General features: G+C 42.9%; 1 protein-coding gene across 1 annotated transcript; it reads left to right on the plus strand.

Annotated features, from left to right (window-relative positions):
- Positions 1–5,970: 5,970 nt before the first annotated feature.
- RDH10 (retinol dehydrogenase 10) lies at positions 5,971–36,857 on the plus strand. The gene is made up of 6 exons (XM_077492879.1): positions 5,971–6,563; positions 9,625–9,863; positions 29,801–29,899; positions 31,136–31,281; positions 34,240–34,371; positions 36,281–36,857. The coding sequence occupies exons 1-6, from the start codon at positions 6,281–6,283 to the stop codon at positions 36,402–36,404; spliced, it is 1,023 nt and encodes a 340-aa protein (XP_077349005.1). The 5' UTR covers positions 5,971–6,280; the 3' UTR covers positions 36,405–36,857.
- The last annotated feature ends 35,232 nt before the right edge of the window (positions 36,858–72,089 follow it).

Raw genomic sequence — 72,089 nt, forward strand, 5'->3', positions numbered from 1 at the left:
TCGGGAGAGCGCCGCCGACAGCGCACTCCCATCCCAACCTGGACCTGAGCTCCGTGGCCGTGGCCGCGGGACCAGCGGACCCAATCGCCACTGGTGTCCCGCGATCGGGTCACAGAGCTGAACAACGAGGAGAGGTCTGTGTAAACAAACCTCTCCCCGTGCTTCCTACTGAGCCTGTCACTGATCGTCTGTTCCCTGTTATAGGGAAAGACGATCAGTGACATCAGACGCCAAGCCATGCCCCCCTACAGTTAAAAAAAAACACACACACACACTTAACCCCTCCCCGCCCCCTAGTGATTAACTCCTTCACTGCCCGTGTCATTTTCACAGGAATCAGTGCATTTAAATAGCACTGATTGCTGTATAAATTACAATGGTCCCAAAAATGTGTCCGCCATAATGTTGCAGTCACAATAAAAATCGCTGATCACCACCATTACTAGTAAAAAAAAAATATTAATAAAAATGCTATAAAACTATCCCCTATTTTGTAAACGCTATAAGGCCGCGTACACACGCGCGGACTGTTGGCCCAACTTTGTCCGTCCAACAGTTTGAGCGAACAGTCCGCTCAAACTTAGCATGGACGGACATGGCCACACACGACGGACGAACAGTTTGCTGAAACCGTGCGCGATGACGTGAACGGCACGTACGACGGGACGAAAAAATATGACGTCCTATACACTGCAATGCAACCTTCCGACGTGGAAATCCTTTCTGAGCATGCGCGAGACTTAGTTGGCCGAACAAGCCTACACACGAGCGAACAGTCCGCTGAAACCTTGTTTCAGCGGACAGTTTTTCGGAATTTCCGTAAGACCTTGTTCGGCCAACTGTCCGCTGAAACTGTCCGCTGAAGCCCCACACACGAGCGGACTGTCCGCCCAAACACTGTTCAGCGGACAAGGTTGGGCGAACAGTCCGCGCGTGTGTACGCGGCCTAACTTTTGCGCAAACCAATCAATAATCGCTAATTGTGATTTTTTTTACCAAAAATATGTAGAAGAATACGTATCAGCCTAAACTGAGGAAAAAAAAAATTTTAGATTTTTTTGGGGATATTTATTATAGCAAAAAGTTAAAAATATTGCATTTTTTTCAAAAGTGTCGCTCTATTTTTGTTTATAGCGCAAGTGATCAAATACCACCAAAAGAAAGCTCTATTTGTGGGAACAAAAGGACGCAAATTTTGTTTGGGAGCTACGTCGCACGACCACGCAATTGTCAGTTAAAGCGACACAGTGCCGAATCGCAAAAAGGGGCTTGGTCCCTTGGCTGCAAATTGGTCCGGGGCTTAAGGGGTTAAAGAGGAACTGCAGCCTGCTCACATAATTTGTAATAAAAACATCTTTTGCCATTCTCAAGCTTCCCTCCAACCACGTTGCATATTATTTTATATGTACTGTGATTCTGTACCTGTCAAATATGCTGCAGAAATATCCCTCCACTAAGTCTGGCTGCAGCCATTTTAACTGTGGGCAGCTGAAGCTGCTGCTTGTTCACTTCCTGGACACACAGAGGCACACCTCCAGCTTTGCAGCTCTCATTGGCGCTATTATGATTCCCCCTCCCTTCCTGGCAAACGCTCACCATGTCATAAGCCTAGGCTTTTTTTCCAGACAGGAAACAGAAAGTGGGCTTTATAAGGTATTTACTGGCAGAAAAAAAAATGTTTTACTATCCAAAGTTAGAACAAGGGCTGAAGATTTAGTAGATGGAAAAATGAAAAAAATTACCGAAGTTCCGCTTCAAAGTATTCAGATGTCCACAACACCCACAGGCAGGGGCGGACTGACAACTCATGGGGCCCCCGGGCAATAGGAGATTATGGGGCCCCCAGGCAATCAGAGATTATGGGGCCACACAGTATACACACACACAGTATACAATCACACAGTATACACATGCATGTACACACAGTATACACAGACATGTCTCTATTGGCTGAGAAGGTACTGGAGAGGTGGGGCAGCTATAATCTCAGGATTTTTATACCAAAAAGATGTCGGTAAGGGACATTTCAGAGATAGATGTAAAAAAAAAAAAACACAGATTTTTACATACTGTCCCTGGTTTTACTGAGGCTGGCAACCCTGATGGGGCCCTCTAGTGGCCCGGGGCCCTCAGGCAGTGCCCGAGTGGCCAAATGGTCAGTCCGCTCCTGCCCACAGGTGCAGACAGTCTGCATCCAGGGGCAATCTTTTGCAGGTAATTGCTCCAATGGGCTTCCGACATCTAATTGCAAATGGCCCTATTAGCAAGTGTGAATGTGGCCTATAACAGTCCACAGACATGAGATCACGTGATTTTGCCTAGACAATCCCATGGCAATGGTTGCAGGCAGACACTTACAAGCTGACAGTGGTCAGGGGAAACATTGTTGAAGGGGTTAGAAAACATGTCCCGATAACTATTGTTTCCGGCCAAGATAAGCGGTGCCAGCAAAGTCTGCCCTCCTCCTTCCCCTACTCTCCAATGACGTAAACTTTCTTGATTGGAAGATTGGACTTTGCATGTATATGGAGTTCTATGCATCACTCTGGAGATTTGCTACCCTGAGGCTGATCACATTGTGCCTACATGGTATATTCCAATCGCTATGTCTATGGAAAATAAATATATACAAAAAAGGAACTGCGTTAAAAATATAATGCTGCACAATATCCTACAAATCAAACGAAAAATGCGCTGCAATAAATTAACAAATAAATACAAAACGTGATGAAATAGTGAGATAATGAAATGTCAATAATTAATAATAATATACATCAATAAATAAGTGCTATTACTTATATGCATATATAATAAAAGCTACATTTGAGTTCAAATTGGCAAACTCAATTGATGCGAATAAGTGAAAAAAAGTCCACAAGTGATGATCACGTTTAATAATCTAAAACCAAGACATGCGAAAACCAAAATCCGTGGAAGAATCTGTGACTCTTTAAAGGTGATATAGTGCTGAATTTTCCAAAGAAAGTGAAAAAGCCCTCCAGCACAGAAATCGCTGCCGCTTACCAGAACACGGCGGTCCCTTACTACAGGGGACCACACCAAGCAGATGACTGTAACCCCCATCCCGGGATCTCTCTAGCACACAGTGGGCTCCTCAGCCTCAATGAGAATAGTCTGCAGGTAGGTCAGTTCAAATGAGGTGTAAAATCCCCAGAAAACAACAAAGGCTCACATAGCGTAAAAACCCTTTTACATTTATTGTAATAAAAATAGACAAATGGACACTTACAAAATGTAGAAATACTTCAGCATAAAAAGCGAGCCGGCCAGCCTCGCAAACAGCCCGTGGCTTCTGGGACTAAGCGTGTAGCTGTGACGTCAGTACGTCGCTCCTCCTTCCTACGTGTTTCGTCATCAATAGGACGTCATCATGGGGCACCTAAGGAAAATAAATGACTGCACACATAGTACAGGCACCATATACAGCATTCTGCTCTAAATCCCCCAAATGTATACCCAGGGACCACCTAGATGACTTGAATCGTGCCCTGAACTGGAGCTATGCCCTGCCCCCACCGTTCACAGCCCAATGTGTGAGACTTCACTTGCTATAGCAGGTTGCTATATATAGTGTTCTCTGAATAATACAAAAAAGTGTACAATAAACAGCCACTTCTCCACCCCCACCCCCCGCAGCTTTCAGCTGCTTTATTGAAAGCTATACAGGAAGTTCTGTGCTTGTTACAGCCCCCACCACCGCATCGATCACCCCCGTCTGTCCTCTGTTACCCCTCCGTGTCCTCCTCTGTGCTGCTCTGGTCCCCCTGTGTGCTTCTCCGCCAGTCCCCCTCCATACTCTTCTGGTCACCATCTGTCCTCCTCCAGTCCCCCTTGTCCCGGATCTGACAGTATGGAGAGTGGAGGAAGGAGTCGGCAAATCTGTCATTTACCGGTTCCTTCCTTTTCTGAATGCAGAGTCAGTGATCACCGACTGTGCATTCATAACTGAGAACTGTAAACTGTGTTTACGATGCTTCAGTTTTTGAATGGAGAGGAGCCGCTGTCTCCAGCCCATTAATGTTCAGTGCAGCTGAAGCTGCTGAGAAAGGGACTGTGGAATCTGTGTCCTCAGTCCCCTTCTTTGTCTCAAAGGCGAGCTGACCCCTAATAGCTCACCAAAGCCACCCCCCTCTGTGAAAAAATAAAAAGTTTAATAAATATTTAAAAGTAAAATTGTAAAAATAATTTAAAAAAACACTGACACTGCCCCCTACCCCCTCCCCCCCACAAAAAAAGAAATAATTGTAAGAAACAATAACAAAAAAAGTGTAAAACAAAAACAAAAAAAAATAGAAAAAACGAATGACACAGTCCACGCGTCATCAGTGCTGCATATTAGTGCCACTGTCACATGACATTAAAAAAAAGTGTTGGTATGAGCGAGTACTTTAAAAAAAATTATCGGTACTTGTACTCAGTCTTAAAAAAGTGGTATCGCTGAGAGGCTGAGCCGGGTGTCAGTCCAGGGATCTGGCGGATCCAGATGATGTGGTGCCTGGACCTACTTCTGTAATGTCAGCAGAGAGCGGACTTCAGCCCTCTCTCTGCTGAAAGCGGGTCACAGGAGTGCAAAACAAACTGTGATACACAGGAGACGTACAGCCAAACAAGCTTTAACCAGACACTGATACATAGCTCCCAACTGTCCCGGATTTCAAGGGACTGTCCCGAATTTGGAGAAATGTCCCTCTGTCCCTCTTTCTTCCTTACTTGTCCCTCATTTTGGTCTATATAGTTGTATATAAAATGCACTTTTTTTCTTTCAAAAAGTGTTTTTCAGAGCTAAACCTTTCATCTGATTTCTAAATTGCTGCATTTGTAAATTCCAAAGGCCAATATAAAGGGAATAATAGTGATAAAAGAGCACTTGTGGGTTCAGCCTATAGGTATGTGCAGCCTATAGAATTAGGGTGTGCACCCCAAAGCTCTGTATACAGACTCACGGTGTTAGTAGATCAGTGGGTGGTGTCAGTAGTTTTTATTTTTAGAATTTTATTTTTTTTACAATATTTTAGGAGCCCCAGTAGGGGGCTTTGGTGGAATATCAGAGGTCTAAACAGGGGGAATCTGCACCACACGGGGTGAATAGGGTGTGCCCAGGCACACCTTGCACACCCTGTGCACACGCCCATGGATCAACCAATCTTGTTTTTTCTGAACGATTCTCCTTTAAGGGGGCGTGGCAAGGGGTGTATCCTATGCCTGCATACTTTTGCTGATAGGTGTCCCTCATTCTCATCTCAAAAAGTTGGGAGGTTTTCTGGTAGAAGGCACAAGACTGCTGATAAGAAAGGGTATTTATCAGTTTATATTTCCCTGTTCTGTGTGCTGTGGGGACCAGATCGAGTCAACGCAGGGTGCTGGGTAACTATTGAGTAAACCTGGTGTCATCTGATCGGTGAATGTGACGGTGTTCTGCCTAATAGAGTCCGGCCATCGATATGTGTCCGTTCCGTACTGCGCATGCGCAGTACGGAGCAGACGAAGCTTCGGAAAATCTCCGAAGCTGAACGGCGCCTGCGCCGTGAGTGGAGGAGGTAGCCCCACTATCCAAGCGGACATAGGGTTTAGAATTTTAGAGGGCCCCTCGCGGGCGAGCTTCGCTCGCCACGCTTCGGGCTCGGCCTCGCTGCGCTCGGCTCTTTTTTATTCTAACTCTATGTCCACTTGGATAGTGGGGATAGAACCTGGACTCACGGCGCAGGCGCCGTTCGTCCTCGGCAATTTTCGGAATCTGTGCTCCTGTGTACTGCGCATGCGCAGTACGCAGAGGACAGCATCTGATGGAGGACCCTAATTGACAAGACAACGGCAGTAGCGGAGTGTGAGTTGTGGGCGGAGTTAGCCCAGAGTTTGGCAGGGCTCCGCCCCCCCCCCCCGGCGGCATGTGAAGTTTTGGGCGGAGTTAGAGCGGAGTTTTGGCGTTGTTCCTCCCCCGTAGGCTCCGCCCCCTGTACGCTGAGTGTGTGCGGGATGTAGCGGGCGGGGCTGTGCGGAGTCACGGTGCCGGGTATATAGTGCGATCCCGGGGCCACAACATGCAGAGTACGGGCCCCCTTGTCTGCAGCCGCCATCCCCGGAACATTACTCCTCATTGGTCAGACGGGAGGGGACGGCTCTTCCCGGCACACAGCACCGCGGACGGGACATGGGTGGAGGGAGTGTGAGGATCTCCGAGCATTGACTTCACCCCGACACCCTCCGCTACTCCTCCGACACCCACCGGAACCCGTCCTCCGACACCCGCCGCACCGGGACTATGAACATCGTGCTGGAGTTCTTCCTCGTCACTTTCAAGGTCCTGTGGGCCTTCGTGCTGGCCGGGGCCAAGTGGCTGGTCCGCCCCAAGGAGAAGAGTGTGAGCGGCCAGGTGTGTCTGATCACCGGGGCGGGCAGCGGCCTCGGGCGACTCTTCGCTCTGGAGTTCGCCCGCCGCCGGGCACAGCTCGTCCTATGGGACATCAACACCGACAGCAACGAGGAGACCGCCGGCATGGTCCGACACATCTACCGGGACCTCCAGGCCGAGGACGCCCTCAGGGGTGAGTCCCACACTCCGATCTCTACACCGATCACTATGCACACACACCGATCTCTACACACACACACACCGATCACTGTGCACACACCGATCTCTACACCGATCACTACACACACACCCATCTCTGGACACCACAGATCGCACACAGGTCTCGGCTCTAAAACTTTCACCAACTCTTCCCCTCCAGCATCGATCTGATTGTACATGTGTGATCCCCTAGTCTATGTACAGGAGAGATCCCTCCATACATAACACCGACTATCCCATCTACACCCCGACCATCCTAGGGACACCCCTGTATGGACAGCGCTCAGCTCTGTAATCAGAGGACATCTAGGACTGGATGAGGACATTTGGGATCAGGAGGGATGATAAGGACATGTTGGACCAGGATTTAAGAATGGGACATCTAGGATCAGAAGGGATGATGGGACAGCTAGGATCAGGAAGAATTATTATTATTATTATTATTATTATTATTCAGGATTTATAATGGGGACATGTTGGACCAGGACTAAGAAAGGGACATGATGGGATAGCCAGGATCAGGACTGATAATGAGGACACATGGGATAGCTAGGCTCAGGAAGAATAATGGGGACATCAGGGATTGGTGAGGGGACAGCTAGTATCAGAAAAAAAAAAAAAAAAATGAGGATGGGGACGGGTAGGATCAGGAGGAACACATGGGACAGCTAGGTTCGGGTCTAATAACAAGGACATCTAGAACTGGATGAGGACATTTGGGATCAGGAGGGATAAGAAGGACCTGTTGGACCAGGATTTAAGAAGGGGACATCTAGAATCAGAAGGGAGGATGGGACAGCTAGGATCAGGAAGAATAATTATTTTTTATTATTATTCAGAATTTTTATAATGGGACATGTTGGACCAGGACTAAGACAGGGACATCTGTAATAATGGGGCAGCTGGGATCAGGACTGATAATGAGGAGATTTGGGATCAGGACTAAGAATGGGATAGCTAGGATCAGGAAGAATAATGAGGACATCTAGAATTTGGGATTGATGATGGGACAGGTAGGATCGGGAGGAATACGTGGGACAGCTAGGTGCAGGTCTAATAACAAGGACATCTAGGATCAGTAAGAATAAGGACATGCTGAATCAGGACTAAGAATAGGTTATCTAGAATTGGGAATAATGGGACATATAGGATTGGGGCTAAAAAATGGGGGCAGCTGGGGTTAGAAGGAATCGAGGGGCATTTATAATAATGGAACATAAAGGATAATGAGGACACAATGGCTCAGGACTAAGAATGGGACATCTCCATCTTAGATTGGGGCTGATCAAGACTAATGATGGGGGGGGGGGGGGGGGGCATCGGCATCTGAGATCAGTACTAGTGATGGGACAGCTGGGTTTAGGACTAATAATAATGGGGACAACAAGCATCAGGACTAAGAATTGGACAGCTATGATCTGGAGGATTAATGATAGGACATCAAGGATCAGGACTCGTGCTGGGACATCTGATGGGAATTGGTAATCTCTGGAGAGGTCCCTGGCTCCAGGACTGTCCCCGGTGTAGTTCTTTCTATAGTACATTGCAGGGTCTGATCTGTATGTGTAATGTACAGGAATGTCAGTCTGATGATCCAAAGTCCCTTCACAGTGATTGGTCAGTTGTGTTTTACTTTGATGATTTGGGGGGGGGGGTCGTCTCTGACCCCCATCAGTTTCTATACAGTATGGTTGTAGAAGTGATTTCAACTATAAGATTTAGTCCTATCTATGTAAACCCCAGCAGAATGTTTTTCGGATCTCGGTACACACATTGCCATGAAAGCTGCTCACATGATGTTAGGTGTCAGCGGTATTCCGGTACATAGACTTCCACACTTCCGGGATCTTCCCAGCAGTAATGTTCATACTGAGCTCAGTATATGAGGTGGGACTGTGCCCGGGAGGTGGACGAGGTGGGACTGTGCCCGGGAGGTGGACGAGGTGGGACTGTGCCCGGGAGGTGGACGAGGTGGGACTGCCCGGGGTACATTATCTTCATATGTAATGCCTTGCAGAGCAGACACAGCCGGGGTGTAAATCCTCCATTATCGATGCTGATTGGTGAATTGCCGGTGTACGTCGTGCTGGCTGGGGCACCTGCATTCCTCAACGATTAATATCTTTTCTGATATACAGTACAAGACCCATTACCCGGCTCTGCTCATACATTACACAACACTTGGTTTGGCTGCGTATTGTCTTTTATCTGATCAAAGTACAGTCCCAGTTTGTTTTGGATGAGATCCCGTTCCTTTTTGCATAAATAAATGCCCGCTACATCTGTTATTAGTGTAATGTTTAAAGCTGTGCGTTTTTTCATCCATGCGCCCGTCCAGATGACATCATTGGAGAAATGAGCAGTGCTCTACTACTAAAGTAAATAGTATAGTAGCTTTGATGATTGGACGCTGGTACAGCAATGGATTACCATGCTTCTGGCCAGAAGAAAATCTGAAATAAATAAAATTATATATATATATATATCTTTTTTTTTTTTTTTTGGAACCCTTAAGCTGCCCATATACTACACAACCTGACTGTACAATCTCTATAGATCTACCAACAAGTGTGTGTGTGTGTGTGTATATTGCAGGAACTGCCTGATTAGGTACAGGTTTGTTGGGCTGTCTAATTTTATTTTTGTTATATTGCATTACTTTTGGTAAATCTAAAGATTGTACAATCTATTTGTATAGCATTAGGCTAATTTCAACAATTGCCATGAGGTTTCCATGTTTTTCTATTGTGCCTGCTCACATCTGAGTCATACTGTCTGTCACTCAACACTTCTAAAAAGTACAGCAATTTCTTGGGGGGGCGTGATCACACATTTTTGGCCCCAATAGACTTCAATGGGAGCGCCATGATTTAATGTTAAGTCTCCTCTTCCTCCTAGTAACTAGCTCTGCATTGTTTAAAAGAAAAACGATCAAGCTTTAAAATGCCCAAAAAAATAAATAAATACGATTTGAAATCTCATGAAAACCCTGAAGTGTGACCCCGGTCTTTACCCTGTGCTCTTTATTATTACAGCGGGAAATCCTGTTGAAGAAGAGGTTCTGCCAAGCTCCAATCTCCAGGTCTATACGTACACTTGTGATGTAGGCAAGCGAGAGAGCGTCTACGCGACGGCTGAAAAGGTGCGACGGGAAGTCGGCGATGTCTTTCTGCTGCTCAATAACGCCGGCGTGGTCTCAGGGCACCATCTCCTTGAGTGCCCAGATGAACTAATTGAACGGACTATGATGGTTAATTGCCATGCACACTTTTGGGTAAGATTCGCAATGAAATATTTTGTGGGGTTTTTTTATTTTTATTTTTTCCCTCTTGTTTTAGTAGCATATTTGTATACAAATCTAACTTATTACTGTATTTTGTTCTAAAATTTTGGATCCTCATTCCAATACAGGGTCTCTCAACCAGGGTTCCATGGAAGCCTAGGGTTCTTCCAGAGGGTTCTAGGGGTTCCTTGAGCAATATTTGCCTCTTAGATAAGTTTTTTTTTTTTTTTTTTTTTTTTTTTTTTTTCTCCCAAGGGTTCCCCTGTGTTGAGAGACTGCTCTAATAAGTGTCTTCTATTAGGTTAGTAGTTTTCAACCAGGGTTCCATGGAAGTCTAGGGTTCATCCAGAGGTCTTTGAGGCTTCCTTGAGTAATAAACAATTTCCACTGACACCGTTGATCTTTATGACCACAAGTATAAGGAGCAGTCTTCCCACTGACCATCACACTAATGTATCATGAGTTGTAGATATAGTCATTTTAGCCAAGGTTTCTCAAGACCAGAAAGCTATTTCAAGGGTTCCTCTGTTGAAAGGTTGAGAGTCTGTATTAGTGAGATGTATTTTGTCTTGTAATCAAGAGATATTTTTAGGTCTGAAATTTTACATTGCAGCGCTCAGTAAGGAGAGCTGACTCAGACAGCTACCTTGTCACCTTTTTATCACTTGGTGTCAGGGAAACTTGTGGGATGTGACTCGTGCTGATAGCGGAGGAATGAAGCAGCAGACAGAAATTACACTTTGTGCCCTGGAGAGAGACAAGTAGACGCTAGAGAGGGATCTGCCTTGTTTATATTTCATGTCGGAGGTTTACAACCACTTTAAGTTTTGGGTATAATAATGCTTCCAGCCTAGGTTCACACTAATGTGCCCCCCCCCCCCCCCCTCCCCCTCCTGTGTGAGGTGTGAATTTACCATGCATTTCAGGAGGCAGGCATTAAACAATTTGCAGAGATGTAAACTGTGTGCTGCGAGTTTAATGCAAGTTCACTTGCAGCCTAGGAGGATAACATTTGCATTGTACCATAGGAATTTGCATCACATCTGCAGTCCACGCGCACCGAAATCGCAACGCATAGATGTGAACCAAAGCCATGGAACACTATGCCACGATGCTTTTTTACATGACCTGTGAATCGGTGTGTTCGTAAACGCATCAAACCCTTCTTCATTCTTAAAGTGGAAGTGAACCCTCCTATTGTTCTCAGCCAAGTAAGCTGGCATCTGTTTAATCTAAAATTGCCATGATGCTGCGCATGTGATCAGTTATGACACCAGCCATTGGATGGTTTGACAGTTTGGTTGTGTCCTCAACCAAAGTGACCATTGGCATGCTGGGGATGTAACACTTAAGTTTAAAAAAAAAAAAAAATGATGGGTTTACCTCTGCTTTAATTATGGGGCTGTGTTGTGCATTCTTCGGAGCTAGGAGACAGCGTGAGTTATTGGTATCAACGATCCGAGAGGATTTTGTCCTCTTACTTCTCAATGTAGAACTCAACCCATCATTTCAAACAGTTTTATGTTCCAGTCATGCCGGGAATGTAATTGTCACATTTTCTTGTGCTGTCAAACCATCAAATGACCGGTGTCATAAATGATCACATGCGCAGCATCGTGGCCATTGCAGATCAAACAGAAGCCAAGATGGCAGCTTCCTTGGCTGAAAAATAGAGGTGCGCCAAATAACATTTATGGACCCGAAAATGTAGTATTCACCTGATATAGATAGAGAGAGTGTGTGTGTGTGTGTGTGTGTGTGTGTGTGTGTGTATATGTGTATGTGTGTATATATATATAGTGCTCGACAAAACCCGGTCGCATTGGCGACTAGAATCAGCGACCTTGCGCCTGGGGCAGCATAGCTGGGGGTATCCCGTCTCCGTGGACCCCCCCCCCCCCCGCGCGCGATCGCGTCGGGCCGCGCCGCAGGCGGCCGGTAATTGAGCCCCCGGCTTTGAGGCCTTCTGTGATCCTATGGTTCCTTCTGGAATCTGGCGCCCTCTTGTGGTGGCCGTTGGAATTACAACCAACAATGCTAATGGGCCAGTCTTTCTCCATCCCTTTACTTAGAACCCCTAAACAAAAAAAAAAAATATAAATATATATATTATATATATATATTTTTTTTATTATTTATTCTAACACCCTAGAGAGTAAAATGGTGGTCATTGCAATACTGTCTGTCACACCATATTTGCACAGCGGACTTACAAGCGCACTTTTTTTGGGGAAAAATTTTTTATTTAATAAAAAAAAAAAGACAACAGTAAAGTTAGCCCAATTTTTTTTTTTTTTATATTGTGAAAGATAATGTTACGCCGAGTAAATCGATACCCAACATGTCACGCTTCAAAATTGCACCCGCTCATGGAATGGCGACAAACTTTTACCCTTTAAAATCTCCATAGGCGACGTTTAAAAAATTCTTCAGGTTGCACGTTTTGAGTTACAGAGGAGGTCTGGGGCTAGAATTATTGCTCTTACTCTACCGATCGCAGCGATACCTCACATGTGTGGTTTGAACACCGCTTTCATATATGCGTTCGCTTCTGCACGCAAGCTTGGCAAGACAGGGCGCATTTAAAACAATTTTTTTTTCTTATTTAACTTTTATTTTTATTTTTTTCACTGTTCTTTTAAAAAAAAAAATGTGTGTCACTTTTATTCCTATTACAAGGAATGTAAAAATCCCTTGTAATAGAAAAAAGCATGACAGGTCCTCTTATATATGAGATCTGGGGTCAGAGAGACCTCACATCTCATATTTACACTAAAATGCAATTTAAAAATGTCCCTCTAAGAGCTATGGGCAATGACTTGGAGACAGGTGGGGGGCTGGGGGCTATCTTCCCCTCACTCGTCTCCATGTCAGGCCAGGGACAGGTCCAGATCGCCGTCACGGACCTGGCTCCTAACTTTTTTAGCTGGCTCCTAGATTCCAAGCAAATTTGTCAACCCCTGTGTGTGTATATATATATATATATATATATATATATATATATATATATATATATATATTTTCAGGTGGTTTTTTATTTTGTCACTTAAAGGTCAAGTCCTAGGTATGGATATTATTTTTTGCATAATTGAATGTTCCATCCCTGTAGAAGCCGAGAATCGATGTAGTAGTCGCCGCTACTACAGTGGTCCTTGTTTTCAGGATCCCGTGCCAAGCAGCTTTACTACCTGGTAACCGCAGGGAGGTCACTGCCATGTTTATCACAAGTATCATTGAGAGCACACTTTGCATTTTATCAGTGCATGCAAGACATTCTCTGATTGGACAAAGTAAAGAGGTGGGGCTTGTGCAGAGTGAACGATGTAGTTACTATGTAGCAGGGCAGCAGCTATTTGGTGCAGGGTTCAGAAGAGAGCAAAGAGTAATAGCGGCAGCTACTAGAGTAAGGCCCCTTTCACATGGGTGCCTCTGAAGTGGGATATGCTTGTCCAGCAGGGGATCTCTCTGCTGAACAGGCAGATGATTGGTCCGTGTCCGCTCCGCTATGCAGAGCAGGCATTGACACAGCCTGCTCTCATCTATGGGGCAACCAGATAGAAGCAAGGCTGCCTGTCCTTTCCCTCTGATCCACCAGACAGCTGAGCAATAGGTCCTTCATCCATCTGTTTTGACCAGATAGTGGTGGGTGTCATCAGACCCCCCTCAGCCTCTTATATGGAGGGATGGATCAGGTCCGCCTGAAACGGACAGGAGGACATGTTTGGACAACAGTGTGAAGGGAACCTTATTCTGCGCTTCCCCCCCTAGAAAAGTATGAACATGCCAAAGCTGATCCGAAGTTACTTTGATGGCTTGGCCCAATTATCAAAAATATTCATACCTAGAATTTGACTTTTAGGGCTAATTTACACTTGCTTCGGAAGGACTATGTTAAAGCGGTAGTAAACCCGCATTTTTTTTTTTTTTTTTTTTTAAACCTGCAAAGCAAAAGGCATAATGAGCTAGTATGCACCGCATACTAGCTCATTATGAAATACTTACCTTAGAACGAGGCCCCGACATCTCGCCCGATCCACGCCGAGGAAGCCGACATGCTCCCTCGGCGTCTCTTCCGGGTATCGCGGCTCCGGCGCTGTGAGTGGCCGGAGCCGCGATATCGTCACTCCCGCGCATGCGCGCGGGAGATTTAAATCCGGCCGGACGAGCACTGCCGGATTTTCGCGGAGAGAACCCCCTTGTGCGCATGCGCCGCTGCAGTCAGCGGCGCATACCGAGGGGAATATCTCCTAAACCGTACAGGTTTAGGAGATATTTTTTTTACCTACAGGTAAGCCTTATTATAGGCTTTCCTGTAGGTAAAAGTTAAAAAAGTGGGTTTACTTCCACTTTAAAGCTCTCTGAACGCCAGTCAAAGCTCCTGTCACTAAATAAAATAGCTTACAGCCCTGTTCACACCTTGCTATTGCTTCAGTGGTGATTCAAGCGAGCTTTGCCATAGACTTCTATTGAGGCTTTGAAGCACAACTAAAGCTACCTGGGATATAATTTTAGAAGCAAAGCTAAATCTACGTGTAAACAGGGCTGTAAGCTAACCATTTTATTTAGTGACAGAAGCTTTGACTACACTTGCTTCAGACAGGCCTTGTTAAAGCTCTCTGAATGGCAAACTAGCCTAAAGGTTGATAACCTGCACAAAACATAATAGAATTGCAATGAAATAAATGGCCAGCTTAGCTTCAGTTTTTATCCAGCTGAACATGTCCTGTGATGGTCAAATACTCTGTGCTGTCGTTATTCTGCCCCTTGTGTTTACTGATGGTATTTCACCTCTGTAGTTATAAGTAGAACAGGTCAATCCAATACTTTACTATAAAATGTTGTTCAACCTGATGATTTCCAGGTTTGTCATTGAAAGGACAGAGAAGGTCATGATGTCACAAAGGGAGCTTAATCCCGTTTTAATAGACTGTAAAAGTTCTGTTAAAGCCTCAATGTCCATTCCCTCTGTTGGTGAATAATCTCGGTCATGGGGAATCGTGTAGGATATCTGCTCACTGAGAGCCCAGCTGTCCTTGAAACTTGGAGAGCTTGTCATTTTCTGTCGCTGCATTGTCTTTGTTCCACCTTTTTAATGAATGAAAGCTGGTGACATCTCAGGGTAGAAAAGGACGTATTGTCTGAATTTCTGAGAACATGTCAAAGGTTATTTTTGCTTCAATTACTATTCAGGAAGGTTAAGACTAGAATACTACCGTTGGCTGCAAGCCCAACAGTAATTTACAAACTAGCTAGAGAGAAAAATGGGACCAGAGTCCATGAGATGTAGCTGGTAATACACCAGCACCCCTGATCATCTGTAATTCTAAGCTGCAAGTCCCTGCCTTTATTTCTAACACTATAGAGCAGGGATCTGCAATTAGCGGACTTCCGGCTGTTACAAAACTACAAGTCCCAACATGCTTTTGCCTCTGAGTGTTATGCTTGTGGCTGTCAAAGTCTTGCTGTGCCTCATGGGACTTTTAGTTCTGCAAAAGCTGGCGGTCTGATAATTGCATATCCACGCTATAGAGTCTGCTGGTTTTTTGCATCCTTAGTGGTTGTCATGAATTCAGATTTAAAAGAGAAGTTTAGGTTGGGTGCAGCGTCGGTCCCCCATCAGCTCTAAGATTGAGAACCAAACAAAGACCATCACTCGGTCCTCAGAGCTCCATGAGCAGAGAGCTGGTGACAGTCAGTCACCGCTGTCTGCTCTGACCTCCCCCTGCGCACACTCTAACTGGAGGGCGTGGGAGCGTCTGGTTCAGGCTCTCAGCGGGGAGGCTGAGCCAGGTTTCGGTCCAGGGTTGTTGATGGATCCCATCATTGTTGTAATCTACGTTTGAGATTGGACTGAATCTTGGGCGGCAGAAGGCAGCGGGCTTCAGCTAAAAAAAGGGGTACACAGGAGTGCAGAACAACCTCCTGTGATCAATAGAAGTTCAGCCAGATGAGCTTTGGCTGCACTTCTCCTTTTAAAGACTTTAAAGTGGAGGGCCACCCTGGAAAAAAAAAAAATTTAAAAATTACAAAAAAAAAAAAATGAAACATATTTTTTTTTTTTTTTTTTTTTTACTTACCAGAAGTGCCTGTTGCTAGGCACATAATCCTAATCTTCCTCTTCCTCCTCGGCTGAGATCTTCTGGTCTTCTCTCCTCGTCGCGGTATCTTCTGGGTAATGGGTCACGCTGTGTGTTCCAGAACACAGCGCGTCCCATTCACAAAGTGCTGCGTGACTCGCGCATGCGCAGTAGGAAACGGGCAGTGAAGCCGTAAGGCTCCACTGCCTGTTTCCCTTACAAGGTATGGCGGCGCCGGGAGCCGAGGGACGGGTCGGCCTCGGGCGGCCGACATCGCGGGCGCCTGGACAGGTAAGTGGGCCCTCCGCTTTAAATTGTATCTAAACCAAGAGCAAACATTTTATTCTGCTGCAATTTTACTAGTCCTTTTGTGTGTGTGTGTGGTCGTGCCATTTTTTTTTTTTTTTTTTTCCCCTCCCCTAGGGTGACAACACTTAAGGTTACTGTAGCTACTGAGAAGCCGTGGTGTCATGGGACAGAAGATGGTAGGACTATATAGCAGTGTACAGGAAGATGGCTGCTCACTAGATTTCTGGCAGGATCAAGGGGGATTTACACTTTAACACATATACTGCTGAAAGCATTTGTGAGAGAACAGACCAAAAGGGGGAAAAAACTAGAAACGTTCATTGTTGGGGTTTACATACTCTTTAATTAAGCTGGTTTGTCATTGAGAGATTTAAAGCGGTAGTATTTGGGGCAAAAAAAAAACATTGCAGGTTAATGTCGTACTGTTTTGGTATGCTCTGCATTCTAGCACTTTGAGAGACTTGCCTTTTTTAAATGACGCCCTCTGGCATGCTGTTACTGCTGCAGTTGCTTCCATTTTCACCCGGTCTTGCTGCCAGGTCCACGTGCTCCAGCATGGCTGGGGTGTGATGACGTCACACTTATGTATGGGAGTCATGACCACAGCACAGCGTTCTACGTTGTGGTGATCTCCCAAATGATGTGTGTTTAGGAGATATTCATTGTACATACAGGTAAGACTTATTATAAGCTTGCCTGTAGGTACAAGCATCAAATATGATTTTACAACCACTTTTAAGTGTGCACGTCACCCTTTTTTTTTTGTTTTTTTACATTCTATAGTGAAGACCATGAATGTCATGATTTAGTAATTAATGAGTAGCTTTGATCTGCCCAGAAAATGTAGATATTTTAAGAAAGTGTCCATTCACACTTGTCATCCAACTTTGGACATCAAAGTCGAATGACAAGTTGTACCCCATGTGTCCCAGTGATAACCCTTCATATATGTGCAGCTTGAAGTTACAGCAACTTCAGAGTAATTCCTGCACTACTTTGGTCCAACCCTCAGAAGTTGCATGAAAGTCATACCTGAATGTTTTATGTGCAACAGTTGTCCATTATTGTTGGTCAAAGCCAAAGTTGCATTCAAGGCTTACCCCTATAAAGTTGCGTTTAATTCCAAAGTCGGGCTACTATGGAGTTGTACAAGCGTGAATGGAGCCTAAAGGTGACCACGCACCTCTATCTGTCTAAATTTTGATTGAGGTGGGTGTAATGTGTGTATAATTCTCAATTATAATATAATTTTTTTTTTTTCTTTTAAAGATCGACTAGCCATGACGTTCTGATTTTTCATTCGGTCAAACAGTTGATTGGCCAGGGCAGAATATTATCAATCACTAGTACTGGGATACTTTGCCAATGTATATGATTGTATTTCAGGTGGTCAGTGTATGAGCTTGCATAGTGCAAACAAAGATGTGATCGATTAATTTGATTATAGTTAAAAAGGTAAATCAATTTTAACTATCTGTCCAAATTCCCTTCCTTGTGTCTGGTATATCAGTTGGAATAATTTTTATCTATATTCAACACATCCAATCAGATGGGATATTATATACCTTTTTTTTTTATTTTTATTTTTTTGTCTTTCTCTCTGCAGCCCAGTGCTTACTAATCAACAGCAAAAAGCTGTATACAGAGCATTTCCTGTTCAAATTAAAAAGATGGTAAACGCGTGACTGATTTCCCCTTCCATTATGAATAGACGCATGAGTCCTCATACTGCTCACTCACTGTGTCTGTTCATTTAAAAAATAAAAATAAAAAAAATAAGTAAATGAGAGGCATAATGACCACATTACCCTCCCCCTCCTAAAGTGAAAGTTTTGTAACAAAAAGGGAGAATGCAACTGCAATAAAAATGGTGATCTGGCTTGCTAAAAGGGGAAGTTCGGTCTGCAGGTTGAATGAAAAACGTACCCAATCCCATTCCATGCAGGAATTGTATTCTGACAGCGGGATGCACAGATCAGAGCTGGAGCCTATTGCCTGCGGTGCTGATCCAGTGGAAATAAACCTAAAGGGTGAATAAACAAAGTTGATCGGTAGATTGTTTGGCCACACATGGATCAAAATTCGAACGATCTGGCTGAATTTTCGACTTGTGCATGGCCAGCTTAAGATGTGCCCACGCTATGGTTTTCTATTATGCAATTTTGTTTTTACTGTTTGAAATGCAATAAAATCGTCAGTGCCTCTTTACCCTAAAGGAGCCCCCTCATATTCACGGTGCTGAGCACTTAATGAACCAGCAGTTTGCCTTTAAAACAATCTGCTATTTCTCCTGTTATGACCTTCAATGTTTAACAATATACTACAGTGAATGTATTTCACAGTTGAGTAGTTTTGCTGTAAGCATACTTATTGTTGTAGTTTTAATGACTGTGGATGGCAAATGGCCTACTTCCCTTTTCTTTTACAAGCCGCGTGGTTTAGTTGCTCTTTATTAAACTTCTAAATAAGGCCGAGATATTTATTGCTGATAAAGGGGCAACGTTTTTACGAGCTGGAGTTGCTGTGCAATAATTGATCTTTTCCCCAGATTTTGTCCCATGGCTGCAAAACATATGTCACTTTTAGCAATGGCCTTTAAGGCTGCCTTCTCCCAAATGAAAGGAAATTGACGTAAATTTGTGAAATACAATGAATGTGCTCCGCTGGGCAAAGAACAGATGTCTCCGAGCATCTCTTGATGTCATCTAGCACCTCCAATGACGAGAGCCATCTGTAGGACAGAGGCAGCCAATTTCAGTGGTAACTAGTTTATTTCATACAGTGAATTGTTTTCTCCCGGCAGCTGTGAATTGTGCTGTAATGTTAGTTGAAATCTACTAGATAAGGACAGGGTGTGCTATTGTCACGTCATCGCAGCTTTTGAAGCTGGTAAAGGCCCAGTTATGTTTTGTAGGGATGGCTCATGAATTGTACGACACCCCAGGAGTGCCCCTTCAGACACCCCAGGAGTGCCCCTTCAGACACCCCAGGAGTGCCCCTTCAGACACCCCAGGAGTGCCCCTTCAGACACCCCAGGAGTGCCCCTTCAGACACCCCAGGAGTGCCCCTTCAGACACCCCAGGAGTGCCCCTTCAGACACCCCAGGAGTGCCCCTTCATCCTGGGCCTTGATTAAGTTCTCCTTTTTAAACATGTAGCTTTGCCATGGAGGAATTAATGGCTTGGCATGCCCCCCTTTTTTTCTATTCTATTTTTTTTTTTTTCATTTATCGAGCTCTTAGGTCATAGCTGGCCTCCTGTAGCATGTCCAATCTGCACATTTCTGATGCTTTACATTATTCCTGCATTTTGTCATAGAATAATGCTTGCTTGTGAGCATGCCTTGGCTCTAGTAACAACTATCTTAGTCACTACTTGGCAGTAGCACAATCTTTCTAGTTCAGGGCTGCTCGTTCCCTGACAGAAGCGCTCAGGTGGTGTAGGCCGCACACTCTGTAGCTCGGGGAGACACGGGACACTTCAGGGGAAGTTCTTTTGCATCCAGTCTTTGACTTGCAGTCAGATATTGAATTGCAAATGCCATCAAGCCTTATAGGGCTGTGGACTCTGCAAAATGAATGTGGAACTCCCTGGATATTGTGGGTAGGAAACCTATGTTCTAGTCCTTGTTACAGCACTATTTTAGGCTAATAATGCTGGATGCCAGATATATAATGCAGTTGCATATTATTATTATTATGAATAATAATTATTCTTTTAAAGCACTAGTTGTAGGTTCCCCATGATTGTGCCCTTCTGTGGTTAAAACACCTTGGGGGGTATAGCTTTAAGTGGAGGTGAGCCCTGGCTGGAGTTGAACATCTTTAGTTTGCAGCCCCTTTATTCGTATAGCAGACTACCTTGGAACAAGAGCAGATGATTGGGCCTTGGCACCCTGCTGATTGCAGGGAATCGGAAGATACAGGCTGACCTGTGAAAAGGTGTTGGGTTCATCTCACAGTTGTAGGTGCCTGAATTTGCTTTGTTCTAACAAACCTGTTCTACTTACTTGCTCTGTGCAGTGGTTTTGCACAGAGCAGCCCGAGCCTCCTCTTCTCGGATTCCTCGCTGGCACTCCTGGCCCTCCTGGCTCCTCCCTCCACCCAAGTGCTACCAGAGCAAGCAGCTTGCAATGGGGGCACCCAATCCAGCTTGTTCGCATGCTGGGGCTCTGCATGTCTATTCACTTAGAGCCATGGCTCCACACCTTCCTCCTCTCTCATCACTGGCTGTGATTTACAATTGGCCAATGAGGGAGAGCTGAGGCTCTTGTGCACATTGCTGGATCGAGATGGGGCTCAGGTAAGTATTGGGGGTGCTGGGGGGAGCAGCACCCAAAAGTTGGGGTGTGTTTGGGTTTTTTTTTTTTTTTTTTTTTTTACTTTCATGCTTGGAATGTTAAAAAAAACTTGAGCCTTTCAAAGCACAAACTTCTTATAAGCCCATCTATAAGGGTGAGTGCATGGCTAAATGGTGACACTACATAAATCCAATATGTAGAGAAATATTTATCCCATCCCATGAGACTCAAAAGTAGTGACAGTGGAACGACACTGCATCTGAGCACCACAAAACAAAAGCAATTTAATTAATGATATATTTATTAATGCTAGCAGAATAAAGATTAAAAACGGTCAAAGTTGTTTGAGAGAGTGGAGTTCCACTAATTTCCTCAAAGCATGGCTGTAGCTGATGCCAAATTATTTGCAGGACCTCTATGGGGCCGGTTCACACACCTCCACAGCAGTTTCGGCGTAAATTGCACAGGTGTCCTTTGCGTCTTTTGGTCCGTTTCAGGTCTGAATTCATCGGACTCCTGCTGCGAGTCACTGTGTGAACCCAGCCTCAAGAAGAATATGCCCGCTAGGTAAGTATAAAGGAAATTGAGGGTACTGTAGCTGGGAGAACAGACTAGAAGTATTGGTAACTTGTTAGAGAGTTTATGGAATACTTCCATTTCATAAAAAATGCACTGCATTGGGGGGGTGTTTTGTGGGGTGTTTTTGTGTGTGTGTGTGAGGTTTGCCACTCTATTGAAAATGAATGGGCTGCCTTAAAGTGAAACTAAATTCCCCCCCCCCCCCCCCATGGTTAACAGTTAACAGTAGATGGGTAACAATGTTTTAAGGCCAATTCACACCTCAATGAGTTGTGGGGAAACCCACATTCCATGCACTTTTATCCCACACCATGTTGAAACTGCACTGACAATCTGCAGTGAGTGTCGGTATTAACATAACAGCACCCTAAATGCCTGTAGCACATGCAGTTTTGTTTTCCTGCACTGGATGGTACAGCAGTGTCATGCAATCTGGTTGCTGTGCATTTTTTTTCAGAGTAGCGTATGCACTACTTTTGGTGCTGTTTGGCGAGATTTCAGCCCATTCAAATGACTGCTGTACCCCGATCACATTTGACTCGCACAAGAACACAGCGCCTTCCTGTGCAATTCATGGTGTGAAGCAGCCCTAATTGCAAGAGAGACCTAGTATATCTATTTTGCAACAAAAAGCCCACCTGGTGTGTGTGTGTGTGTGTGTGTGTGTTTGGGTCCAGTTCACGTGTGGATTCAGGGGGAAAAATTTGCATCTGAAACCAATGAACAGAAACGCACAACACTCAGTACACCGGACTGCAAACTGCACCTGCATATATGTAAACCCGTGCCTTACTCGGGACACACATGAAAACGCACACAGTAATAGTGTGACTGAAGCTCTTGGATCTGTGCTCAACCTGAGCCCATCTGTACCTGGATGAAAATGGGGTCTTCTAAACAGGGCGGGGGGGGGGGGGGGGGGTTGTCATGGGACACAAATGTCCTACGCTTCACTACCAAATGCATTCCATGAGGGGTTAAGCTGAAAAGAAAAATAAAAGCCTGCTAATCTGTCTGTAAAAGTCATTATCCTAAAATGTAATTATGACACTGCCCGTAGCTCACAATACGTTATTTCCTTGTTTTCCACATTTACTTTACTTTTGCCTAATTTGTCTTGACACTGCAGCTGTGGCGGTCTTTTGTGCGACTAAACCTTTCCTCTGTTGTGTTTTCATGAAAAGCACTAAAGAATTCTGGAGCGGGGTGGGAAGAAGTGCTAGACTGTTAGAAGTTAATTTGCCATAAACAAGGAAGTCGAGAACCAATTACTAAAGCTATGAAGTGACATGTAAATGCTTGTCCACTTTCACACATTTTGTGCCTAATAAGTAATTGCTGTGTTCCTATAAGTGCCATCCCAAATGTGCAATTTGTATGTAGCAGGACCAAGTCTTTTGAAATGTCCTATAAAAGAAAAAGCTGTGCTTATGTTTACTGCAGTATTTAAAAAAGAAGGGGGTGAAACAGTACCACAACATAACATAACATTGGCAATGTGCACAGCGCTTTTCAAAGAATTAGAAATGGGCTTTTTCACAATTTACCGCAACCTTTCAGCAGTAGTTTCCAGTGAACCTTGAATCTGTTGTGGGTGGGTTGCCTTAATCAATTCATGTTGTGATCAACATTGAAGGTTTTTTTTTTTTTTTTTTTTTTTTTAATCAACCTATGCATGCTAGCTTTGCATCTAGGTCCACGATGACGTCCACACAGCAGTATGCTCTATTTCTTTAAATTGAATGTTCAGTAGATAATTTATAAAAGAAAGCCAGAGCCTCTAGAACAGCCTTTTTAAAACCTTTCAGCTCAGAAGAACCCTTGACATTATTTTCCAGTCTTGAGGAACCCCTGCTAAAAAAGACTATCTACAACTCATAATGCATTAGTGTGATGGTCAGTGGGAAGATTTATCCCTTTACAGATAGCTAGATCGTTGGTGTCAGGGGAAACTTATCCAAGAGGTAGAAATTGCTTATTGCTCAAGGAACTCTGCGAATCCACTGTGGGTTCGCGCATCGCACCAGTTCACACTGCCATATGCTAACTGCCGGGAGTGTCAGTCCCTTTTTAATGACTGAGTGTTTCGTGAGCAAATTCTCAGTCAGATGAGTAGCCACTATCGGCAGTGATCTCCTTTTAGTGATTTTGTAGAGGGGAATCTTTCCAATGGCCACCATGTAAGGGGCATTTTTCTAAATCCTATCATTATTATAATAATTTCAAGGGTTCCTCCATGGTTAAAAAAAAAAAAAAAAAAAATCTGATGTACACTTCAGCTGTGTTATTTATTATTTTTTTTTCTTTGAAAAAACTTGACTGAACAGTCCACATGTGTGAAAGGGGTCTAAAACCCAGTATACATGGGCAGAATATCGGGAGACATTTTCCAGTAAAAAAATACCAGCCTGCATTCTGCCCATGTGTATGTCTGTCAGAAGCCGGTCATTCGGCTGGCGTGTGTCAGGCCCACGTGCTGAAAAACAAGCGTGCGACCGACTCCCGTTCTACGCTCTCAGCCAATGCCAGAGAGTGCTGATTGGAGTGTTCTGTTGTGTTTGCAGGATAAGTATGGTGGCACATACTGTGACAAAAACTGAGTGTGGGAGTAAATTTTACAAGGTATATGGCTAACAGGGGGCCTTGAGCGGGTTGCATGGGGGAAAAAAAACTGATGGCTTCAGTCGGAGATGCTGTACTAACAATACAAGGTTTGTACAGCAAAAAAAAAGTATTCACTCCATTGCCATTTTCCATGTTTTGTTGCCTCACAACCTAGAATGAACATGGATTGTTTGTTTGAGGATTTGCATCATTTAATTTACAGAACATGGCCAAATTTTTTCGTGTGTGTATTTTTTTTATTATTTTATTTTTTTTTTTCCCTGTGAAGCAAACAACAAATGACAAAATAACAGAAAAAGTCAATGTGCATAACTATTCACCCCCCCAGGTCAATATTTTGTAGAGCCACCTTTTTGCGGCTATCACAGCTCCAAGTCACTTTGGATAAGTCTCTGAGCTTGCCACATCTTACCACTGGGATTTTTGCCCAAAACTGCTCCAGCTACTTTAAGTTGGATGGTTTGTGAACAGCAAGATTTTCTATTGGATTAAAGTCTGGGCTTTGACTAGTCCATTCCAACACATTTACATGTTTCCCCTTAAACCACTCAAGTGTTGCTTTAGCAGTGTGTTTGGGATCATTGTCCTGCTGGAAGGTGAACCTCTCTGCTAGCCTCAAATAACAGAGTTGTACAGGTTTTGCTCGAATATCCCTTTATTTGGCACCATCCATCTTTTCCCTCAACTCTGACCAGGTTCCCAGTCCTGACTGCTGAAAAACACCAATACAGCATGATGCTGCCACCACCATGTTTCACTGTGGGGATGGTGTTCTTTGGATGATGTAAAGTGTTGGGTTTTTGCCAGACATAGCATTTTCTTTGATGGCCAAAAAGTTCTGCTTTTAGTCTCATCAGACCAGAGCACCTTCCTCCATACATTTTGGGAGTCTCCCACAGGCCTTTTCACAAACTCAGAACGTGCCGTTTTTGTTTTTGCTAAAATTGATGGCTTTCTTCTGGTCACTCTGCCATAAAGCTCAACTCTATGGAGCGTACGGCTTATTGTCATTCTATGTACAGATACTCCAGTCTCTGCTGTGGAACTCTGCAGCTCCTCCAGGGTTACCTTGGGTCTCTGTACTGCCTCTCTGATTAATGCCCTCCTTGCCTGGTCCGTGAGTTTTTGTGTATGGCCATCTCATGGCAGGATTGCTGTTGTGCCATGTTATTTCCATTTGGTTATGATAGATTTGATGGTGCTCCTAGGTTATAAAACAAAATCCAAATCTCTGATCCCTAACCTGGACTTCTCAACAACATTTGCCCCTTACTTGTTTGGAGAGTTCCTTGGTCTTCATGGCAGTGTTTGGTTAGTGGTGCCTCTTGCTTAGGTGTTGCAACCTCTGGGGCCTTTCAAAAAATGTGGTGTGTGTGTGTGTGTGTAATGACAGATCATGTGCCACTTAGATTGCACACAGGTGGACATAATTTCACTTCAGATTGCACCAGAGCTTTTTACCGGCTTCATAACAAAGGGGGTGAATACATATGCACATGCCAATTATCATTTTTATTTTTGAACCTTTTTATTTTTTTTTTATTTTTTTTTTTATGTATATATTTTACTTCACCAACTTAGACTGTTTGTGTTCTGATTCATCACATATAATTTAGATTTAAAAAACATTGCACTAAAGACTGTAATTTAACAAAATGGGTAAAAAGCCAACGGGGTGAATACTTTTGCAAGGCACTGCACACATGGGCAGAATGTCAGCCTTTTTTTACCTGCAAATGTTTTGTGACATTCTGCCTATGTGTGGTTAACACTTTTGCTAACACCTCTGCAGACACGCTTTGTGGTGGTTTTTAACCCTTTATCTGCCGCTAGAGGGGGATAAAACCGTGCCGCTAGCGGGCGAATAGCGATGCAAATCCGACAGTAAAGCGAGGCTTTACCGCCGACTCCCCAGTGGGGCCTAAGAACAAAAGTGAAAAAAAAAAAATGGTTTCAGACCTTAAAACACTTTCTGAAAATTATACCCAGCATAATGGTGTAATGTGATATTGTCATGCTTTGCATATAGGCTAGACCTTTTGTGTGGTGCCATTTTATTTAGAATGACTCTCCAACACTCAGTAGGTAACACCTCCACGGTGGAGTATATCACCACACATGTTATGTACTTCATGTGAGGCTGGGTTCACACTAGCTGAGGTTTACATCGGGGTCCGGCACGTATCTGTTCACCATTTTCCGGTACGAAACTGGTCCAAATTGATGGCTGAATTTACACCTGAAACGGACCAGAAGACGCACAGGACCCTACTGCAATTTGGACAGTGTTACCCCAGAGGTGTGAGAAATTACTCCATTGAGAGTCGGTCACAGTCTCCTGTCATGCAAACTGCATGCGGTGACACCCACATCCAATTCACATCAGTGTGAACCCAACCTAAAGGAAAAAGTCAGATTGGTCTCCTATTGTGGTGCCTTGGCTGCTCATTCAAAATGCTGTAAGTGGGTTTGCCTTAATCAGTAATGAGGGAAATTTCACACATTAGCGTGTGAACATGAACAATACCATAACAAACTGAAAAGGTTTAAATGGCGGTCTTTAAAAGATGTTATCTCACATTTGCTTGAGTTTGCAGCAATATAGAATTTTTAATTTGTTTAAACTGTCCCTAATAAAGAGGGGAAGGGAAAAAACATTTTGGAGATCTCTGCTAATCCTGCCTTTGGCAGCCAGCTATCTGTACAACTGCCTTCCCTCCATTTTCAGCACTGCTAGCCAACATGGCTTAACACCTGCAAGCCCACAAAAAGGACATGAGGGGCTGTTTAGAAAGAAAATGCAATTGTGGAATGCTTGCAGCAGTTCTCCTATTCAGCATCATCCTGTAGAGTACAAATATATCTTTTTATTTTTTCCCCCTCTTTTGAATGAAGTATGTATTTTTGTGTATTTGCTAATATAAGATCTATATTCATGCAGCCCCCCCCCCCCCCCTCTTTAGCGCTTTGTTTCTCTGAATTGGCAAGTGGTGTAATGAAGCTGTGTTGGAAGGAAGGACATGGCGCGATCACAGATTTTTATTTTATTTTTTTATTTTTTTTAGATCTTAAACAAACACAAGATGGTTCTCAGGAGTTTGTTGATTAAATTACAATGATTACTCTGTGCTCAGCAGTTGGCATCAACAAAGTCAGAAATTACAGCAGATTTGATTTCAGGGGACGCAGCGATAATCTTGTTAGACAGAAATTAAGAATGCTTCAAAGAATTACTTGGAAATCTTTTAAAAGTGCAAGGAGATCCGAAAACTACCTGTTTTTCTTGGCCCAGTCAGAAGAACATTTTAGTAAAACTTTTTTTGGCTAGGGTATAATATATAATTTTTTTTTTTTTTTGGCCTGAGACAAGCAAACAAGCTAAGCCCTTTTTTTGTGCATCTCTGTTCTGCAGAGATGTGCAAAAATAGGCAAGTTCAACTTTTTGGTAAATGGAACTCTTCGTGGGTTCAGAAAAGCAGCCCTTGGCATGGAAATACAGACTAATAGAACCTATTTTCATTTAAAGATGGGCGAGTGTCAATTAACATTCAGGTGTTCATGGCTTACCAGGGAAAGGAAGAACGCTGTTTGGTAGCCATATATCGGAGTCCATAAAGCTCAGCCCACAGAGGTCCTAGAGCTTGCCCAGTTGTCGCCAATTGTTGGGCTAGCTGTAAACTAAGAAATTCAGTAGATTGTTCCATCCACCCTAGACAGAGAAGATGGAGGAATCTCCAGTGTAGGCTATTGTATAATCACTCAAGCAATGACTGCCTTTGATAAGATGCAGTCCTTGTGCAACTAATACTAATTAAAAACTTTTATATATACTATAATTGGCATGGCCAGGATGGGTCCTGCTCTATGCTTGTAAACAAACCAAAGCTTGAAGTGACAACCTCCTCATCATTTCTTGTTTTTGACATTCGAGGGGGAGGAACAACCTCTGTTCTAGTGCATCGGCTCCTTTGAGTGCGCTGCAGCCCTGATCAGGCGAGAGATAGATAGATAGATAGATAGAGAGAGATATATACCAAAAAAAAAAAACACACCCCAAATTTTATATATATTTACATACATTTTTTTTTTTTTTTTTTTTTTTTTTTTCCTGAAGGGTTCCAAATCACAAACAAACATAATTATTATTATTTTTTGTTTAAGCCCTGTTTTGATTTCACACTGGAGACCCAACTGCCAATTGTCTTCCTGTGATTCAGAAACACTGTGCTGGGTCATCTGACTTTCATTTGAAATTGGCCTTGTTTTGCTTTGTCGGTAGGAATGCAGTCTGGATGATGGAGTTTGACTGCCTACAAGTTATTGTGCGTGTTTTAGGCCTCATGCACACTGGACGTAATTACAGCTGCTGTTTTTGCTTTCAGATGTTTCTCTGAAGCCAGTAAACTCCCCAGCTTGTTATCCTATGTATCCATGCACACCTATGCTTTTATGTGTGTGTGTGTGTGTGGTTTTTGACAGGGGCATTTTCTGGATGGGGGAAAAAAAAAACGCCAAAATCAGCGGGCTTTGAAAGGAGTTTTTCAGCTGTAAAAACACACTCTAACTTTGATAAAAGCTTAAAAATGCTGAAACTCATGGCTATTCAACATTTATCAGTGTGTGGGTTTTTTTTTTTTTTTTTTGCCATACCAAACACTGCAAAAGTCATTCTACAGTTAATGCTATTGATGTTTTATGTGCATGAGGCCTTATGGTTAAGTAGAACGGTGTTTTGTAAATGAGTATAATCTAATGCAAATGAAGGGTTTGTTCACAACAGCAGTTTTTTTGGCATTAGTCAATGCAGCCCCAGTGCAAAAATGTTATTTTATTTTTTTCTGGCATCCTGTGGTTTCAGTTTCTCAGCGTGCTGGGGAAAACAAAAAACAGGGACATGCTGCATCTTCCTGCAGCAAGCTCCAATGCACTATAATGCGTTGCAGTACACTACAGCACAAGTTGGAGCCCTTTCAAACTGCCAGCACCTGGGCGTCAGCGGTAAAGCTCTTTTTAGTTGCACTTTACTGTCATTTTTGCAACTTTTTCAGGTGCTTTTTACCCCCTGCTAGCAGCTGAATAAAGGTTTAAAAGCTCCCACAGAGCACCGCTGCCATTGATTTCAATAGGCAGAGACGATTTAGTAGCGATGTATTCGCCGCTCCATAGAAGCTGCTTGCAGGACTTTTTATTTATTATTTTTTTGACGTCCTGCCACTGCAGTGCTCCAGTGTGAAAGCAGTCTGGCTTTCACACTGGGATTGCAGGTGAGGCCCTTTTCAGGAAATCTTTATAGCGCTAAAGTGCCTGGAAAAAACGTCTCCAGTGTGAAATCTGTGTGGTCGTTTTTTTTTTTTTTTTTTTATATGTCTAATTTAAAACTTTATAATCACTTCCGGCTTAATCCGAAAATATAGCTTTACATATACTTTGAAAACCGCATGCCAGCGCGCGCGCGTGTGTGTGTGTGTGTGTGTGTGTGTGTGTGTGTGTGTGTGTGTGTTATGGTTTTCTTTTTCTAGTGATCCTTTCAAATACAATCTGAGCCCAGGATTTTGTAGAGCCCTGCTTCTAACTTCTGACCAAATCTAATTTTAAAAGAAACAAAAATGGCAAGAAAATAAACTCTCCAAATGCTGAAAATCCATCAACAGGCAGTCCATGAAGGGGGTGTTGTGTGTGTGTGTGTTGTGTTTTTTTTTTTTTTTTGGTCTCCAGATCAGTGCATATTTATAGCAGACATTTAATTGTTGCGGATTAGGCGGAGGAAGGCAGCAAAAGGATTAAACGTTGCAAAAGACACTTTGTTTTTTTTCTGTTACCTGTAACATTGTGCTGTGCCAGGAAACTGGTTTATATGGAACACTGCGGACTGTGCCGGTTGGCACTGTCACTTTACTGGCTATTGTTGTATAGTTGACAGATGGTAAATGCATTGATAGCGGGTGTTAAGCTAATCTCCCTTTGACTGCCTGCAGTGTCTTAGATAATAGTGTAAATGAGGAATTGTCCTCTGACTCCAGTTGCTGTTTTCTTTTCCAGACCACAAAGGCATTTCTTCCGAAAATGATGGACATGAACCATGGGCACATTGTTACTGTTGCCAGTTCGCTCGGGTTATTTAGTACCGCAGGTGTAGAGGTAAGTGGTATTATTAATTTTATTATTCAGGATTTATGTAGTACCCAACAGTTTGCACAGTGCATCACAAATTAATAGGATATCGTATAGTTACAATACAATTTGAAGTCAGGGGTTAGGTATGCCCTGCTCGTGCAGGCTTACAATCTAGGGGCTAGTGATGCAAAAGGGAGTGACTGTAAGGGTCCTTTCACACGGGTTTGTCCACAGGGATCGATCCACTGATCCCTGCTGAGCAGGCGGATGGCAGGTTCATCTCTGCTCACTGTGTGGAGATGGACCTGTAAGAGCCCTGCTCTCCTCTATGGAAGATCGGATGAAAACGGACTGCTTGTCTGCTCCTCCAAATGGATGGAAAATAGGGCTTCCATCCGTCTGGATTTCACAGACAGTATTAGACCGGATATGCGCTGCTGAAAAATCGACAGGTGGACCTGATCGTGGTGCCCATGTATTATTGCGAGGTGGATGGTGAAAATCTCCTGGCTGTCCTATTGTATGCTGATGGCGGGACTCCTTGACAGGACTGATACAAGGCTCTGAATGCAACTGATCAGTCCTGTAGCTGTTAGCCTGTCACTTTTTTTTTTTTTTTTTTGCTGGCTGCATAGACTACAGCAGCCCATAGATCACTTGATTTTTCCTTCCTTCTCCAAGGGCCCCCACCCGACAGAATACACAGTGCCCCCACCCGACAGAATAAACCACTTATGTATGCTGGTGGGGAGGTGGGTCTCGAGGGACCGTCCTGGCTGGCAATAGTAGCAGTGGTTGTACCCAAGTTGATTTATGAATCGACGGGTACAATAAGCTACATTTGATGCGGAGCAATTTTTTGATCTGGTTCAAAATGAGGGTCCTGTGCAAATTTAATCTCCAGTTATGCTCTGTCCCCTCAATTTGCATTAAATTTGCACCTACCACAACAGAAAATGCACCGTAAAACTGCATCAGATTCGCACTGCATCAGTGTGAACCAGGACTGAGACAAGTCGTAGGTTGTGGCTGAAAATTGTTTGCGCTAGCCAGCATCATGTTTGTCCCCCAAGGTGAGCACTGAGCGGTGAAGTACCTCCATAAACATTGGAGTCGCTGTATATGTGATCCTGTCAAAATCGCTTGCATCAGATTATAAAAGAAAGCAAAACGTGATTGCCTTTATCTCCTTAATGTGAATTTATAAATGTATATGCCAATGCATGTATTTTTATATCTATATCTCCCTCTACAATACAGGATTACTGTGCTAGCAAGTTCGGCGCTGTGGGTTTCCACGAGTCGCTCAGCCATGAACTGAAAGCTGCAGACAAAGATGGGATTAAAACTACTTTGGTTTGTCCCTATCTGGTGGACACAGGCATGTTTCGAGGTTGCAGAATCAGGTTAGTTCATATAGAAGCCTTTCAGTAATATGTCCTTGCTGTAGTTGCGTTTGTGCGTCCATTTGTCCTAAGAAATGATTCTGAAATGTAAAGCACACTTATTCATATGTCTGCAATAAAATAATCACATGGCTAAGTATAGATTGCATGTATGTCACTGAAATGACAGCATGTTAGATTTTCTGTGTCTTCTGCAGGGAAATTGTTCTCTCAATTGGCACAATTCAGAGCTGCCAAAGAACTTTAGTGGCCAGAGGTACCCACATATGGGGTGAAAGAGGATTATTTTTAGATCTAGTCCTCTTGACAATCAACCCATATGTGGCAGGAATCTTCATCCTTAATGGGCACTGTGATCAGGAGTCGGTGGGATGGGATCCAGATCATAAGAGACCAGGAGCATTCTGGGATAGCTCAGTCGGGTGTGCTGGGAGTGTGCAGTGAGCCTGCTCTCGGCACCAAGATACCAGCTTCCATAGACGATGCATTAAAGTGTTCACCTTTTTAAAGAATACAGTACTTTATTATTTTCGATAAATTTCACTTGTAATTAGTTGTAAAGGTGTTGTAAAATGTAATACTTACTACTCTGCAATGGTTTTGCACAGTGGCACCGAACATCCTCTTCTGGTTTCCCCTGCTGGCACTCTTGGCTTCTCCTTTTCTCCAATTGCTCCATATCAAGCTGCTTTCTCTGGGGCACTTGTTTGGGCTTGATCCCAAGCCGGGCTGTGTGCGTCCATAGACACGCACAGTGCATCTCAGCCCTCCCTCCTTTCAGACTTTGACGGCAGCAGCTGAAGCCATTGGCTCCTGCTGCTGTCAGTCTTCTGTGAGAAGAGCTGCTGTAGATGCGCACAGTGCTGGCTCGAAATCGGGCTTGGGTAAGTCGGACAATGCGCAAGCGATAGCAGACTCTCTCAGTATGTAATACGTGAGCTGCTATACATGCATTGAAATGATTTGTTTGCAAAAAGCAAATTTCACCAATCGCCATGGGTGCAAGACATTTTGAACTGAGCTGCCAGTTTTTGTTTATCAAGTACAAAGTGATAAAGCGTGCTCTAACCTATAGTAGACTGCCACCATAGTCCTATCACAATATATATATTTATTATTCTGTTATATTTTGAATGTAGGCCTTTCTCTCAAACGCCTCAATATAACACAGTTGTTGCCTCTTCAGTTCAAAATGTAATTCGCACATCTGTGCTCCCAGACGAATTGCCTCCAGCAATCTCACTATAACCCTGGAATCGCAGGGTAGCTACTTTTGGCTGGAGGGCCTGAGACCACACACATGTAAGTTAGCAATGTGAATTGAATTTTGCACCCTAGTTTGAGCAGTTTCAACACTATCCTTTTATTTGAGGTGATTGGATGAAAGTGATTCACCATTATGATGCACATGCATCTGCGCACACACCAGTGATTTTGTATGCATGCATAAAAAAAGGGAAGGTGTGTGGTGTTTGTGGTTTTATTTTTTATTTTTTTTTTTTTTTTTTTTCCCCTTTCAAACCCAAAAAAAACTATTAGCGTGTACAAGGTTTAAGGGTTTGCAAATATTTCTTTCTCGTTTTTCTAATCCAATTTGAGTTGGTAGCTGGGTGTTTAAAATCCAGTTACATAAAGGGCTTCACATATAGTATAAACTTCTGCTGGGGATTTGGGTAGGCATGGAATTTAAGGGTCGGTCAGAATAGGGATTCAACTTTTAGGCCCCTTTCACACAGGGCAGATCAGTAATGATCCGCTTGCTCAGCGGGGATCGCTCCGTTGTCCCCGCTGAGCCGGCGGCGGACAGGGCGGTCTCCGCACACTGTGTAGGGACCGCCCTGTCAGCTCTCCGCTCTCCTCTATGGGGATCGTCTGGCCGTGTTCATCCGCTCTGCAGACGGATAGAAAGATAGGATTTTTCTCCGTCTGCAGAATCGGACAATTGTGGAGGCGGACGATAGCGGGTGTCTGCGGATGTTCATCTGCAGACACCTGCTATCCCATAGGGATGCATGTATGTCCGTATTTCATCCGCAAATGGATGGATGAAATATGGACATACTGTCCGCATGTGTGAAAGGGGCCTTAGAGTCATGCATTCATTTCTCTAGTGTGAATTGTGTATCTTCTTCTTCCTCTTCTTCTTCTTCCTCTTCTTCTTCTTCTTCCTCTTCTTCTTCCTCTTCTTCTTCCTCTTCTTCTTCCTCTTCTTCTTCCTCTTCTTCTTCCTCTTCTTCTTCCTCTTCTTCTTCCTCTTCTTCTTCCTCTTCTTCTTCCTCTTCTTCTTCCTCTTCTTCTTCCTCTTCTTCTTCCTCTTCCTCCTCCTCCATTTATGTACGAGTGAAGAGTTTTCCACATTCTTGCTGGTAATGACACTTTGCCACAGTCTACAAGAAGTGCCAATTCTGTATGCAAAGTCCTGGTCTTTCCTTGTTCCACCTCTGCCCACAAAATGGTAAAATCCCAACATGGACTATGCAAATTCAGCTTTTTTCAGAGTGCCTCTGCTGCTTCCATGGGAGTGCAGCCCCAGGAGGTCTTTAGAATTGGTTGCATGCTAGTTCCAGGGCAACAAAGCTAGCCAAAGCTTTCCTCCTCTACATCGCATGCCCAAGAATTTCAAGCCTTCTACTGTATTTTGCACGTATGGTTGTTTAATAGTGTTTACAGTACCTGAAAGCTAAGCAGCAGCTTATATTTCCAAAGCATCTGTCACTTTAAATGTATGTTATGTTTGCTACTAATGTACAATTTATTTCCAAATCGGTTAGCAGATGCTGTTATCTATGTAATATTTTCAAATTTATCTTTGCTGAGCAAAACCAGACAATGCCTAATGGGCAGCCAACCAGCCTTCATCCAGGTGCACCTCATTATTCTATGCTGTTATGAAGGATTGAAACAGACCTGGAGATGGAATGTGTAAATAAAACTCACTGAAACATTTTATCTTTTCAGGAAAGAAATCGAGCCTTTCCTCCCGCCCTTGAAACCAGATTACTGTGTGAAGCAAGCCATGAGAGCAATCCTTACAGACCAGCCGATGATCTGCACGCCTCGTCTCATGTATATTGTGACCTGCATGAAAAGGTAATGGGCTTATCCCCACCGAGTGCATTGTGCCTTTTCTGGAAAAATATTGATAGCTTACCCACCATGCTGCTGGCCTCAAAGCCCTGTTGAGGATAACCCAAGCAAAACTTTTTTTTTTTTTCTTTTTTTTTTATCCATTTACTGTGGTGTTGAGAAAAATTTTAAAGGCAGACCAATCCTGGATTTGTTGCTCTTAGCAAATTAAGACCAGGGGTCTCCAATTATGGCCCTCCGTAGTTTGGAGATCCCTGCTTTAGACAACCAAACTTGTTAAAACAATACAGACCTACAGAGACTTGTGCCCCTGACAGACTTTCATAGAATGCTAGTTGCCCTGGGTTTAGTACTGTTCCATTCACCAACCTGACTTAAATCTGCAGACGAGGAAAAGGGATTGTAAATTCTTGGCACCTTTGTTTAGAAGTCGAGGTCTGTGCGACCTATACTTCAAAAAAATAAATAAAAAAAAAATAAATAAAAATGAACACTAGAGTGCTGCCTATATACAGTAAAACCTTGGATTGCGAGCATAATTTGTTCCGGCAACATGCTTGTAATCCAAAGCACTTGTATATCAAAGTGAATTTCCCTGTAAGAAATAATGGAAACTCCAAAATTATTTTTTTCCATAACGACAAAAAAGTCAATAGGGAATGCCTAAAGCAAAATCCAGCAGGTGCTACAGGGTATAAGGAAAAAGAGGTGCCTGTAAGTGTAGCAATATGGTAACATTTAGCAACTCACATGGTTGATTTAAAACGGGCACATCTAAGTATGCAGACATCAAGGGAAAAGCTGTCCACATAGACCGTCCACTGCATCGCCAACGCCATTGACATAATCTCTTCCACACGTGCTTCAAGCCTCGCTTTTAGATTGCTCTACTGCAGGGTAGTCTTCCTGGTCATGATTGCAGACTGAGAGTGGTGAGAGCTAGCAGTCCGGATGATGGTCTATGTGGACAGCTTTACCCCTGATGCCTGCTTACTTAGATGTGCCTGTTTTAATCATCAATCATGTGAGTTGCTAAATGTAACCATATTCTACACTTAAAGGTGCCTCTCTTACTTGAGTCTAAAAGAAGTTAAATATTAACCCTTTGCTAATTAAACTTTTGTTCATAATATCACTGTTCCTCTCTGTGACATGGACAGCCCATCTTTTTTTGAAGTAGCACTAAAGTCTTATCAATACGTTAATCTCGCAAAAGTAGTGGTTGAAGTCTGACTTTAAAATTATATAATAATAATATAATATCTCTATCTCCAAAAAGTTAGTACACCCCTCACATTTTTTTTTTTTTTTGTAAATATTTTATCTTTTCGTGTGACAACAGTGAAGAAGTGACACTGCTACAATGTAAAGTAGTGAGTGTACAGCTTGTACCAGTCGCCACACCAAATGTAAACCATTCTGTGGTCAAAACATGGCCTGTATTTTATTCCAATGAGGCTACGTGCAGGAGGGATTGAAGGGTGGCCCCAAGGTTTTTACAACAGATGCTGGTTGAAAGCATACTAGATTTCTGGTTTACCAAAGAACTCTACAGTGTATGTGAACATGTATGCAATCACCTCAATATGTCCGCTTTCAGTATTCCCTGCCTGAGTATCCCTATTACGTGACCTCGGGATACTTTTTAGGTTTGTGTGTAGTTCTCTTCTATAAGGTTTTCACTTGATCTGGTTGGCTTGTTTATTTACATTCCGAGCATTGCAAAATACAGTAACCCATAGACACAAATCGGAATTTATCGGAGCTGTCTGTAATTGAGTAAAAGTATGGCTATGCGACACATTGTGTTGTGAAGCTTTTTGTTGCCCTTTTGAACTGTTTTATTGTAATATATGTATGGTTTATTTTGTTTTGGTGATGAGCTTTTTATTTTTATTTTTTTTCTTTGCAGCATCCTGCCGTTTGAAGCCGTGGTCTGTATGTACCGGTTCCTTGGAGCAGACAAGTGCATGTACCCTTTCATTGCTCAGCGGAAACAAGCCACAAACAACAATGAAGCTAAAAATGGAATATAAATTTCCTTAATTATTTAGGGTCTTTTTTTTTTTTTTTTTTTTTTTTGTCTCGTGATTAGACTGATCTTTTATTGTTGAACAGTCAACACATTTTAAGACTTATTCAGAAAAGGCACTTGTGCGACAGATTTACATATGGGACTACTTCCTTTTTTTTTTTTTTTTTTTTTTTTTTTCTCCTCTCCCCCCCGACACTACGTCTCAACTTCTCCTTTTACTCGTGGCTGGACTCTGAATTCATACGTGATTCTTCAATTTTTGTTTTACACACTGTAAATTTGACAAGATATTTGAAAATGTGACCAACTAAAGACCTACGATGAGCTTAAATGTAGCAATAAACTGTTTCTGTAGAGCTACTGTAAAGCCGGTTTCTACAAATGTACTGTTACATTAGCTTGCTTTAAAGAAAAGAGGATCAATAAAACTGCAGATCTAAAACCTTAGAACAAATTGAGATGTCTGTATAGCAACTTGCTGCTTAACCGTATTTAAGCCTTTTTATTTTTTTTTTTTTTTTTTTTTTTCTAGTAACTTTTAAAGTATACTTTTTTAAAGCACTGTGAGCTGGATTTTTATGCAAGCTGGAGCAAAGAATTGTAGAGCAAAACCAGAGCATTCATCCAAAGAAGCCAATCATGTCTCAGCTTTCATTTTATTTACAAAATAAAACCAGGAATGCGGCTGCTCTGCGCATACTTTTTGTAAATTTTCTGCTGAATTGCCATGTCTACAGATTTAGCAAAGGCAAAAAAAAATAATAAACTTATCCTTTAACAGTTAGATTCTCCCATCCTGTTCTTGAAGAACAATGTGTTTTCTGGCTCTATTGTAATGGCAAAGGGAAAAATAACCAACCGTTCAGATGTCTGTTTCCATCTTGTTGGCACTGAGAAAATGCAATGTATAAGAGTAGAACTCCATTATAGGCCTTGTATACCTCGGTGTCAGTCTAGCCCACAATGAACGCTGTTACTATATTTCCTATGGTAACCCATTACCTACACCTAAAGGGGAGTCTGTATGTTTGAGCGTCAGTTAGTTATTATTTTATATATATATTTATATATATATATATATATATATATATATATATATATATATATATATATAATTTCTCCATGAACTAGGGTAGTGCAAACTGGGGTTCAGAATCTGTGGGTTCGTTTTTTAAATGGTCATATACCTTGGTGTACAGTACGTGCCACCCTAGCATGTTTACCAGCTAACTTTAGCGGGTATACAAATCAAATTGGAATTTCACTGTGATGATTTATACCCACAAAACTTTAGCAGTCTTTTTTTAAATTGGACATAAACTGCCCTAACAAAATAAAAATGTTGGGCCCCCAGGAGAAGTTTGCAATAACATGCCAGTTTGCAGCATATTGCAATGCTATGGCAGACTTGCATTACAATCAGTCCCCTCCATTGCCAGCATTTTCACCTTCTCCCAGTCTTCTGGGTTCTGAGCCCTTCGGCCTCATGGTTGGCCAGGGTGACATGACTCCCAAGCATGCATATGGAAGTTGGTACATGTGCCCAGACTTTGTACACTGAGCTGCTTATGCACAACTTTGTGTACAAACACTGAGAAGCAATTATGACAGAGTCTCCTGTTAGAAAACCTACCCTACGTCTGTTAATGATGTATGGAATATTTTGTTTTGTAATCATTTGGGCATTGCATACATGTCTTAAGTGTGCAATCTTTGGGCATATAGCAAAGGATGACCTGTAGAAGGAAGTGGACAAGACTGTCTGAAACCCAGATTATTATTATAAAAAAAAAAAAAAAATGCCCTAAAGACACAAATGTAAAAATGTTTTTCCTGTAGCAACACATTTGTTCACACTTTAATTCTAACCTATATTGGAAAAGAATTACTGGCATCTTACCTGCCACGGGCACTATGCTTTCATTTTTGAGATGTTTAATGCCCATGGTTTAATGGTGTGCTATAACTAATATCAACCAATCTAAATGGGTCTGAACCAGGCCTAAAAGTTGATCTGTGATTGGTTGCTTTGGGTCATTGCTCTCCAGTGTTTGTATTATTAAAGTGGACCTAGAATCAGATTTTTCATGTTCAATCCATGCATACTAAGTGTCTGTATTATATGTAGGTATTTATAATTGCTCCCTGAGTACTCCCTCTATCTGCTTTTCTCCTTTGGAAGGAAAGGCACCATCTTTTTTTCTTTTTGTTCAGGAATTTTTTTTTTTTTTTTTCAGGGTTGGCCTCTTCCTGCACTAATGTGCTTAGAGGACACGATTGTGTAAATCCTGATGTCTGTACCGTGTCAAACAAATATGTGCCACCAATCGGTCTCTTAACTTGTGATTAACTACAATGTTGGTGCTCATGGTTTTGCTGCATTTGACATTCGAAATGCATGAAAGACTACACATTTCCATTTTACCTGAATAATTTGGCATTGATGTCTATTCTGGGGCTGTTTGTGTTGGGTTTCTTTGGATGCAGCAAGTCCTATTGAGATGCATTTGCTTTGCAATTAAAGCAGTTTGAATGCAGCATTTTGTATTCGAATGCATACTTAACAGGCAGTAAGTAAAGTACTGCAGTAAACTAAGACTTGAAGGATGTTGACTAGTTTCAACTTCTCCCAAACTCGACAGGTCTGGGAGAAGTTTGCAAAGCAAACACTACTTCTTCTTTTTTTTTTTTTTTTCTTTTTTTTCAAATAAGAACTCCGTCTGTATTATCCATTGAAGGCTGCATTTCTAGGTGTTTAGGGAGCAGAAAAATGCACCCTAAATACCCGATTTTAATGCAAGTGTGAATAGGGCCTTAACAGAAATTCCTGTTGACATGCCTTTACAATACTGTAATCGAGGAAACAGAAAATGGGCCCCCCACCTGCAGCAAAGTCACCTGACAACTGGCGCTTAAGGACTACACTTTAATGGTAAAGGAATAGTAATTTTGAAAAATGTAGGATCTTGCAGTATAATGGATGATGTCCAGGAATGTAATCCTACAGTTACTGAAAGGTCCACTTTTTAATAAAGCAAATTTTATTAATGAGGCCTTTTGGCTTTTTCTTAGGAAAGGCTCCAGTGATTGTCCCTGACTACCAATAAATCCATAGGCTTTTATTCTGCTTGTGTACAATACAAAATGTCTACCCTCCATGGTTACTAGTCCTCGGTAAAGGTGGCAGAACTTGCACAAAATGAATGGAATGGTATCACTTAATGCTGTAGATTAAAACTTTGTCTGCAATACAGATTATGCAGACATTAACTTCTTCTCCTGTACTTGTACATGTGAAATATGTAGAGGTGTAAAGATTTCTTTTTGTGAGTGTGCTGCAAAATAAAACTACTTTTTTTTTATGTTTTTGTATAGAATACATTTTACAGTTGTGCCTTTTGAATGAAGTAAAAATATAGTTAGAAAACATTGTATAGCGACTTTCTACCTCTGTATCTATATTCAAAATTTTCTTGTAAATTACTATCAGACTTATGTGATTTACATTATTTTTTTTTTTTTTTAATTATCATTTTGACGTCTTAAATATTGACCAGTGTCTGGTTTTATTAAAGGAAACTACCTTACTGAAGAAATTGATTTGTCAGCCAAGCTTTGGTTACGCTTGTGGAGCGGTAGCACGTGTGCCTGTCTCTAACTATGTGATTGGTGAGATGTGATGCGCTGCATGTGGACTATTTCTCCTGCCAGTGGTGGCAATGCCACTTAAAATATGCAACATAACACCCCCCCCCCAGGCTGCCAATATAGTGCCTTTTCTTATTGGAAAGGCCATTCGTTTTTGTCAGGCCTGCCTGCTGGACTACAGAGCTCTACTCTTCTGTCTTACTGCACATGCATTGGTTTCTTTCCAGCAAAACAATCCTATTAGCGTGACCGTTAGCCCGAGGTGGGAGAGCGTGACATAATATGCACACCCCCTCCACCTCAGCCAATCAGGAGAGGGTGAATTTCCCTAATGGGGGCAGAGGTAGCAATAAAAACATTACAGGTGTTCTAATCCCAAACAAGGTTTTGCCTTTTAATTATACTTTAAACTATATAGTCATCAAGAATGCTTACCTTCATGTACCTATCTTTCCAGTGCATCCTGTTCGCCTCCTGCACTACCAGCTCGTGCTTCTCCCTTTTGGCTTCTTGTCTATAACTCTGGTATTCATCAAGGTGCTGGGCCCAGTGTTATTTATGATTCCTCATAATATTCAAGATATTGATATATACATGATGGCCAAGCCTACTCTGTCTAACCGACATCTAATAGTCCTACATTATTTTTATATGCATTGGATGTCTATTCCGTCCTATTATAACCTGTGTCCCTATACTTCTTGCCTCCAATTTTGTCAAACTTAATATACTAAAAAGAGAAAAAAAAAGAGGGGGGGGGGGGGGATAGATGAGCTATAGTTTAGGTAGGGCAAGGGGAGGGATAATAAAGGAGATGAGCGCGATCACCTCTAGATATTACCTAGACCAGTGATGGCGAACCTTGGCACCCCAGGTGTTTTGGAACTACATTTCCCATGATGCTCGGCTACACTGCAGAGTGCATGAGCATCATGGGAAATGTAGTTCCAAAACATCTGGAGTGCCAAGGTTCGCCATCACTGACCTAGACCTATAAGGTTAATTTATATCCCCAAAGTTCTTCTAATTAGCCCCGTTTATCTAGTCTACCTTATCGATTTCAAACAGCTTGTACCTCATCCAAGAAAATATACGTGTTCCAAGAGGTCCATGTCTCAACATAGCTTTCTTTTTGATGATGTTTAGTAAGAGCTAAGTCCTCCAATTTCTTAATTTCCTCTACCTTTTTAAACCATATACCTATAGATGGTGCTGGTGTAGATTTCCAGTATAGAGGAATACATGCCTTAGCTGCATCAAGCAGATGATGAAGAACTGATTTTTTTTTTGTATGTTTTACTTGGAATATTAGATGCATGAAGCAAAAAAAAAAAGGCCAGATTGTTCGGAATCTACATTGTGTAAATTTCTGAGCTACTTGTTGAATCGTCTTCCAATAATATTCAAATTTTGGACATAGCCAGAAGATATGGAGGATTGTACCCCTATCATCCTGACATCTCCAACATCGATCTGATAAAGAGGGGTATATCTAGATGGTTTGATACCATCTAGTAACAACTTTAAAGTTTGTCTCCTGTATCTTAGTGCATATAGAAGACCCCTGTGTAAAGCTAAGGATATTTTGCTGTTGGCATGGCGTAAACTTGTATTTAATATCTGTCTCCCATGCACTAAGGCATGGAAGCTGATAATCATCAGCGAGCTTAATCGGTAACTGGTATGTAGTCGATAAGGCATGGGGCAAGGGGCCCTCCCCTGAGCAATAGGGCTCACACCTGGTGAGATTCAGATTCAATAAGCCTAGTTAGATGTATCGCCTGTAGGTAAAACATTTTTAGTATAGAGGGTTACAAATATTCATCAAGTCTATCAAAGCATCAAACAATGCATATTGTGCCGGAGGCCTTCATCGCAGGGTGCAATAAAGTAAAACATTAAAAACACATTAACAAATACAAAAACCATAAAGCAACATTTTGTTGGAGTGACATAATAAAAACCAGAAATGTACTCAAAATCTCATCATTGAACTAGATAAGAGTTGACCTTTGGTGTATGTCAATCATTTGTAAGGCAAAAGTGCAATTGTAAGGAAGCTCTGGGCCAGTAAGCTCAGTAGACTGCTGCAAATGTAGGCTCAATTATTGTGATATGGTTCAAACAATCTACGGTGAGCTGTGGAGGGGCTAATCTGGGAATATCAAGCCAACACTGCCATAATGACAGAAATTTCTTAGATGAATTTCTATGGAGATAAGTGTTCTCCCTAATACAAATGTAATTTACCAGCTCAATCCATTGTGTATGGCTTGGAGGTAGAGAGGAGAACCAGAAATTTGCTAAGTTTACTTGCTAAATATAAGAGGCGGGTAAGAGCTATGTAAGTTGACGGAGTATAATGTCCAGCTTCCAATGCCCCCAGGAGGCTAGTCTGGATCTGTAGGGATTTGTACATCATGGCTGATTAATAACAGTAATGACCTCTCCCCAATATCAAACAAGTTTGGGACATTTCCAGATCATATGAATGAAGTCAGGGGTCAAGTCCTGGGGAAAAAGTGTGGGAACTCCCACCCAAGATCCACTCGCCCAACAAAAAAAAAAAATGATACGCTCATATGCACGAACGCTTCAAAAGTGGTATTTTTCATCCAATTTTCGTATTGTGTGTATGAAGCTTAACTGTTAGTACATAAAAAAAAACAATCCTCAATAAACATAAATACGGTAATTCTCTGAATAATCGGCATTCAATTGTGCTTCCATGCAAATGTGAACATCATGTTCTGATCTTTATTGGGGAATTTTATTTTGTATATAGAGTGTTTATGTGGTGAGTTTACACTTTTCATTGAACAGAGTTTGGATAACACAGGGTTAAACGGAAAGGTCATAAATTAACTGCACATTATCTGGACAGAATGCTTGGGGAGATAGTGATGTGTTCTTGCTTAGGAGATGTATGTTAGCTTGGGGGGCTGCAAACTCTGCAGGGTTCCAACACACACTCGCTGCTATTCCAACTCTTCACATATTTCCACATAAACTTCCCTCCTGGCATTAAACGTTGCCAGGTATTGTGCTAAGCTTACCACCTCAAACTGATGTTCCTCCCTCAGCTCACCTCTCTCCCTGCATGTCCTGTGAGCAGAATATCTGTGCTTCTCCTCTGGGTTCTCTCATTATATGGCACTGAAGATAGAGGAGGGGGGGGGATTCAGTGGGACACACAGAGCAAGTATGCAGGAGAATGGGGGGGAGCTGTCATGGGGCTCCCTACTGGCAATGCCTGAATGGCCAGGTGTGCAACACTTACAATTTTGCAAGCTGTCGGCAGCTGCTGGTGTAGCACCTGCCACACAGCTCGCATACTTCAAAGTCTTGCAGGACACGGCTGCTAATGGGAACTAAGTTCCTGTTGTGGAAAAAGTACAGGAACTCCGTTCCCATGCGTTGAGCCCTGAATGAAGTCCCCAGTATGGACTTTGCATTTAGGACAAATAGGGGAGTCCTCTCTTCCCCAAGTAAACAATTGTTTCAGGGGAGAATGAATAGCTGAGACAATTTCTGTGCAGCTGCCACTGACACCAATGGTACAGCTGCCTCCCAGCTCTCTCCATCTATGGGATCTATATCAGCCTCCCATTTACTCCTACATGGCAGTGTAGCCAGATCCTGTTTCTGCATAAGTAAATGTGAATACATTCTAGAAATGGCTCCCTTCTTATCAGTCTTTGACATGAGAGTCCAAAAAGTAGTATTTGACCAGTCAGAGAGCAGAATATCCAAGCTGTTTGTTTAGTGCAAGTTGTAGTTGTACTGATTAAAGGAATGGCAAGCGTTAGGGGACTCCTTTCTTAGCTGATCAAAAGATTGCAAAACATTGCCCATGTACAGTTGAGAAAGAAATCTAATACCAGCCAGTGCCCAATGCTGTGTATCTGTTATCTTATATAGTAGGTAAAACAGTCAGAACAGGCTCTGTTAGATAATGCATCTGGCTGTAGATAGGATGGACCCTGAACATTCAAAAATCATTGCTGGAACTGACATAATTTGGGATATCTATGTCTAGGCTTAGACACAGGTCAAGCCTGGTTGTTCCTTCCATGAAGAAACTCTCTGAGGGTGGGGTGGAATATCTCTGCAGTGTTGGGCTATCCTACTGGAAGGTCATCTGATCTGGATTCAGCCGGCCTACACCAAGGTGGTGTTGGGCAGAACTTCACGTTCCAGCCTGGTTAGGAATATATATTTCAGACGGGGCCAATTAGCAGGCAGAATTTCTCAGCCAGCAGTGCCTGGGCCAGGGAGTGTGTTCCCTATGCCAGGGTATGTTCCAGGAGTTGTGGTGGGGATGCTACAGGGGAACAGAATAACAAAAGAGGCAAGGTCACCAGGACAGATATAGAGTACACAGACAACAATAAAAAAAAATCTCAAACAGAACCCACCTCTCCAGATGCTCCCTTCCTCTACCATAGGGGCACACTTGGTGCTGACAAATCCTAAAGAGGAAAGCAGCAGCTTGAATACCGATGCCAATTGACCTGTGATCACTGTGTGGATGCACCGCTGCTGAGGAATTCTAATCATTTCCTGAGAGGAGAACAACGGTGGAAGGTTTGCAGTCATCCAGATCAAAGGGATAACGGTGGAAGGTTTGCAGTCATCCAGATCAAAGGGATTTCCTGGCAAGGGGGACATCACCTTCTGGATTGGAATATTACACCTCTTACCCCTGCAGGGGTGAGGCGCTCTGGTGAGCGCAATTAAAAAAGGGGGAAGTGAAAGAAGGAGGGGAGCACTGAAGAGCCACCTTTATTTTTGCCCTTTTCTGCACGGATTTTCACCTATTGATTGTGGTCACTTCATTCTTCACTCATTTATTATATTCCCAACAACATTTTTGGACACTTTAATAATATTGTGGACATCTATTCGTTACAGTTTTTCATTTTTGTTTTGATTTTTATGCACTTTTTCTTGCACATCATCACTATTATCAGTAGTATTATTATCATTTTTGCTACTATAAAGCCCCGTACACACGAGAGGACTTATGTCCGACAGACTTCCGAAGGAGTTCTGCCGGAGTTCTGCCGGAGTTCCGACAGAGTTCTGACGGACTTTTCAACTGAGCGGACTTGGCCACACACAATCACACTAAACTCAGAAGGATTCGAACGTGATGACGTACGACTGGACTCGAATAAGGAAGTTCATAGCCAGTAGCCAATAGCTGCCCTAGCGTCGGTTTTAGTCCGTCGGAATAGCATACACACGAGCGAATTTTTCGAAGGGACCGGGTCCGGCGGAGTTCCGTCTGAAAAATTTGAAGCATGTTCCATATTCTAAAGTCCGTCAGACTTTGGCGAATCAAAAGTCCGTTGCAGCCCACACACGATCGAATAGTCTGACGGAATCAGTCCGTCGGACTTTGGATGTTGAAAAGTCCGCTCGTGTGTACGCGGCATAAGAGTATACAATTATATACGCATATATATTTATTTTTCCATGCATGTATTTTTTTTTTTACTTTTTGAGATCATATTTATGTTCTTGCAATTAATCACTTTGCACTGATTACTTTACATTTGATATTTTCCATTTACTTTTTACTTGATATGCACATTGCACTTTAAACTCATTGTTGTATTCACTATACACACGTATTTTTAGTGGTATTTCGTTTACATACACATTTCTCTGGTGCACATGCACTTGCACCCACTGCGTATTTGAACAGCGCATTTATCCCTTTCAAGAGAGGTTTATAATACTTGAAATATGGCCTGCTAGTGGGTCCTCAGGACAGGAGTTGAGAACCACTGCTCTAGTGGAAGCAGTGGATGTTCTGGTGGCATCAGTGCACCCTGATCTATGCCTTTCCTCCCTAAAACTTATTGTCTGCTTCACAGGATTTAAATGAGGGGCATGCTGGTTATCCTCATTGCTCTTAACTGGCCAGGCAGATATGGTATATAAACCTCGTAAAACTCCTGCCCGATGCTCGCTCAGGATTTTCTGTCCCAAGGACAAATTTGCAATCCTGCGACACAGTCTCTGGTTTTAACTGGCATGGCTATTGCAGCCAAGGTTTTGAGACACGGGCATCTCCCAGTCTGTGATATCTACACTGCTAAAAACTAGGAAGTCTACTTTCCGGAAGATCTATCATTTGATGTGGTGGGCATGCTGTACTTTATTTGGTTTCCACCCAAGGACTTTTTTCATAAAACAAATCTTCTCCATCCTACAGATGGATCTGTACCAGCGTTTTGCTTTCAGCACAATTAAGAGTCAGGTTTTTTCTTTTCAATTCTGTTTCAGAATGTTGGCCTTCACTCAGGACCTTTGTACAAGGGGTTTCCCACGTAGCTTCTGGTTTCTCTGTGTGCAATCTGAATCTGGTTCTTTGCACTACAGAAATTGCCATTTGAGCCCATTGGACACATTCCTCTCTATGGTCACCCACAAGGTAGCCTTCCTTGTAGCCATCAGCTCTGCTAGGAAGGTATGTGAATTGACAACCTTATTCTGCAAGGAATCCTTTCTGGTTAGAATAAGGACAAGGTGGTATTAATGTCCATGATTTCCTTCTTGCCTAAGGCAGATTCTGCCTTTCTTACATCCCTATGTTCGGCTCCAGTTTACCAAAAGGAGATTTCCCCCATTGGTTTGTGAGACATCTCTCAGTCACAGTTTCTTTCAGTAAGACTGACCCGCTACTTATCATTCATAGTTACATAGTATAGGTAAGGTTGAATAAAGACAATAGTTCAACCTGTGTTGGTGTACGTGTGTCAGTGCTGATAATCATTTCCCATATCCCTGTATATTGTGTTCACCAAGATATACGTCCAGGGTACATATACCTATAAGGGTACTTTGGCTTCTCGTTCCACCATTTCTAGGTGGTTCAGGCAGAACTATCATTCCAGATTATGGTCTCAAGGATCAGATTCCACCTTTTCCTGTCAGTGTAAATGATACTAGACCTAAGACCTTGTCAATTGTTTCTCAGATTTGCAAGGCTGCCACCTGGTCCTTTAACTTGATTTCTAAGCTCTTCTGCTGAACATTTTGGCTTCATTTGATGCCAGTTTCGGGCAAAGTGTCCTTCTGGAGGCTCATTGAGCTAGAGGCAGTCTCCATTTTTTTTATTTTATTTTACCCTTGCTGTGTTAACCACCCATCAGACTACTTTTGGTTGTCCCAAAAGTTAAAGACTACCTGTGTCCCTAAATGAACTAGAAAGAAAATAGATTTTAGGACTCACCATAAAATCCTTTTCTTGGAATCTATTTAGGGACACAGGTACTATCATCTGTGTTTATAATCATGCTTGTTGGTACTGTTTGTTACAAAACTGACACATGCTGGTATTAGGAGGGTATGAGGGACGCAATGTCAGACCCCTGCCACCTTCACCAACTTGTGACAAATGGCCAGTCAAAGTGCTAACAGACCAAGAGCACTTATCACTAGGTTTGGTTAACTAAGCAATCAACTCTTTACTCTGCCACCAGATATTTGTATCGTAAAATATCAAACGTTCACAATATTAGCTATAACAATTATGACTTCAAATAATATTTAAAAAGTGCACTGTGCTCAAAAAATATCCTAAATACTCAATAAATGTCCACTATCACCATATGCTGCTACTTATCCGCTTCCTGACCACCTCATGCAGATATACTGCGGCAGAAGGGCACGTACAGGCAGATTAACGTACCTGTACGTTGCCCTTTAAGAGGCGGCTTGATGGTGCATGCGATAGGAGCTCCGTGACTCGATATCCGTGGGGATACCCGCGATCATCTCACGGGGAGGAAGAACAGGGAAATGCTAATGTGGGCAAGCATTTCCTTGTTCTGCCTAATGACACTGATCACAGCTCCCTGTGATCGGGAGCAGTGATCAGTGTCGTGTCACACACAGCCACTCCCCCCCCACAGTTTAATCACTCCCCAGGACACACTTAACCCCTAAAGCACCACCTAGTGGTTAACCCCTTCACTGCCAGTCACAATAATCAATGCATTTTTAATTGCACTGATTGCAGTATAAATGTGAATGGTCCCAAAATCACACCAAAAGTGTCCGATGTGTCCGCCATAATGTTGCAGTCCTGATAAAAATCGCTGATTGCCGCCATTACTAGTAAAAAAAAAACATTAATAATAAAAATGCCATAAAACTATTCCCTGTTTTGTAGACACTATTACTTTTGCGCAAACCAATCAATAAACGCTTATTGCAAATTTTTGTACCAAAAATATTTAGAAGAATACGTATCGGCCTAAACTGAGGAAAATTTTTTATTTTATTTATTATAGCAAAAAGTAAAAAATAATGCGTTTTTTTCAAAATTGTCGCTATTTCTTTGTTTATAGCGCAAAAAATAACGTAGAGGTGATCAAATACCACCAAAAGAAAGCTCTGTTTGTGGGAAAAAAAGGGCGTCAATTTTTTTTGGGAGCCACGTCGCACGGCCACGCAATTGTCAGTTAAAGCGATGCATCTATAGTATCGCACCAATATTCAAATCAAATCTCACAGAAAGAAACAGTGAGTGAAAAAACAAAATCCATAAAAATTTAAGAATAAAAGGCCAAAATTGTGAAAAAGTAGTTTGTGAAAACATATACTGCATATCCTCCACCACAGTGTTTTGTACAGATTTAAGAGAAGTGACCTGTCGCAGTACCAAGTAGCAATGGCATGCTTCCATACCGGGTAAATTGTATAAAAAGAAGAAAAGGGGGGCAAGTGGGACTTTAAATGAAGCATGTCAATTGAAAATAAAAATAATTAATACGTGAGTAGATTAAATGATTTAGATTTAATTTATAATCAATAACCCCTAGGGGTAGTCCATGATCTGAATGCATACAATGGTAGTACAGTAATATAAATATAGATATACACTCAATATATTTTCATAATAATAATCAGAGAATCTGGAGTATAGACAAATCAATGGACATACATGGATGCAGTTCATAACAGAAATACATAAATTACTAATCAAAATCATAAAATCACATGAATGAGTACAAACTCTATAGGACAAAAATTGATATTATAAAGGATTAAAATAAGCTTAAGTAGGCATCCTTAGTTTGAAAACCCGACGTGTTTCTTGGCTTCTTGCCAGTCATCAGGGGTGGGAATGCATGTTTTTACTAAAAAAGACTCCACTGCGCTCCACTAGGAAGGGATCATTCCTTAACTCTACATATGGATTTGGGTAACACACATATACATTCAGTACCTAGTGGACTAGTGTTGAGGGTGTCTGGTTCGGTTCCCCCTGGCCTGCCCCCTGACATTGTTGGGGGATGGTCGGAACCCTGCCTCAACCCTGGATGAGACGGTTGGATCTCAGCTCTAACAGTTCCCATTGCTGGAAGTTCTGCCCAATTTTTGAGCTATATTCTTTTTCTTCTTTTTATAGTGTTTTGTACAGGTTCCACTCTCTTAAGACTAAGGCCGCTTACACACGCGCGGACTGTTCGCCCAACTTTGTCCGTCCAACAGTTTCGGCAAACAGTCCGCTCAAACTTAGCATGGACGGACATGGCCACACACGACGGACGAACAGTTTGCTGAAACCGTGCGCGATGACGTGAACGGCACGTACGACGGGACGAAAAATACGACGTCCTATACACTGCATTATAGCTTTCGGCGTGAAAATCCTTTCTGAGCATGCGCGCAACTTTGTTTGACGAACAAGCCTACACACGGGCGGACTGTTCGCTCAAACAAGGTTTCAGCGGACAGTTTTTCGGAAATTCCGAAAAACCTTGTCCGTCCAACTGTCCGCTGAAACTGTCCGCTGAAAGCCCACACACGAGCGGACTGTCCGCCCAAACACTGTTCAGCGGACAAAGTTGGGCGAACAGTCCGCCCGTGTGTACGCGGCCTAAAACTCACCAAATTTTAAATGCCATACCACTGGCTGCGATACAGTATATAAAAATTGAACTTATTTTGTTTTAACAATATTATTGTTAAATACATTACTTAACTTGACTTTTAAAATAGTGACACTTACCTGTCCAGCGCACCCACGATGTCGGCACCCGAAGCCGATCTCTAGATCGACACTCGGGTGCTGCCGCCGCCATCTTGGGTATGGGAATCAGGAAATGGAGCCTTTCGGCTTCATTTCCCGGTTCCCTACTGCGCATGCGCGAGGCGCGCGGCGCAATCAGGACGGTCCCCGCTGCCTCTGGGATCTGTGTGTTTCCCAGCAGGCAGCGGGGCACTTGCGCAAAGGGGCGGGCACTTGCGGAAAGGGGCGTAATCTACGCCCCTTTCCGCAGACAGCTATCCCGGAAGTGGGTGCAGTTACCTGGATTATCCAGGTAACTGCACCCCCCTCCCCCCTGAAAGGTGCCAATTGTGGCGCCGGAGGGGGGGGGATTCCGATGAGCGGAGGTCCATTTTAGGGTGGACCTCCGCTTTAATTCGTCACCCTTGTACAATCATATTTTTACAAAAAAAAATCTGTTCTTCCTACAGAAACATTTTTGTTCTTTGCAGCATCTGGTAATACTACCATTAAAATCAGCAGTACCACTTAAGTCTGCGATTTGGTGGCCTTCCACTTATTCAAACTCACCTAATGTCCATAAACATTCCAACAGAGAAGATGACTGTCCCAGGTATTACATCCTTCAGGGTTTCCCTGTAACATTTGAGCCCTTTCCTACCTCTGGCTCTGCATCAGGTGGTACTCATAGTGCAGACCAAACTTTGGATTGGTATATTTTTCCAGACTTTTCTTCAACAATGCTCCTGTATAATTCCTTTATCCCTGATCCTGATTTTAATTTGTAATTGTGTTTTATTGTAGAATGTTGTACAGCAGTAATACTTCACATGGAATGCCAGTGAAGAAAGGACTCTATACCGGTCCTGAAAAGCGTTGGGCTCAATACTGAAGGAACTGTATTTACACGATCCTATTATGCTCTTTGTTTTTATGTATTCTATTTATGGTGATGTATGCACCACACCTTTTATACAAATAAATACATTTATATTTTCTCATATTTTGATATTTGTTAGTTGCCCTTAAAGTCCCATAGTACTTTTACAGGGGGGTACTCTCTATTCATGATTCCTTATATTGGGATGTTGGCAATCTCTGGGTCTACTTGGGTGGATGTCTATAATTAATAAAACTCACCAAATGGTATTGCCATTCATTCTCATGACTGGCAAATAGCGCTTACACAGAAATAAAATAGAAGACTCCATTCGCTATCCAGATGTCATGACGATATTCACATGTAGAGGAAAAAATAGAGACAAAGCCTTCAATAATGTAAAAACCTTAAGGTACCCGCTTTATTTAACAGTAATGCACTTACATCAACACTCAAAAGAACAAGCCCATAATTAAAATCAACATCAGGCATCACAGTACTGAGATCTCATCGTGCCGTACCCTACTTTTTCACTATTTTGGACTTATTCTTCAGTTTTTATGGACTTTTTTTCACTTATTGTTTCTTTCTGTGAGATTTAATTTAAATATTGGTGCACTACTGTGGGTTATTAATTTTAATATTTCACCTTGTTTTTTATGACTTAAAATAAATGTCTGTAACACACACTGTCACCACAGACAGGTATAGCCAGAAATTTACCATATACAGTGCCTTGAAAAAGTATTCATACCCCTTGAAATTGTCCTTTTTGTCATGTTACATCCAAAAAACGTAAATGCATTTTATTAGGATTTTATGTGATAGACCAACAGAAAGTGGCACATAATTGTGAAGTAGAAGGAAAATGATAAATGGTTTTCAATGTTTTTTATAAATGAATATCTGAAAAGTGTAGCGTGAATTTGTATTCAGCCTCCCTGAGTCAATACTTTTTAGAACCACCTTACAGCTGCAAGTCTTTTTGGGTATGTCTCAAAAAAAAAGAGGATGTCAATTGTTTATAACACGCTGTGCTTTAGAAAACCACATGACATCCACTTAGGGCTTAGATCCGATTTAAGTCTAGCACAACTAATTACAATAGCCTGACACTGAATGCCAATAATACCAGTGCAATGAAAGTACATGCACCAACACATTTATCATGCAATAAAATGAAACCAGTAATTTTAGTGCCAAAAACTATGTGCCATGTGATCTGTGCCAAAGCGCTTGCACCAAACACTAGCAGGAGGTGCCTGTAAACCTTGCCTTTCCAGCAAGCGTGCACACTATAATAAAACTGATAATGTTTTGAATTATAGGTTATGGACACTGAGGCTCTGGGGTAGACTCTAGGTTATCTGAGGCTCAATATGCCTATAGAGCGTAATAGAAAATATACACATGATCACCTGTGTACAAAGCTTTAGCCTGAAAAATAGCCCAAAAAAAGGAGTTATCAGCAGAAGCTTTTTTTTTTCCTCTCGCCTGTATCATATCAGGACAGGAGATCCTGTAATATACATCATTCTCTGTGCACATTCTATTTTGCAACATATCTCTCTCACCTAATAGGGCCATGAAACCAAATAGTTAATTAGTGATATTGTGCAAGAGCAATGACGTGCAATAACCCATCAGTAAGAATCACAAGACGCAGATTAAATGTTCACAAAAAAATTGATTTCTATACCTCCTGAATCAAGTCTCAAAATGAGCCAACATTCATTAATCCTGCTTTTCTCAAAATTGACTTTCAGGGAGAAGAAGTTTAGCTGTAGCGCTGACATTTTTAATATTGATGCTAGTATTTGTGTAAATTTAAGTTTGTCTGAAGCTGCAGTTTGGTTCAGACTAATTATGCTAAAGTTCTGGCTTCTGTACCAGTTTGCCTGGGTTGTGCTAATTTCCACTTGAGCGTGGGTGTCAATGTCACCACCGGTAAGTGTTGGAAATGCAATAAGCTAAATTTATTGGGTACCCCTTTTACTCAGAAACAGCCTGGTGGGAGTGGTCTACCCGCCATGCATTCTGGGTAAGGGTACTTAAGGTACCGACACCATTTTCTGGGGTTCGTTTTTTCCAGACCTCATGGCCCTCCTGGCCTGAGGTGTGTGCTGACTTATTCAATGTCTTCAATGTCTTCAATGCAACTGGAAGGTAGGCCCAGAGGCTCTGGGGCCTACTGATCCAGAGATGATCCTGTGCTGTATTGCCTGCGGGGAGAAGCCAAGCAACTGGAGGATCCAGGGGAGGACTTTTATGAGGAGGACCGAGCAATAAGGCTGGTGCCTCATGGAGAAGCCTGGAGACTCAGTTGGAGGATGCATCCTGGGCTGTCTACCACACACTATCGCCGGGTCGGCTGAAAGAATCAGGCACTGTGGGGAAACTCTTTAATTTTGCAACCAGAAGCTTATTGTGCCTTCTTCTGGCAGAGGATTGCATAACAAGATCGCTAAACTTATCAAGTTTGTGACAGAGACTTTGTTCGAGCATCTCACCGGCTGCTAGGTCAGTGAGAGAGGCCTATCCGGTGATTGCTAGATCCAGATTTTGGGAATCGTTTGTCCTCTGTATCAAGGAAATACCTTTAACCCGCAAAACTACAAAGGTACCTGAATTCCCATTATCCTCTACCGCTCTATTGCAAAAGTGTGTGTTTTTGTTAAATAAACACCCAGAAAAAGCACTAAGTGTCAGAGCTAATATTCTTTAATTCACTCTACAACGGGACCCCTAAAACGGACACAGTGAGCAGGTGAGGTAACAGTAAGCCCACCAAAAACCAGCAGCTCCTTCGGGGGTCAGTGCTACATGGGTAAAAACACTTTTGTCACTCATTAATAGCCTAAAAGGAACTAGTCACCAATGGGCATCTGTGATCTTAAACTGCTCTCTTGAGTAGTTTGTGTGAGCCTACCTCTTGGGGTTTTTCCTTTTTTTTTTGGTTGTAAAGACTGAAGGTATTTTTACCTTCATACATTCTATGCACAATATTATCATGTATTCTAAAGGTTTTAGGCTCTGTTCACATCTAAGCATTTTTGGGCATTTTTCCACTTTAAGCCTCAGTTCTAAAAACGCACAAGAAGATAAATCCCATTCATTTCAATGGCCCCTGTTCATATCTGAGTGTTCTGTCACCTAAAGCAAAATGGCTGTCGCTCAAAAAAGTACATGAGCTTCCTTTTTTGGCAGATTACAGACATTTTACTGCTTTTACATTGGTGACCTTTTGAACTTCAAAACACCTGTACGAAAACGCTGCAAAAACACACGAAAAAATGCTTAAATAAAACAGCCGAAAAACACCTGGAAAATAGCAACGTCTAGATGTGAATAGAGCCTTATGCTTTCAGAAGATGTATAATGTTTTGGGGTTTTAATAATTTGCAGGTCTAAAATGTGAATTTTAACATTTGTGTTGAAAAACAAAATGCTAAATTTTTTTAATGTTTTTTCTAGGGGGAAAATGTAACACTAAGAGGGTTAAGAAAGGAGAGACATTTTCTTTCCAATGCCCATTCCTGCTCGTTTCTTTTTAAAGCTGAACTCTGGGCACACGAATATTTGCAAAATGGTTTTCATACCAAAAACCAAATCCAATGCAATTCAGCACTATAGCAGCAATATTCGTTAAAGTGACACTAAATATATCTTTATTTTCCAAAAATAGTTCATACACATCCACTACTATTACCCTGTAATCTGTTTTTCATTAAATACTTTGGCTTTGTTTTTCTGCCCCCTTATAATGTCCTGCTTGAGCTCCCTGTTACATTCATGGTTAGAAACCAAAGTGACAAGAGTGCTTCCCTTGCAGCACTGGTCCGAACACCCCTGTAGGTGGTGAAAGAGAGTGCAAGACACAAAATGGCGTGAGTGCCAAGAGTCCAGTTAACTGGTGGCTGCTCCTGGATATGGTCAGCAGGGTAACACTCTTGCTGGGAAATTGGACTTTCAGTGGGATCATGGAGATACACTATACAGGAGCAGGTTGGGCCCAGCAGCTGATGGAATGTTGACACCTGTGGTATTAAGAGATGATGCAGGATAGGACCAGGAGGGGAGGACTGGAATGTCTGCTTCTCCTCCTCTCGCTCCTGCAGGCATTTAGCAGCTGCAGGAGGGATATGGAAATATCAATTTCTCTATATGTAGCTGCCCCCCCCCGCTCCTCCTATCCAAGCACACAGGGAGGCTGCACGGGCAATCACTGGGATCCATTGCAGTCATGGGGCAGCTGGGTAGTGTTTGCCCCCTGGCCCTGACTGCTGAACCAAATAAGTGGGCAGCCAGCTGGCTGCGGAGGGGCCGGCGGTGCCGGCCCACCAGGGAAATGGTGGTGTGCCCTTTGGCCAGTCAGGGCCTGCCAATGCCCAATGTGTGGCAACCGGGGGGGATCGCCTCCCACCACCCCCCCCCAGTTGGTACGCCACAGAGTGCATGTACTTGCAGTCATATGCACTGCTCTATACACACTACAAATTGTTCATCTCAGGAGTGTGCAAGAAAGAGTGGCTACATTCCTATTGCTAAGAGCAATATAAGGTACCCAATATAAGGTAGTTAGGAATATATACTTGAATAGAATTTTCTTTCTTTAACTAGAGTTTAGTGTCACTTTAAAGATAAGTGTGTGGGATAAAAAAAAGCACCCCAACACATATTTTTATTAAGGGCTGAGTTGAGGTATAAGAATGTTATATATGATCAATAACCCTAACCAGAGTTACATGTAGACATCATGCAACCCAACACACACCTGATGACTGACTTTTCTTATCATTCTGGGTTGGAGTTTGTAAAAAGAAAATATCAGAGCGTAATTTATTTAACCAAAACTCACACAATACTTGTTCTTTTAAGGTTTGGGATCTTTAATTGATACAAGATGAGACAGGGCTTTTATTAGAAGGAGGAATGTGAGCGTTTTACCTATAAATAACTACACTATAGCAAAATCTGTATAGTATTCTTCTGCACCTTAAATAAGCATAAACAAAAGTTGCCTCTTGTTATATATTACTGATGGAGAGATTGTTAAAAATCCTTAAATCTTGGTAATTTTAGATTATTGTTTAGATGGTTTGTTATTCCCATCTGATATGACAAATGAAGCATTGGCTCAGTTTAAAAGGAACTACTGGTCTGTTTTCACAGCAGTGTAACTGAAGTTTTTGCAGTTTAAGCAGTCTGGGAAACATGTGCTAATGCCTTAGTAAACATAAGATGAAAAAATATACTTTTGTATATTTTATCACAGGCTTTAGCAAGCCGTCGCAACCAAGCCAAAAGAGAGCTCCAGTGGGATCTAACAATAACCTGCAGTATATGGGCTTAGCTGTCAGCATCCCTTGTTTTCTACTGATAGTCAGTCCTAGGTCTAACAATGTGTCCCGTTTTCTATAATGATCAACTATACCAACAAATCATTATTAAATTAAGGTTTTATAACTTATTGATATTAGTATATTTTATCAACAAACTGCTTTTAAATGTAACCCACCCCACTTACTTATTTAGCAGCTTAAAAAAAAATATATATAATTTTTTGCTTAACTAAGTCTGCTGTTCTTGCTTATTTGCTGGAGCTGTTTCCATGAGTGACTGTTGGTGGATTCAGCGATGTAGTTGATTCTTTTTGAGCTCATCAGGGAGGCAGGTGCAGTTTATGCTCCAATCTGTAGGTGGCACTGTGTTTTTCTGTACCGCTCTACAGATGGAGTGAAGGATGGAAAGAACATTGTTCCTCTGCAGACTCCGATTTGTCACCAGGGAAACAGTGGTCCAACCTTGGTGGCCATCTTTAGTGTGGGCAGTGCTAATACAGTGCCTTTAAAAAGTATTCATACCCCCTTTGAAATTTTCCACATTTTGTCATGTTACAACCATAAACGTTAATGTATTTTAATGGGATTTTATGTAATAGACAGACACAAAGTGACACATAATTGTGAAGTGGACAGAAAATGATAAACGGTTTTCAAATCTTCTTACAAATAAATATGTGAAAAGTGTGGTGTACATTTGTATTCAGCCTGCCTGAGTCAATACTAGAACCACCTTTCACTGCAATTACAGCTGCAAGTCTTATTGGGTCTCTACTAGCTTTGCACATCTAGAAAGTGAAATCTTTGCCCATTGTTCTTTGCAAAACAGCTCAAGCTCTGTCAGATTGGCTGAAGAGCATCTGTGAACAGCAATTTTCAAGTCTTCCCACTGATTCTCGATTGGATTTAGGTCTGGATTTTGACTGGGCCATTCTAACAAATGAATATGCTTTGATATAAACCATTCCACTGTAGCTCTGGCTGTATGTATAGGGCCGTTGTCCAGCTGGAAGGTGAACCTCCGCCCCAGTCTCAAGTCTTTTGCAAACTCTAACAGGTTTTCTTCTAAGATTGCTCTGTATTTGGCTCCATCCATCTTCCCATCAACTCTGACCAGCTTCCCTGTCTCTGATGGTATGTTCAGGGTGATGTAGTTTTACTCCACACATAGCGTTTTGTTTTTAGGCCAAAAAGTAACATTTTGGTCTCATCTAACCAGAGCACCACATATTTGCTGTGTCCCTTACATGGCTTCTCGCAAACTGAAAATGGGAATTCGAATGGCTTGCTTCTTACCACATTTCCATAAAGGTCAGATTTGTAGAGTGCACAACTAATGCCCCATACACACGGTCGAACATTCCGCCGACCAAATCCGTTGGATTTTTTTCCGACGGATTTTGGCCCAAACGTGTCTTGCATACACACGGTTGCACAAAGTTGTCTGAAAATCCGATCGCTCAGAATGAGGTGACGTAAACAACGTACAACGGGACTATAAAGAGGCCAGTAGCCAATAGCTTTCGTCTTGTAATTTATTCTGAGCATGCGTGGCACTTTGTCTATCGGAATTGTCTACACACGATCAGAATTTAAACAATCCGATTTTGTTGTGGGAAAATTTTAGATCCTGCTCTCAAACTTTGAAAAAGTACGATGGAGCCCCCACACGATCAGATTTTCCGACAACACAATCCGATTGCACATTTTCCATCGGAAAGTCTGACCGTGTGTACAGGGCATAATAGTTGTCCTGTGCACAGATTCTCCCACCTGAGCTGTGGATCTCTGCAGCTCCTCCAGAGTTGCCATGGGCCTCTTAGCTGCTTCTCTAATTAACCGGTTCCCGACCGGCGCACGCCGGTGTACGTCGGCAGAATGGCACGGGCTGGCATATTGGCGTACAGGTATGTCCAATCTTCAATGCCGCCCTGCCATCGTGAGTGCACCGCCGGCGGCGTACTCGCGTGCCGGTCGGGACCCCCCGTGAGTCCAGTCGCAGGTCCCGCGGACTTGATCGCCGCGGGCATACCCGCGATCGTCTCACGGGACGGCTGAATGGAGGAAATGCCGTGTAAACAGCAGTTTGCGCAAACCAATCAATAATCGCTTATTGCGATTTTTTTTACCAAAAATATGTAGAAGAATACGTATCAGCCTAAACTGAGGAAAAAAATGTTTTTTTATATATTTTTGGGGGATATTTATTATAACAAAAAGTAAAAAATAATGTGTTTTTTTCAAAATTGTCGCTCTATTTTTGTTTATAGCGGAAAAAATAAAAACCGCATGGGGTGATCAAATGCCACCAAAAGAAAGCTCTATTTGTGGGAAAAAAAGGACGGCAATTTTGTCAGTTAAAACGACGCAGTGCCGAACCGCAAAAAGTGGTCTGGTCTTTGACCAGCAAAATGCTCCGGTCTATAAGTGGTTAAGGTTGTCCTTGCCTGGCATGTCAGATTAGGTGGACGGCGATGTCTTGGTAGGTTTGCAGTTGTGCCATACTCTTTCCATTTTCAGATGATGGATTGAACAGTGCTTTGTGAGATTTTCAAAGCTTGGGATATTTTTTATAACCTAACCCTGCTTTAAACTTCTCCACAACTTTTTCCCTGACCTGTCTGGTGTGTTACTTGGCCTACATGATAAACAAAAAAAGGGAAAGGATAAAAATGGCACTATGGCCCTACCTCTAGTAGTTAATAGTGAGGCCGAGAGAAAAAATCTATTAATAATGATTCCTCATAACGCCTCCCAAATGCCCTAACCACAGAAAATATCTTCACAAGAAGTCTGGGGTGTGTTCCTCTGAATTAGCAGAGCATACAAAAGAAGGGAGGGAAACAGAAAAGATTCCCCAAAGCAATTCTTCAATGAGAAACAGGCAGATTAAAGCAGAGTTCCACCCAAAATGGAACTTCTGCTTTAAGGGAAGGTGACCCCCTGACATGCCACAGCTATCTGTGATTTCATAACGTGTATAATGATATTAATTGGGGGGGGGGGGGGGGGTATGTATGAGTGCGGTGGCCATCTGAGTCTGTAGGTAGCAATGAAAACCTGAATATTTCTCTCATGTGCTTTCTCCCACACCAATATTATTAAAGTAGTTATAACCCTAAAAAAAAAAACGATATCACTGTGCTTGTGCCATGTAATTTGTCCCTTTCTATGTTGAAATATACCTGGTTGATCCCCCTGTGTATGCTGATCACAGTAATCATAGCTGCTGAGCCATGATACCATGGTCAGTTTACGTGCCTCTGTCATCCCGCTCTCTGCTGTGAGTCTCTCCCCTCGCCCCCTTCCTCTCTGCCTGTCAGTGTGAGAGCTGATCTCCTCTCCGCCCTTCCCGACACTTTTCCGCTGCAATATTCAGCAAAAATACTTCTATCCCTTCTGGATTACGCAGTTATTAACTACTGTGTATGTATATACCCACTCATACTTACCTTTGCCATGTTTCTCCATGTCCTTCTACTGCAGCCACTGCATAATACTTCTTGACATGGAGGAGCATGTGACCTCCTCCAATGGTGCACTTTTCAGGTCTGAACACTTACAAGAGACCAGTACTCCACACGTAATCTTTGCTCTTTTACTTTATAAGCCAACCAATATGTTTCTAGGTCATGCAGATGTTCTCTATCTCCTAGAAATCTTGGTAAATTATCTTATGAAGTTAAACAGCAAAGAATACATGCTATAAACATAATTCTTGTTCATAAAACACAAAGAAAAATCAAAGCTCAAGCATTAAACCTTATGTAAAAAAATGTATTTAATCACTTCAGCTCCGGAAGATTTACCCCCCTTCATGACCAATCCATTATTTGCGATACGGCACTACGTTATTTTACCAACTGCACAGTCATGCAACGCTGTACCCAAATAAATTTTTCCCCACAAATAAAGCTTTTTTTTTTTGGTGGAATTTGATCACCTCTGCGGTTTTTATTTTTTGCGCTATAAACAAAATAATAAATAAAAAAAAAAACAGTTTTGAAAAAAAAAAAAATATTTTTTACTCTCTGCTATAAAACATATCAAATAAGTCTTTAAAAACAAAAAAACGAATTTCTTCATCAATTTAGGCCAATATGTATTCTGCTACATATTTTTGGTAAAAAAAGAATCCCAAATAAGCGTATAATGATTGGTTTGTGCAAAGTTGCATGTACAAACAATGGGATATATTTATGGATTTTTTATATATTTAATTTTTTTTACTAGTAATGATGGCAATCAGCGACTAAAAGCAGGACTATGATATTGTGGCGGACAAATAAGACAATAAGTGGCGCTTTTATGGGGACCAGTGACACATACAGTGATCAGTGCTAAAAATGTACCCTGTCACTGTACTAATGACACTGGCAGGGAAGTGGTTAAAATCAGGGGCGCTCAAAGGATTAACTGTGGGCTTAGGGAATGTTTACTAACTGTAGGGAAGGTGCTTGTACTGTGGGAAGGCAGAGATCTGTTTTCTTGCTTAGCAGAAACACAAGATCAATACAGTCATGACAGAATGGCAATCTGCCTTGTTTACATAGGCAGACTGCTGTTCTGCTTCTCTCCTGAATGATCACTGGGTGCCGGTGGACATCGAGTCTGCCGGACCTGCTGGTATTGGACACAGCAGGAGCAGGTTGCTGGTGGCGCGCTTGCACGCTCCAGACCCAGAAGTGCAGAATCATACACAGGTATGTGATTTGGCGCAGAGGAGCCGCCGCCCCACAGTGTGTATGTGAGGTGGTCGGCAAGAGGTTAATACAAATTAATGCAATATCCAATATACACATTCCAAATGTATTCAATAATCCTATAGAGCAGTGATGGCGAACCTTGGCACTCCAGATGTTTTAGAACTACATTTCCTATGATGCTCTGTTACACTGCAGAGTGCATGAGCATCATGGGAAATGTAGTTCCAAAACATCAGGGGTGCCAAGGTTCGCCATCACTGCTATAGAGCAACATTATTCCAGATGAACCCCAAGGAAGACATTTAGTCCATTGTCAAAACTGAGAACTCTTTATCAGGACTTTCCAGCCAGTAATACAGCCTATTTTCGTCCTTTAGCCCAATGCCTAGAAGTACCGGCTCTTTCTTCGACTCATGAGATACAATGCAAAGACGTGAACCAGAAGCTGGAGAAATAAGAATAAAGGCCCCGATCTCTGTAAAGAGCTGCTGCTCTTTAACCATGTGATCGGCTGTGTCCAATCACAGCCGGTCACATGTAATCAGCACTCCTCACCTCACACTGACAGAGTGTGTGGGGAGGAGAGCCTATCATCTCCTTGCAGAGGATATCTAGATATGTAATCAGGGCAACTGATCATCAGTGCCCTGATTACAATAAAGCCCCCACAGTGGCAGCAATGAGTGCCCACCAGTTCCATTAATGAGTGCCCACCAGTGTCAGCAATGAGTGCCCATCAGTGTCAGCAATCAGTGTCCACAAGTGCCACCAACCAGTGCCCATTAGTGATGCCAGTCAGTGCTGACTATCAATGCTGCCCTTAAATGCCCATCACTGCTGCCCATCTTTAGGGTGGATTGCAGGCGCTATTTCTAACGCTATAGCGCCTGCAAAACACCCTGGTGTGAAAGAGGTGTAAGGGAAGGGGAAGGGAAGAAGTAGAAAAGGGGTAGGGGAAGAGAAGGGTAGAAGTAGCAGAGAAGTAGGGGAGGAGAGTAGTAGATGTAGAAGGGGGGTAGGGAAGGAGAGGGGTAGAAGTAAAAGAGGAGTTGAGTAGAACTAGAAAAGAGTAGAAAAAAAATTTTAAAAATGGAATACAGTAGATTAGAATAAGGCATGACCTTATTTTTCTTTTTCCAGTTGGCCAGTCTAAACAAGTATTGCAATGCATGTAAACTAATACTTCCTGTTTTTATGCAATATTTGATAGAAAGGGTATACAGCACAATATGGAGGGTTCAGTTGCGTTCAGAATAGAGTAGGCAGAAGTGGAGTAGAGAAGAGAGGTGTATAGTAGAGTTATGCCGCGTACACACGGGCGGACTGTATGGCCTACTCAGTCCGCCGAAACACATTTCAGCGGACAGTCCGCTCGTGTGTGGGCTTCAGCGGACTTTTTCAGCGCGCAGTACGGCGGACTAAGTATTTCGGAATGTTCGAAATTTTGGCGGACAATCCGCCCGTGTGTATGCCAGTCCGCCGTACTTTTGAAATGAGCGGACTTTTCCCGCCCGGAGAAAAGTCCGCTAATTTCGAGCGGGTATCCAGGTAGGCGGGGCCCGCGAAGGAGACGTCGCTGGCCCCGCCGCCTGGTATGGACTTAAAGGGGAACCCCAACGCCGAAAAAAATCGGCGTGGGGGTCCCCCCCAAGTCCACAACAGACCCTTGTACGAGCACGCTACCCGGCCGGCCAGGAAAGGGGGGCGAGCGAGCGCCCCCCCTCCTGAGCCGTACTAGGCCGCGTGCCCTCAACATGGGGGGGTGCCTTGGGGAAGGGGGGCCCCGCGGCCCCCCCACCCCAAAGCACCTTGTCCCCATGTTAATGAGGACAAGGGCCTCTTCCCAACAACCCTGGCCGTTGGTTGTCGGGGTTTAATAAGGGGGCCCCCCGGATACCGGCCCCCCACCCTATGTGAATGAGTATGAGCTACAATGTACCCCTACCCATTCACCTGTAAAATAAAAGTACCAAAAAAAACACAACACACGAGATAAAATACTTTATTGCACAGCTCCGGGGGTCTTCCGTCTTCGGGGGTCTTCTCGCCGGACTCCTCCGCTATCTTCTTGTAGCTCTTTTGCTAGCGGAGGAGTCCGGCTTTCTTCCTCGCCGCCGGCCTCTTCTCCCGACTTCGGGGGTCTTGTCCCCCTCTTCGGTTCTTCTGCCGGGCCACCGCGCCTTCTTATAGCTCTTTTACAAGAGAAGACCCCCGAAGACGGAAGACCCCCGGAGCTGTGCAATGAAGTATTTTATCTCGTGTGTTGTGTTTTTTTTGGTACTTTTATTTTACAGGTGAATGGGTAGGGGTACATTGTACCCCATACTCATTCACATAGGGTGGGGGGCCGGTATCCGGGGGCCCCCTTATTAAAGGGGGCTCCCGGATTCCGATAAGCCCCCCGCCCGCAGACCCCGACAACCAACGGCCAGGGTTGTCGGGAAGAGGCCCTTGTCCTCATCAACATGGGGACAAGGTGCTTTGGGGTGGGGGGGCCCCCCCATGTTGAGTGCACGCGGCCTGGTACGGTTTAGGAGGGGGGGCGCTCGCTCGCCCCCCTTTCCTGGCCGGCCCGGTAGCGTGCTCTGACAAGGGTCTGTTGTGGACTTGGGAGGGACCCCCACGCCGATTTTTTTTGGCGTTGGGGTTCCCCTTTAAGTCCATACCAGGCGGCGGGGTCAGCGACGTCTCCTTCGCGGGCCCCGCCTACCTGGAGACGCGCTCGAAATGAGCGGACTTTCCTCCGCGTGTGGGCGAGTCCGTTCATTTCAAAAGTAGGGCGGATAGTATGGCGGACTTAGTACGCCGTATTAGTCCGCTCAAAAAGTGGTGTGTGTGGTCAAGTCCGTTCATTCGAAAGTATGACGGACTGTCCGTCGGATTGTCTGACGGACTAAGTTGGCCAGACAGTCCGCCGGTGTGTACGCGGCTTTAGAATAAATTGGAACAGAGTAGGAGGAGAGTAGGAGGAGAGTAGTAGACTGGCAAAGAAGTGGAGTAGCGTAGAGTAGGAGTACAGTAAAAGAAAAGAGAAAAGTATTAAAGTAAAGAGTAAAGTAGAAGTAGAGAATGAGTACAGTTGAATTTGAGTAGAGTGGCATAGAATAGGAGTAAAGTAGGAGTGGAGTAGAGTTGAATAGGAGTAGAGTAAAGTTAGGAGTAGAGTAGAGGTATAGTAGTGTAGGTCTGGTCAGAGAGGGATTACTTTGACATAGTTAGCCAGCTTAAACATGTATTGCAAAATATATGAACTCTCTCTATTTTTATACAAAGTTGGCTAGAAAGGGAGTATAGCAGTGTACAGAGGATTTGTTCAGAATGTTTAGTATTAACATATGGTCACGTCCTTTTAACACCTGATACGTTATATAGTTGTATGAGTATTTGCATTTAAGCACAGGTATATCTCATTTATATTGCATAGTACAGGTCAGTGACCAGACCTGAACCTGTAGCTCTACTACAGCTTGTCTATGTGCCCCGTATTGGCGCTATATGTACTGAAGTATGCTATAAGAAAGTAGGTATTTGCATTTTGCAGAGTAGAGTAGTAATAGGAATAGAGTAGGGTAGGGACTGATCAGATATATATATATATATATAAGTGACAAGAGGCTGTGTTTAAGCACGACCATAATTTAAAACGTATGTTTAGCTAAATATTTTTCATTTTTCTGTTCAAATATTTTTATTAATATATAAAAGGTATCATTACACAAATACAGAAGATCGTACAGTAGTGAGCAGTTACAGTATAAGTATACAGTCAATGTTAACGGTACAAGGCTAACGTAAGGAACATAATAAATCAAGTGAAAGCATCCAAGATCCAGTAGTTCCGTCGGATCGCTTTAGCAAAAGTCATCTACTATGGATCAGAGATAAACTGAAGGGGGAATCCTACCAACAGGAGGTCCCCAAGTAGGGTTAATCATCCCCAAACTGGGGAACAGAAACCACTCAAAGAGTTTATAAAGTCAACCAACAAAAGAGAAAGAGATAGAAGGAAAAAGAAACAGAGGCAAGAAAAGGTAAAGTAAGGAAAAAGAGCAAGGAAGCACAGGGAGAGAAAGGGACAGAGATGGGGCAGCGGGCGTCCCGGAGTCCCCAAGGGTTTCAATGAGAAGGGGGCGTCCCTAGGTAAAAACTAACATTTAAGCTATGGTACTAGAAGATGGGGATCAAAATTTGGGGATAGGAAGTGGTCCACCCAAGGTTGCCAGATCCTACTGTAGAGTGGGAGTTTATCTAAAATAATTGCTTCAATTTTGCTATGAATCATGGCCTGGGTAACCCGGTTTTTAACTTCAGGGATGTGCAGAGTCGCAGATTTCCAGGCTTTTCGCGATGGTCTGCTTCGCTGCTGTAACTACCTGAAGAAGGAGCCATGTCTGGGCTCGGGTAAACTTGCAGGGTATTAGGTTTAGTAAAGCAATCGCTGGATCTGGCGGTAGAGTACATTGTAAAAGCCTGGAAAGGATAATAAAAATTTGCTTCCAAAATTCCGTCACCACCGGGCAGGCCCACCAAATATGAAGGTGCGTGCCGGGCTCATTACACCCCCGGAAACAGTTTGGAGAATAGTTTGGCACAAATCTGGATATCCTGGCTGGAACCAGGTACCAACGCATTAAGACTTTATAATTGGCCTCAGCTGCAATAATATTTTTCATTTTTAATCAGCACCAGTGGTGATATATACATTGAGTGAAAAGTGTCCCTTGTGCTGGTGGCTGCTGTTTTCGTTGAAATACTCTGCCCTCTGCCCCCTTGATCCACCCCCTGTCCCGTCCCCCCCCCGTCCCCCGTCTGTAGCTGTGATCGTCCATTGCAGTGGGGGTCACTGAACCTTTCTTCAAAAGTGTTGACTAGGCCCTTTCCACTCCAATGCTCCATTCATAGAAGTCAGGGTGGATAAAAATCGATGATTTAAAAAGAAAATATCAGATTTTTTTAATTAAAATTTATATATTTTTTTATATAAATTGTATTTTTTTCAAATTTATTTTAATAAAATGCTTTTGGGGTAAACATCTACCTAAAGATCATTTTCGATTTAAAGCGCACCTTCAGCCATTATTTAAACTTTCCACCTATTAAATCTTCTGCCCTTGTTTTCAATTTGAATAGTAAAACATTTTTTTTCTGCCAGTAAATACCTTATACAGCCCACTTACTCTTTTTTGTCTGGTCATTAGCCTAGTCATTATGGCATCATGCACAGCTCTCTTTCTCACTCTCATGAGGGTTTGCCTGGAAGGGAGGGGGGATAAGAGGGCCAATGAGAGCCGCAGGGCTGCAGAGCTGGAGGTATGCCTCTGTGTAAATCCAGCAAGTGAACAGGCAGCAACTTCGGCTGCCCACAGTTAAAATGAATGCAGCCAGACTCAGTGGAGGGAGATTTCTGCAGCATATTTGGCAAGCACTGAATCACAGTATATATAAAATAATATGCAAAGAGGTTGGAGGGAAGCTTAAAAAAAATGCCTTTATTACAAACTATGTGAGCAGACTGCAGTTCCTCTTTAAGATTAATAATTTAGTTTATTCTGCATGAAATGGAACTTAGTTATGTAGCATGAGGCTGTATATTCTGCAATATTTACATTTTGGTAAACTCTTTTAATGAATCCAAGCTCTACGAGCAGCGATAACATGCACTGGCAATGTTATTGTTTTAATTAAATAAAAGAAGTTTAGTAGTTCTCCAACTATGTGTCATTAACCTAAAATCGGTTCTGATATCGCTGTTTTACTAACCTGACAGTTTATTATTCTAAATAGGTAACCTTCATTAGGTTTGCAAATATTAAAGATTCCAACTAACAGCAAGAATAAGTCCTTACATTTAATAAGCACCTGTCATTTCAGATCCATTATGGCAGTGCATGTTAGTGGGCATCCACTCACCTGCTGCAGCCACGTCCCTCACTTTGTTGTGTCACTGCCGCTTCGCCAGCCGTTTTATTAAAGTGAATGGGACTGTCGGTGAGTCAACAGCGGGTCTTAGGAGGAGCCGCTGCAGGACAAAGATGACAGTTGCTCTTTAAAAATTATGATTTAAATCGAGTTGATTTAAATCAAGCCTTTTTACTAGGGATTTAAATCGACTTGATTTAAATCAAATACACCCTAATTTAGGCTGAGATTAAATTACACACAGGGGACTCTATTTACTAATTAGGTGACTTCTGAAGGAAATTAGTTCCACTAGATTTTAGTTAGGGGTATCAGAGTAAAGGGAGCTGAGTACAAATACACACCACACTTTTTAGAAATGTATTTGTAAAAACTTTTGAAAACCATTTAGCATTTTCCTTCCACTTCACAATAATGTGCCACTTTGTGTTGGTCTATCACATAAAAATCCAATAAAATACATTTATGTTTTTTGGTTGTAATATGACAAAATTGGTAAAATTTCAAGGGGTATGAATACTTTTTCAAGGCATTGTACCTTGCAGTGCCCAGCTGCATTTGGCATGTAGTTGTAAGTAGAGTAAGGAAAGAAACCCCACTTGTTAAGAGATTGAGGACACTGCCAACTGCTCTGCTATCCTTCAGTATCCAGTGTTAATTTATCAGCCCCACACAGCTCTTCCAAGTGTCGCTTGTACCGCCACTTTTCCTGGCAGTCGCCCCCCTTGTAAAAGCTGCTCCGGTAATGTAGGCAATGCCAGTGTAATATCTGTGAGTCTGAGAATCTCGTAATGGACTGCTAGCATTACTGTTACCTCCATCAGCATTCCTGCACTAATAATGTCAGTGTTACTATGTCTGCTATTCCAGCAGTATCTGGAACTGTTATCCATATTATGCTGCAGTTGCTACAGCCACATTACTAGTGATTGCCAATTGTTGCTCAACCCCTTCTCTGTGTTACCTGCAACTCAACAAAATAATAACTGTTCAACCTTTCTCTGGACTTTGTGCACTGTTTTTCCAACTTACGGGCCCCACTCACAATCATGCTATACAGCCTTATGCCGCGTACACACGAGCGGACTGTATGGCCTACTTAGTCCATCATACAATCCGACGGACAGTCCGTCCTACTTTCGAATGAACGGACTTGACCACACACGGATGCACAAACAGTCCGTCGAAAGCTTGCGCGATGACGTGTACAGCACGTACGACGGGACTAGAAATAGGAAGTCCAATACACAGCAAAGCACCCTTCCGCCGTGTAAATCCTTTCTGGGCATGCGCCATTCTTAGTCCGTCGAACTAGCATACTTACGAGCGGATTGTCCGCTGAAACCAAAGTACGACGGACAGAATTTTGAAAAATCCGAAATTCTTAGTACGCCGGACTGCACGCTGAAAAAGTCCGCTGAAGCCCACACACGAGCGGACTGTCCGCTGAAATGTGTTTCGACGGACTAAGTACGCCATACAGTCCACCCGTGTGTACGCGGCATTAGAGGACCCAACTTCTGGCCAGCCAATAAATATGCATAAAATGTCACCTATATCTCAACAGTGGTGGTGGTGTGTCCATTAAGGACGCACAGGCTCCACCCTCTTTCTCCAGCCGCCCCCCTATATGAATAATGGATAGAGTCATGCATTACATGACTCTATCCATGGCTGCCGCTGCCACCCCCTAATCAGGCATCCGGCCCCTTTTCCGTCACCTCATTGCTGATGTCACCATGGGGTAATATAAGGCAGTCGTGAATAACTCAGCATTTAGACAAGAGTTAAAATATCTGAAATAGGTTGTAAACCCACAAACACTGAAATTGGTATTAATTCTAAAGATGGAATGTACATTTGGAGAAAAGAAGAATCTCCTAGCAGTGTGAATGTTCCTTATGGAAAGAACAGAATTGCTCAGCCATTTGATCCCAGAAATATTTAAATATGTTAGGAACTATAGGGCCAAAGCAAGCGACTGAAAAGAATTACATTCATCACAGATTTAGCATACATGCAGCAAAGATTTGCCCAATAACTTTGCAGAATTCATTTCAGATATTTGCCATTCAGCTACATAAATACCGGAGAATGTTGTAGGTACAGTATATACAGACCAATCTGCTTGGATTTGCCCATCCTTTTTAAGCAGACCTCCATATATGGGAAAGGAAATGGGAATATGTGCCAAAATGGCTGACTGGCAGATAATCAGCTTTATGAGAACCTTGTCTCTTGATGTCTACAAATTGCCAGGGATTTTGATAGATCCCATTACACTAGTTTTGAGAGTCTTTTGTTTCTATGGAACATCATTTGTGCCTTTTGCCTCCAGTCAGCGGATGGCTTGAGAAATCCCCACCTGTAATTGCAAAGATCAAAAGCAGCTATGAGAGGATATCAGAGACTGTCTGTGCGCATCCACTCTTCATCTTTCAGGGGGGAGACAAAAGACAGTGTGTGCGTGAGATGATGGGATCCCTGTCGTTTTTTTTTACTTGCTCATAATGCTGTCAAGTATTCATAACAATTGGTGTGTTCTTCTAAAGCAGCAGCCCATGATAGACTCTAAGTGCCAGTACTCAGCTTATTTTTACAGACCTTCCTATATGCTTCATTTTACAGACCTCTTACATTCAGACTCGATAATATTAATATTCTGCCAGTCTCTGCTTAAAGGTACACTCTAGTCAAAGCTAAAAAGAAATCCTTGGGATGCCTACTGGCATCTGCTGAGTAGTCCACCCCACTACTTTTTTTTTTGTAATTTGGTTCTCCTGGAACTCAACTGCTGGTGATCCTGTAACACTCTTCTTGTTTTTGCTCACAAACAAAAAAGCTGTAGAAAAAAATGCTGGTACTATAAAGTGTGCCAGAGCCATCATTTAGATGATAACCTGCTTTGGAAGTTTGGATCTCACTAGTGATTCAGGAAGCAGAGAGAGAAGAAGCCATAGAGCATAGGTTTCTAAAGAATCCTGCGCAATCATCAAATAAAGCCACATGATTGGCATAATGTTTAAGGGATGGGGCAAGTGACATTACAACATTTAAGCAGAAAGGTTGAGGTTGGACTTTTGGCTGAGAGTCTGGCAGTACAGATACCTTAAGGGGTATTTCTATGTGATTTTTACCTGTAGTGCACAATTTCACGTGAGTGCAAAATTAGCTTTTATTATTAAAGGTGACAATATTTTATAGAGATGCACTATGGAGGAATGTTTTTGTTCTCTTTGTGCAAATTGGTTAAGTAAGGAAAAAAAACTTATCTGAGGAATAACAACAGGAGGAAAGAGGAAGAGAGACCCCACCAGGTTTGGAAGGAGGAAAGTGAAAGAATGAGAGATTATGTTTTTAAAGTAACCTCGCTCTTAACGGGGAAGGCATGCTATTGACCTATTTTAACTTATAGGTCCAATAAAGATGGTGAGCACTTGGTATTTTGAGGTTGTGGCATAAGTGGTGATCATGGCATGAGTAGAGAATAGACTGCAAACAGGCCCGGCGCTACCACTAGGCGGACTAGGCAGCCGCCTAGGGCGTACTGCCACCCAGGGTGCAGCCATGGCCACTAGAGGTGTTGTTTAAATAACTGGCAGCAGAGCAGCTGAATCACGATGGTGCGCCCTGGCATCTTCCTGTCCTGCTCCTTCGGTAAGGGGCACCCCCTCCTCTCCCCCTCGTTTGAATGGCAGCTCCCTCAAATCGCCCAGTAACTCCTCAGAGGGCGATCTGCAAGGGACGGAGTCCTTTTCCGTCTGAGTTAGGAGAGAGGATTAGCTCTGAGGGCGGAGTTGTAGGGCATCGCCGAGGGGTGGGGTTGGACGGTCCTGAGTGAGGAAGAGGGCGGAGTGTTTGGACAGTAATGGAGGAGAGCGAAATCAGTATCCAATGATGTGAGGAGCCAGTGTGGGGCTCCGTACTCATCACACTGCTCCTCATCTGCCTGAAGGTGAGTCACCTATGCACATAGCTTGACTGTCTTGTGTGTCTGTGAGATGAGCTACTGCTAGGGGGACTCCAACCTCCCTACACAGCTGTCTGCATACTGACTCCGTCCACCCCCCACCTGTATACTGTACACCCCCACCCTCCACCTGTATACCCCCATCTCCCACCTGTATACTGCACACCCCCCACCTGTATACCCCATCTCCCACCTGTATACTGCACACCCCCCACCTGTATACTGCACACCCCCCACCTCCACCTGTATACTGCACACCCCCACCCCTATACTGCACACCCCACTTGTATACTGCACACCCCCACCCCCTACCTGTATACTGTACACCCCACCTGTATACTGCACACCCCCCACCTCCTACCTGTATACTGTACACCCCCCACCTCCACCTGTATACTGTACACCCCCCACCTCCACCTGTATACTGTACACCCTCCACCTATATACTGTACACTGCACCCCCCGGAATACTGCACACTCTCACCCTCCACCTGTATACTGCACACCCCAGTATACTGTACACCCTCACCCTCCACCTGTATACTGCACACCCACCTCCTACCTGTATACTGCACACCCCCCACCTCCTACCTGTATACTGTACACCCCCACCTATATACTGTACACTGCACCCCCCCGGAATACTGCACACTCTCACCCCAGTATGCTGCACACCCCAGTATACTGTACATCCCAGCATACTGTACACCCTCACCCTCCACCTGTATACTGCACACCCCCTAGTATACTGTACACCCCTCACCGCCACCTGTATACTGCACACCCCTAACCCCACCTGTATACTGCACCCCATCTGTATACTGCACAACCCCACTTATATACTGTACAACCCCACCCCTCACCTGTATACTGCACAATCCCACCTCTACACCCCCACTCTCCACCTGTATACTACACCTCCCACCTGTATACTGCACACCCCCCACCTATATACTGCACCCCCCACCTGTATACTGCACACCCCCACCTGTATACTGCACCCCCCACCTGTATACTGCACACCCCCATCTGTATACTGTACACCCCCACCTGTATACTGTACACCCCCACCATCCACCTGTATACTGCACACCCCCACCTGTATACTGCACCCCTTCAGTATACTGTACACCCCACCTGTATACTGCACACTCCCACCTCTACCTGTATACTGTACACCCCCACTCT

The sequence above is a fragment of the Lithobates pipiens genome, unplaced genomic scaffold (genome assembly GCF_037356315.1).
Source record: "Lithobates pipiens isolate NorthernLeopardFrog02 unplaced genomic scaffold, aLitPip1_a1.2 Scaffold_19, whole genome shotgun sequence".
Taxonomy (NCBI): Eukaryota; Metazoa; Chordata; class Amphibia; order Anura; family Ranidae; genus Lithobates; species Lithobates pipiens.

Coding starts and splice junctions, on each gene's coding strand:
- RDH10 (XM_077492879.1), top strand. CDS start 6,281: ATGAACATCGTGCTGGAGTTCTTCCTCGTCACTTTCAAGGTCCTGTGG. Junction 29,900..31,135: donor TTAGTACCGCAGGTGTAGAG/GTAAGTGGTATT, acceptor TCTACAATACAG/GATTACTGTGCTAGCAAGTT. Junction 31,282..34,239: donor TTTCGAGGTTGCAGAATCAG/GTTAGTTCATAT, acceptor TTATCTTTTCAG/GAAAGAAATCGAGCCTTTCC.